The sequence below is a fragment of the Thermobia domestica genome, chromosome 2, assembly GCF_964235325.1.
Source record: "Thermobia domestica chromosome 2, izTheDome1.hap1.1, whole genome shotgun sequence".
In the NCBI taxonomy this organism is placed as follows: domain Eukaryota; kingdom Metazoa; phylum Arthropoda; class Insecta; order Zygentoma; family Lepismatidae; genus Thermobia; species Thermobia domestica.
The window spans coordinates 63,919,185-63,991,273 of record NC_137455.1 but is presented as its reverse complement, the minus strand read 5'-3'; the positions used below and the strand labels follow the sequence as shown (position 1 = coordinate 63,991,273).

Genomic DNA, 72,089 nt, shown 5'->3' with positions numbered 1-72,089 from the left:
GCGAGAAGTTGGGCAGAGCAGGTGCCATACATGGCAACATCGCTACCTTCTCATTTGCTAACAGCGTTTAAAATTAACTCGGAGCTCAGCCATCAAACACCGTACACACTGTCCCTTAGCATAGTTAAATTTTCCGTAAAATACCTTCTAAAGTATGAAATTTACTACGAGCAACGAGCAAAGAATGTTCTGCCCAAGCATGCACCATAGTCAGGGCCGGATTTCCCAATAGGCCCGGTAGGCCCTGGCCTATAGGCGCAAGCTCCTAGGGGGCGCAGAACCGAGAGAAAAAATAAAAAAAAATATCTAGAAATAAAAATAAATAGCCATAACTTAACATATTTTTTGAATTGATTTTTAAAAATCAGGCTAATAAAGCATTCTGATTTTGAAGTTCATTGGAACAAATAATTGTTGGTAAAGTTAAACTATTTTTCAACATTATGCATCAACTTCGTTACAACATTGATCTCAAACACGGGAGAACTGGCTGTAATTTTTAAATAAAGGTTTCTTAGAAAAGTAACTTTAACCAGGCTAGGGGGCGGAAAAACTGATTGGGCCTAGAAGCGCCAAAATGCTAAATCCGGCCCTGACCATACCAGCTGAAATTGTAATTGTTAATACGTCATTCGCTATTGTAAAAATTCTTAAGTTTATATGTCGTCCCTTGATGGTGTCGGATCTTTTACACACAGCAGTGTATTTTAGTCCGGTGAACTAGAGGAAATATTCTTTACTTTATTCATTTTCTTCTGGCCGATAAAATTGGACTAATTAAGAAACTAGAAAATTAATAGTCATCTCTTCTCGCATGAGGTAAGAACTGTGTCAGGTGATAAATATTTTAACCAATTATTTATACCTGCGTGATATGTGTACAAACTGTAGGCGTTAGGAATTGATTTTTGTCAAGGTATATAGTGTAACTTTTGAATCAGCTGTTTGTGAAACTAGTCGATATTACATTTTAAAACAACGCATATACAGGGTGTTTCAAAACAACACCGACAACGTTTGGGAGGTGATTCCTGACACTAAGATAAGACGAAAATTATAGACCAATCTGGGTGCACAAACGCTTTTTTTCGGAGTTATAGGCTGCCGAAAACATGAAAAAATGAATTTTAATGCAGTTTTACAGAGGTAATTTGTGAGTACTTTAAATTATATGCACGTAGCCAAACTCCCACTATAAAAATTGTTGCGTGAGTACCACAGGATTCTGAAATATGGATATTTGGATAGGACATACCAGTTCCTAAGTCAAGTCTTGACCCAATTACAGTAGGACCCATAGTTTTAGAGCTATGGAACTTTAAAGTAAATTTTCCCATGTTTTCGGCAGCGTATAACTCCGAAAGGAAGCATTTGTGCACCCAGGTTGGTCTATATTTTTTTGTCTTATCTTGGTCTTAGGAATCACCTCCCAAACGTTGTCGGTGTTGTTTTGAAATACTATATATATATAAGATACATTTGTAAACTAAACATACATGTGTAGGTGTTCCTTCCTCAGCTTTCCACGTAAACCCCATTGAGATTCAGGCATTTGTCTCACCGTTGCAACAATTTGTCCGAACCCTTTGCAAATAATCAGGGTTCTGGCTATTTAGGACTCTCTTCACATTCCGTTTCACTTCTTCACCACCAGTTGACTGGAAACAAGGTCGCTTATGTCGAACTTGAACTCTTTTTGAGGGAGACGCAATTCAACATAAGCCAATTGGTCTCTTCTTGACGATAACACCCACCTCAAGTCAGACACAAAAGAAAAAGACACAAAATTGAAGAATTAGGATGGAAACAGTTGCCCCATTGTCCATACCGCCTAAATTTAGCCGCAGAGTTACTACCATCTTTTTCCAATGTTAAAGTCTGCATTGTACCGAGGTAAGATGAACGTTTCGAAACAGATGAAGTGAAATGTAATGTAAGGGGAGTGCTAAATTGCCAAAGCCGTTTTTTTTTTTCCAAAGGGTTTGGACGAATTACTGCAACGGTGTGACAAGTGTCTGAAACTCAATGGGGATTATATGCAGAGCTGTGAAGGACCTGCTATAATGTATGTACAGTTTACACGTGTATCTTAAGAGTCTTCATCCCGGCGAAATGAAAATACCTCTAATTTTACAGTAATTATGTAATATCTTCAAATAGATAAAAGATAATTGAAATATGGAACAAGAGCGCCCTAGACGATATTATTTTGTGTGAGGTACCGTTATCATAAGTCACCTAGTAGCTTTCTGTTTCAGCTGTTTAGAAACGCGAAAATAAATTCCGATTTTCAAAATGGCTCGAAATCGAAAGCAGATAAGTGAGTCGTGATAACGGTTTCTCATGTAAAATAATATTGTCTAGGGCGCTCTTGTTCCACATTTCGATTATCATTTATCTATTTGAAGATATCACATAATTACTGTAAAATTAGCCGTATTTTAATTTCGCTGGAATGAAGACTCTTAAGAAATAAATATTTTACAGCTTAAGGAAACTTATATATTGAACGACCCACGTACATGAAAACATATAGAATCATGTATCATGACAACCAGTTGACATAAAAAGATACAGTTTGCATACACATATCTATTCATAAATACATTTCTAATTGCCAAAGTAAGTAATTAACGTGCTAATACTCTCCATCTAAGTAGAGCATCGGTTACTGAAAACATTTGCACTACTAAGGGAAAACAGAATGCAGTACTGTCTGTCGCAAATTGACAACAACGCGCAAATCCAATTGGACGTCGCGTCGCTCAAAGCCATATAACTTATCATTTCATAACAATTTTTAATTGATCTATCGGTGTACCGCAGAGAGAAAATGTTATATCAATTTCAATTTGAGGTGTTAAAAAAAGAATATCGTAGATTCATATAAGGGCACTTTACAGAAAAACATGTGGAGTTACTAATTGTAAATTTTCCGAGTAACGGAAGATAATGAATTTCTGTTTGATATTGCATCTTATGGTATATAAATTTATAGTTTTGTTGATGACTTTCTTCCATACTGTTGCTAGATTAGCTTTTGTATGTTATTTTGATTAGTATTTGACGAACGTATTATCTTCTTTCTTTACAGAGCAATATGGTGTGTACAAGCCAAATCATTATAATAACTATTTTCTGTGTCTTACCCACACAAGAATTTGTTTCTGAACATGAAAATAAGAGAGAAGATGCTTTACGGCTTTTCTTGAATGTGTTAATACATGACTATATAATTGAAGAAGTTTGTGTAATCGTAATTCAACAAAAGAGTCAAAGAGTTCAGTATTTTACATCCATAAATGATGTACCAGTTATTCTAATTAATATTGATCCTTCGAAGGGAAATAACACGGATAGTTTAATAAGTGCCATGAATCATGCATGTGGTACTTTTATTCTAGAAATTTATGACTTTTTTGAAGTGTTTTCAGTGCTATATAAAGCTATTTTGTTGTCAATGCAAAGAGGAAACTGCAAATATATTGTATTAAACAATACCACTTTAGTAAACTCAAGTGATTTCCAAAGGAACGAATGGATTAAAATATTTCCAGAAATTTATTTTGTAGCGTTAAAAGACCAATTTAAGAATAACGATTTGGACATTAAATACATTACTTACACTTACACCTTAGGAGAGAATTTAATGCCTAAAGAAATCCAGTCGATCGCAAGATGGCAAGATGGTTATATTAATATGAATCCTTTGAACATTTGGAACAAGATGAAGAATTTAAACGGTCTGTCTCTCAGGTTACTAGTAGCTAACTATCCTCCTTATGTAATTGTTGATAATTACAATTATGACGGTACAGATTACAGAATAATGGACACTTTCTCTAAATACTATAATATATCTTGGATTCCTTATTACGCAACGTCTTATTGGGGCTCTACAAAAGAGATAGTATCAGGAAGTACGTTTTATTCATTGCTAAGTGACGTTAGATTTCAAGCTGGAATTCCTTCAACGTACATTCAACTTGGAAAATTTAAATATTTCTATATGTCTGTACCATTTCTTCAAACAAGTTTAACGTTTCTAACACCAAGCCCGAAAAGGATAAGCAGTATCGTAAATACCTTTCAACCATTTTCTGCGATTCTATGGGCGATCACGATTTGTTCACTTTTTGGAATGGCTTTTTCTTTGTATTTGTTTGCTATACTTGAACGGAAATTGTTTCCAACGAAAGCTACAAACCCTTATGCCTCGTACACTTATTCCGTTATCAATTCAGTCAGAATTATTCTTGGAAATTCAATTCCTTCAGTAAACTCTTCAATTGTTAGACATCAAATAACATGGTTTTTTATTACTTCAGGTCTTGTAATAACTGCTTACGAATGCAACCTTGTATCGTTTCTAACTATTCCAAGCTTTGAGAAATCAATTAACACTATAAAAGATTTCTATTTATCCGGCTTAGAATGGGGAACGGATGACACTACGTGGTTAGAACTACTTGATGGAGCTCAAGATCCAATGTTAATGACAATAAGTGAAAGAAATCGCTTGCTTGCAGACTATAAGTTATTCAACCAGTTATTACAAGAGGGAAAGCTTGCAGTTGTTGTTGAAAAGCTGTTATCTGGACGGATATGCAACGTTGAATTTATAGACAATGAATCACTGGAAGTTTTGCATTTAATGGAAGAAGATTTCATCCGTTATCGTTTAGTGATAGCTTTTTACAAAGGCTCACCACTCGTAGAAAATTTCAATACAGTTTTACGTCGTCTTAGAGAATCTGGGATCATTGTTCAGTGGCAAAAGGAAGTAGTTGCAAAATATTTACAAGACAAAAGGAAATTACTTTTCAGCTATGATGTGTATGATGAAGTTTTGCGTCCATTGTGTGTTTATGACGTCGCCGGAAGTGTTGTTGTCCTTGCGATTGGATATTGTACTTGTTTACTAGCTTTTCTCGTGGAGCAGGTTTCTTGGTTCGTTTACTCCAGAAAGTTGTCGGTTTCGAAATAGTGATTAAGCACTAGAATTTAGTGTATAAAAAAGACAAACAAATACTCTGCAAAATACTTATGTATATTCACATATATTTCTTCAGTGTTCAGAAAGGACTATTATAATTTCATTTTTGGTTTTTCACATCTATAGTATCATTTACATATTTTAATTTCTAAAATTTTATTTAACTGTAGCAAAGAATGTTTTAGAATAGAATAAATGTTTTAGGCCCTTCAATAAAGAATTTCAAAAAAAATCCACAATGTATGTTGTGTGGAGTACGTTATTCTACACGAGAGCTTTCAAATGGTGTTTCAATAGACTGACGTTTTATGTAGTCACATTAAGTGCGTCGTGAAATTTTGGAATTTCAAACTCGCCTTGCATTTAGTAATTAATTAAAATCAACTTTGACGTCATCTATACCAGTAAAGGCGTTTAGGGTAGCAAGAATAATCAGTACTATTTACAAGTCGTTACTATATAGAAACTTATAGTGTTACATACTATAATTTATATTACGACTAGAGCTCCTCCGTGGCTAAGCGGTTAGCGTACGCGCCTTTGGCGTGGGAGACCCGGGTTCAATTCCCGGCGGGATTCCACGTTAATCAGTAGGTCCACGTCTCATATAGCCTCGCTGCTGAAAGGGACGCTAAACTACAATCAACTCAATTATATTACGACTACTAAAAATAAAGTATCTGAATGTGTCACAGTGTAGTGTGTATTTAGTAAACAGCATGTCTGTCAACAAAAGGTTGGGAACCACTACTCTACAGGGGCGGAAACATGGCTGTAACGCTAAAGTAATAAAAATTATCTGCAGCCTTTCAAAATGTGGGTGTGGAGAAGAATGGTAGGTATTAACTGGATAAAAAAAATAGGATGTATTGAAAATATCGAGAGCAGAGAAGAACGATATTAATTGTACAAGATAAAAATTACGTAATTAATTTTAAAAAATGATGAGAAACTGGTTGGAATATAGGCTAAGAACGAACTGTATCACGATAAATGTGGTAGAAAGTAGGGCGCGGAAACAAGAAATTTTGGCGAATGATACTACAGTTAATAGACGATATTAAAACAGAAAATTCCTGCGAAAAGAGGAAGAAGGTATTTGCAGTTCTGCGAGGAAGTTTTTCAATTTTTGTCAAGCTGGCAATAATGACAGAGTATCTATGATAATGATGATAATAATGAGACAAAATAATTATAAATAGCAATAAAACATCCTTCTAGCACTTTCTTTTAATATTAAACACTTTTATACTAGGTTAGCAGCTAATATTAAAAGCAACAAGGATTTATATAAATTTAAATTTTTGGGGGGAGAAATAAGAAGATTGCAATTGGGAGAATTGAAGTAGCAAATAAGATTGGAAGTTCTATTTGTTGCATTTCTGAAAACACTAGTTTTTGATACACGACTATAAGCTTTTAAATTTCTCTATTTTATAATTACACTGATCTCACAATTAATATAATATTACTATTTATCGTTATTATTATTTGTTTCGGTCTTCATTATCCCAAGAATATGCTTGAAGGCTAAGGAAATGAAATGAAATCTTTCAGTTTTGCGTCCCACAATTATGACGTCTAGGCTAAATGAGGCGATTATGATGAGAAATGAATGCCAAGATGGAATGAATAAAGTGGAAGAAAACGGGAGAAACTCAAGAAAACCCACGCACACGGTGTTTATCCACCGAAAAGCCTACTTAGCGCGAGCTGTAATTGAATCAGGGACCCCACGCACTAGACGTGATCGTTCTCCCATTGAGCCACCGCGGCCGAACGCTTCAACACTGAGAAAAAAAATGTAAGTGGCGTACTTAAAAAGATAGGTTACATGCGTAATTCCTGTAGTTTTTGGACTTAACGTACAGCAGACGTATAACTGAAAACGCATGTTTTATAATACTTTCTATATAAGTGTTCCATCTAAACGTACTTTCCGTATGAAATAATGTTGGCGGTCAGGATCTCACATAGAAATGGACGTATATAACATACAGCTGAGGAATGTAACATAAGTATATGCATGTGATATACGGAAAACTGTTAGATGTCAAACAACCTGGAATGGCATGATGTAACATCTAAGGGCAGTGCGTATGCAGCATACGGATAACGTATGCTCCGCACTGATTTCTACAGTAAGCAAGAGGATACCGTATAATTGTACAATATACCGTTGTCCGGAGAACGGATTTTTCTCTGTGAAGGCTAAGGGAAACAGTGATTATGATAATGAACGAAATTGTGGAATGGAGGGAGAAAGTGGTAGGAAACGGTGGAATACCAATGAAATGAAATGAAATCATTAAGTTTTACGTCCCATTGTTATGCCGGTTAGGCTAAAGGAGACGGTGATGATGAGAGATGAGTGAAATGGTGGAATGAAGAAAGTGGGAAGAAACGGGAGAACCCCGAGAAAACCCACGAGCACGGTGTTTGTCCACCACAAAGGTGGAATACCAAGAAGAAACAAGTAAAGGGTATTTCTGCATCATAAAATCCAATTTGTGGGAACCGAGATTAACCAGAAACCCCCATGGAATATTATTTATTTTCTGATATTGTACTACATGATAACATCTTAAAAATTATATAAAATAATTTTGAAACACTCCTTAATTTTAAAACCAAAGATGTGAATAGAATTATTTATTTTCTAATCTTTTATGTAAAATTTTATAATTTTTCAAGCAAATTTCTCAGTTTCTCAAACTATTTTCACGTAATGTTGATTTTTAGTTAGTTAGATTTTTTTTGCTGTTTTGAGCACATTTTAAATTTAACGTATTTATACTTTTAAAATAGTATTAATTAGAGGTATATGCGGGTGCTTTTGAAATGTGAGTGTGGAGTAAAATGGAGAGAATTAACTGGGTCGAGCAGAAAACGAATGAGAATGTGTTTGAAATTTTGGTGAGAAAAGAACAATTTTAGATTAATTGAAAACAGGAAAGGAACTGTTTTGGACATTCACTGAGAGGGACGTGCTAGAGGATATGTATTCAGGAAAGAGACAGAGGGGAGTGAATGAGGGTAGTCTGTAGAAACACTCGTAAATGAAGACGAAGAGGTTAGCTGAAGGTCGTAAAGCATGGGAGCATCTCAGTTGTAGCAAGTGACGAGGCACTATGCTATTATTATTATTATTATTATTATTATTATTATTATTATTATTATTATTATTATTATTATTATTATTATTATTATTATTATTATTATTATTATTATTAATTAATTAATTAAAATTAACTTAATTTTATATTAGTGTTAACAGAAAAATAGTCTTTTTTTTTTTAAAAAAAATAAAAGTATTTGAATACTGGGACGAAAAGAAAAAGACGGTTACATATTTAGGATGGCCTATAAGCAGGTATACACCCCTGCACTGATCAAGTATAATGTTCTATCTTATGAGTTTATTTACTTTGGCTGTTCCGGGCTTAAGGTATAAGTAAAATGACATTAAGATCAAATAATAAAGAAATTTTAATAACAATAAGAAATGATACGAAATACAGTGAGCAGATCAGTACGTGACTGTATACCTACTTTTGGTCCACCCTGTATATAATTTCCAAACTTTGAGATTTCTGTATGATAGTGTACTATAATCAATCACTTGAATTTTCATTTTCCTGTCTTTTCTGGATTAATGTTTAATTTAAGAAAACCAAACATAGAGGTCCCGAGGAGCATTTCTTGTTTGGGATACAGAGTTTGAGAAACATTAACTTAACTAAAACTAAGACAGGAAAATTATTTGGCATTCCCATCATATTATCCCGGTTAACTCAGTCACTAGACCTTTCTAATTAAACGAATACTACTGCTTTTATTTAATTGATTACTATAAGTAAATTAAAAGCATTTCTAATGTTCCATTCCATTTTCTAACCTGTATCGTTCATCTTCAATGGATTTCTACATTTTTTTATTACGTTATAGAACACTTAATACGCTAGCTAACTACAGGCAGCACCCGATTTCGCTTACGCATTGGTCCTATAAGTAGTTGAAATTTTCAACTGAATTTTGACCTGTTATTTGTACACTTAAAACAAAGGCTGCCAAATTTGTGTTATGTTGGTCCAATGAGACCCACGCTGATACATGAAAAATTGTACCTGTTCTACAGCAGCGTCGCGAATCTATCTTCAACATTCGGGGGGACGAGTAAGACCGTTCCCGTATTTTTATTTTTTTATTTTATTTATTTATTTATTTTTTTTTTAGCAATGTTCAAAATATTTATGAACTTGAAAAACAATGCTGTGAAATTTCAGGGAAGCAGAGTTGTCTTCAACATTGGGAGGCGGGCAGATTTGAGGCTTGGGGGTGACAGTCCCTCAGTTCATAAATTGGAGAGGACATGTCCCCCTAATCCCCCGGGATTTGCGCCAGTGTTCTACAGTAAGAAAACACCTTACAAACATTTATGATTCACGTTTCTTAAGAACGTACGATGTTGCTAATAAAACGATGAATGTAAAAAAGTAACGGGGCATAAAGTTTATTAAAAAAAAAGTAAACATACAATGTATTACTGAACTTTTGCTCATCAATGGTAATCCATTCATATCTAACTAGTGTTACTTTCGTTATCAATACACCAGAATCAGTGCCTCGGATATACCTACGCATCTAAGGTTTGAAGCCCTTTCAATGTACGAAATAATCTGTAACCGTTTGTCCTCTGGGAGACAATTGAAACTACAATTCCACTGTTGTTTACCCGTGGTTCGAAGTATTAAAAATGTATGCATGCAATTCAATATGACTACGAGACACCAGTGATGGAATAAGGTGGGGTAAAGGGGGCTTATTCGCAAAATTGGGCAAATATTTGAGGGAAAGTTTTGGTTTGGTTGGTCAGGGAGCACTAAGGCAAGTTCTTGGCCCGGGAGACAACTAGCTTAGTTACTTCGCTGTAAGACACCTTCAATCATCTATATATTAAAATGCTAGGTTTATAGGTTTTTCTCCAAAGAAAAGTTTATGTCGTCGCATGAAAACCAGAGGAAGGTAACTCCTAAAATGCGGTTTCCGTTTTCTTCATGTTTGGACATAATTTTGAAAGTCCCACTTGGTATTAATGGATCATAACGCCATCTGTTCTCTTTGTCGATCATCTGTTGTAATGTAGATCAATTACCGTCTTATTAAAAACACATCTTTCTAAGAAGATATTTTTTGTCCTCTTGCCTGTAAAGCTACGAAAAATGAGTTACATTCCTTTGATTCTCATGCGACGATATGTTTGTCTCCAATCCTTTCGACAATGAGATCTCGAAAACCACAAGTGCTAGAAACGTGCCGTTTTCACTGGTCGATTGCAAATTTTGTGTAGATTGTCCAGTTTGCATTTAAATTTTCAAAAACCATGTCGTTATTATTCTATCCAACGTTTTAAGGGTCGTTTTGAGACCATAAGATTAACATTGTTGCAGGCCGATGTTAGGCAACAAGTAAAGAAGTTACATATGGCAGGTTGACGGACATTGCAGGCGCTTTGTTTAGATGTGAATGGCCAAAGCTATTGCATGCTGGCAACTTCAAATGCCTCAAGAGACGTAATGAGGCAGATATTATGTACACGAATCGACCAAATGAATGATTATTTTCATGATGAGCTAAATGTGACCATAGTGAAATCCTTAGGCTCAAATCATGATCTGGTGCTAAGTACTGTCCTCGAGGAAAAGATGTTACTGCTACGTAAAAAGAGTACATTGCATGAACCACGCAACATGGTGTGTCTAACGCAAACGGAATGAACCAAATCCATCAATGTATTTCAGTGTGTAAGACATGCAGTGGAAATGTGCAACAAAACAAGTATATTCCTGAAAAGGTACTATTTTAAAAAATGTGTCATGCATATTACACAACATATATATAAATGGTGTGATGGTTGTCAACACCGTTACTGGGTGCATACCTGTATTGATAAACAGTTTATTTGTGATCATATGGACATTGTATTTCCACCTATTGATATTGCAATAGACCTAAAAAGACTTCAATTGCAATTAAAATTACACGCTAAAGACAAACTAGTGCAAGAAGTACAAAATACATTGTATCGACAATATCCAGATCCTTTATCTTATATGGATGTATGTGATTAACAAGTGCAGTGTAATAAAATGATCAATTTTAATGATTTGTGTTTTTCATTTCAAGTACAACCCATGTTCTGACGTATACTATTGCATCATGATAAACAGTGTTGTCAGATGGTTTTGCTCTAAGCAGTTCCGGTTCTTTACCAATGAGTGCACAAACAAAAAATTGAAACAAAAAATTTCCAAACTAAAAATTGAAACAAAAATTTCTAACAAAATTTTCAAACTAAAAATTTCAAACAAAAAATTACAAACTAAAAATTTTCAAGCATAAAAATTCAAAAAATTCTAATTTTGAAACGAAAAAATTTTCAAACAGAAATTTCAAACAAAATTTCAAGCGATTTTGAAACGAAAAATATTTCAAACTAAAAATTTCAAACAAAACTTTAACAAACAAATTTTTGAAACGAAAAATTGTTCAAACTAAAAATTTTAAAGAAATAATTTCAAACAGAAATTTTGAAAAAAATTCAAACAAAATTTTCAAACTAAATTTTGAAAAAAATTCAAACAAAATTTTGAAAAAAAAATAAAAAAATTGAAACGAAAATTTTTCAAACCAAATATTTCAACTAAAATAATTTCACGTTTCACGGTTAACAGTCAAACTTTAGCCGTTTTAACTATTCGATTAACAAATAAACGGTTTTGATCATATTTATCAGTGAGTGCAAAATGTTGAAGGAAAATGTTCAAACCAAGATTTTGAAAGAGTAATCGATCAATGTTAAACAAAACTTAAAACTGAATGCAGCAAAGATTTGAAAATCATCAACAAATCAGATTGCACGAAAAATAGTGATTAACCAATCACAAAGATTTGAAAGTCATCAACCAAGCAGATTGCATGAAAGATAGTGATCAACCAATCAAATTTCATCAACAATAACTCTCAGTGATCAGATTACATCACTTTGTGACTAAATTTCAGTGTTGTTGCATATCAGGTATCATATATTGCCTTTAGACTATGAGTCATAAGATTCAATAAGATTACCTATCAGATTTCTAAAGCTCAAGGTAAAATCAACCAATCAGATTCCATGAAAGATAGTGATCAACCAACCAAATTGCATCAACAATAACTTTGCCAGTGATCAGGTTACATCACCTTGTGAATAAATTTCAGTGTTGTATCATGTATTGCCTTTAGACTATGAGTCATAAGATTCAACAAGGTAACCTATCAGATTTCTAAAGGTCAATGTAAAAAATCAATCACCACCGATGATCTTAGACTATGAACTGTGACTAAAGTTCAAAGTATTGTTTCATATTAATCAGGTATTGAACTTTCAAACTTCGCGCCTCATACTAAAATTTTGTTTATCACAATTCCCAAATTTAAAAATGGTCCTATGTACCTCTCTTTATATACCTAAGTCTTAGAATCAACCATATAATTATATGTTATAGTTAGCTCTCAATGAGGTCAATAACCTCAGTCAATTGTTTACCTTAGCAGAACTAACAGTTGTCTAGAAGTTTGTTATTTGATAACTTCCACGAATTTTGAAAATGAAATGAAATACACTACCTCATCAAGGTCAATCACGTGGTACAAAGTATTGCTTACGTTTATATTTTGGCCCATAGGCGGGAATATTCAAGACCAATGACGTAATTTCATTTTGACAATTCTCAAATTATCCTACAAAGTTTAAGAGGAACGTATCAATGTACCAATGTCCTGGACCTATAATACCATCATAGGTCAATAAGTGACCACGAGATCATACTAATATTTGACAATGATTTACCCAAAAAATCGGGCACCACCCAATTTTAAGATCAATTACCAATTATTGATTTGACAAGAAATGTCCCTCCCAAAATTTAAGATTGGTGCACAAATACACCTGTGTCTTATGAAACAAGTAATAAATCCTGTACACACATAAGGTAATAAAGCCACATCAAAGAAGATAATATAGGTCAATTACCTTCGAAATTTGAATATTTGGCCATATGAGATACACCAACATTTACAATGGGACCTAGAGAACGTTTACCGAATTTTGTTATTTGGTAATTCCTATGTATCCAATAGATTTAAAAAGTGAGCATCAAAGTATAAAGGAAATAAATCCCTGTACACATCCATATAACGTGTTAAATCCTTATCAAAGGGGGTCAATAACCTCCGGAATTTGATTTTTTGGTATTTTTTAACTTATGAAAGAGAACGAGGTCCTACGTATCCCTGCCAAAAATTAGGGGGTGGGTCAAGACCCCTACCAGAGGGTGGTCCTAGGTACTCCTAGGCATTGAATTGGACGCCCGGGCGCCAGGCGCCACTAGGGGACCCCCAAAATTTGACTCAACTAATGCCATTACTACTAGCAGCATGAGGCGATTATTAGGCACACATACATGTAGATGTGCTTTAATATATTGCGAAAACAAAGATACAAATCATGTTTTGAAAAAAAGACGACGAGGTGGAGTGAAGTGACTAACATATCTTGGGGTGATGGGAGTAGTCCTGTTAATCATTCCATATATCATTAATCATTCTATGAATACAATATGGACCAAAGAACATATTTACATCTATTTCTTGTTTGTCTTCCAAATTACAGTCTCGTATAGGAGAAACCTGGGTTCAAGACATATTGGGAACTCAAATATTGTGCTCTTTCTTGTAAGGTCAGACGACTCAATGGCCCCGAGACGGTACTTGGGACACAGTCTCGGGTTGGTAGGGTAGAAGCCCCTATGATGGTCACTGTAACGTTGTTTCCTCGATAACATACAGGATATTGCAACGATACTCACAAAAAGTTGTGTGCGCGAAGTGACACACTTTAACTATACACAGCCACAAGAAACAAAAAAGACACTTAGTATATCCTAAGTTATTACAAAAAAAAAAAAAAAAAAAAAAAAAAAAACTGAAAGGATGCAAAGTGTCCATCATTGAAACACAAGCTCCATTGATGGCCACATGTAGGCTATGCTCCTAATATGGCCACATTAAGATCTGCCTATTTTCCCTCTACTGAGATCGAAAGAACAAATAAGAAATGTGAACAAATAAGAAAAATGTTATTTCCATCGTATATTAGTATTATGACGTTATAACATACACATGGACATACACAACAATTGGACATTCTGGCGTACATAGTTGGATAAATGATATACAAGGTAGGCTACAAGTATTATATGTAAGGGCTAACTACTAAATAGGGTCTAACACAAGCTACTACTTAACTAAAATATTGGACATGGGCTAACTACAGAAGTAATACGTCACTTATAAAGGTTACCTGCTCATCATTTATAATTACATCCTTTATATTGGTTACCTACTCAATGCAGTCACCACAAAAATATTTAGTTTTTGTCATTCGACCGTACGATTGATCACAGGTTTCATGTACCCAAACACTACAAAAAGTACATTGAATCCAGATTTTAGCATCTCCAGAGTCATCATAATAATAACCGTTACACTGTCCACAAAAATCTTCTTTCCTTGCCTTAGATGATTCCCTAGTCATCACGCGAGTAGAAGGCCCAGCCTTAAATATGTCCGATGTATCTTGGAAGTCTTAGTATTGGTGGGTCTATATTCCTGACGATGAAGAGATCTAGAAAACTTTGGTTTTGTAGCCACGGCACGTGAGTTTCTTTCTTTTAGGTGTTGGATTTTGGATTGTAAATAGCATTACAATGTGGCCTCTTTCGGTTGGTAGGCTGCACTTGGTATCTGCACTTGAGAGATTGGCAAAATATCTTCAAATGTCACTTGTCGTTGTTCATCAGGTTGTGTATGAATAGTCATACAATCAATATCATTAGGCAAATTCACAGATCTGGGTGCCGGTGGTGAGTCAGATACAATGAATGTACTGGGTTGAGGAGAGCTGGTTTGATTGCATCGTTGACTGTCTTCACTGCATTCCTCTTGTTGTTGGTTTTCGAATGTTTCCATGTGTCTCTGTGTCCACAGAACCAGAATCTTCACTGAAAGCATATCCTTCGGGAGGAATCTTATCAGGATTGATTGAAAAAATCCCACATGCTTCGAAGTCCCTGACACCGTTAGATAGAGTTGCTGCTTGCGACCAGGCTTCAAAGAACACAGCTGGGAAAGCTCTCTTAGTTGAAAGCCTCTGAAGGATAGCGTCTTTTCCAAATGTTAGTTGCCTGGTTATAATAGTGTTTTAAAAGTTTCAATCATTTCTCTTCATCACTGTCTCATTTAGCCTAACCGGCAAAATCGTGGAACGTAAAACTTAAAGATTTCATTTCATTTTTTTCATTCTGTTTTGTGGAAGGATCTCTACATCCTTTCTCTGGATCCGCCCTCGCTTAGAGATTAATGCTATCGATAATACAAGCAGGTCTGAGTTCACAACCCAGTCATAACGTTTCTTACTTGTCTGGTTAATAACGATGTAGATTAAAACTATTTCTCTAAATTTTGACGTTTCAAGTGGAATTTTGTTTTAAATCTGATTTTGCTCATTTATATTCAGATTCTTATTCTATATGCATCTCTACTTAAAGGAAACGCCAAATCTCTTGACTTTTAGGGCGTGGTCTCCTTCATTAGGCTAGCCAATTACAGAGACAGAAGTATTGACTCACTTCACGCATAAACTTGAAACGGCACTTCGAAAAAGATGTTTCAGTCACATACTAACATACAAAAGAAATCTGACAACGTCGCAAGTAAATTCTATTGGCAATCGCCGAAAGTCAAGAGATTTGCCGTGGATCAGCATAGAATGGCCTTCATGTATTACTGTTATCCTTATTATCTGATATAGCAATAATTGCAATAATTTAGTAACAGAAAAAAATGCTCACTATACTTTTCACTTCTGCAAAGTTTGACACCAGCGTTTCCTTCTGCGCTAGTGAATCTCCAGATCGCGTAAGCCATTAAATGAATGATTTTGTACTTTCCAGTGTCAGTAGACGGAGCGATGGCTCTGTGCCAATGATGGCCACGCCTAACTTCTCTGGCCATCATAGGAATTGAACTTTGTGGCCGTCATTGGAAAACACACTTGTTTAATTCACCAAAGACGAGAGAGCAGATCAGTCTAACACGACAGCTAGGCTTTCGTGTTTTACCAACTAGAAGAAAGGTTAAAGCGACACCAACAATATTGTTTACAAAAACACACTTAGCTAGACACGCATCCCTGTTGAACCTACTCAAATATTGTAAGAAATATTAAAACATGCATATTTCTCAAAACGTTGTGTGTACGAGAGTTAATACTTACATTTCAACGATGACAATTTCACCTCGAAATCAGCGTGGCTCTCTTCATTTACAAAACACAATTAGCGACGTTCTGTGATTACTACTGAAATTACGTGATTGTGGCCATCATGTGAACAATGGCTATCATAGGGGCAATGACCCTATGTCTATTTGTTTCTTAAACATTTCTACAACAATAGCTTATGCACTTTTACATCATGTAGTTGTTCTTCGTTAGCTATATACTCATTATATAGCAGTTTATATCTTGTTACTTACATTATGTCAAGGACACTTCTTCTGACCACTTCTCCCCTATGTATATTTACTTCATCCCCACGTGTGGGGTAAAGTGAACAATTTACCTTGTATCATTCGTTTCTTTTTGTGCACGTTACTTGAAACACGATATGAACCATACTTGTATTTTCAGAATGCAGAAGGTCTGTCCTATTCATATATATTAGTCCATTAGTTGTGATATCATTTCTCTGTAAGATCTTTTCGCTTTCATGCTTGATATGTTCACTTCCTCCTGAATTACTCTATACATGCAAATACATTTAAGGAATTAATTATAAAATTCAGAAAAAACTCTATGTATTTTAATGCACTTTATTACATGTACCTGCAGTAGTGAGACAAGAAAAACATATTTTAGTGTAATAGTAAATTTATGATAAATGAACAATATTGTTATTTTCCTGGTGGTCAGGATTGAGGAATGATGTTGGAACTGCAAGCGATGACTAGCTTGAGCATTGAAAGGGTATTTACTGTATTCATATAGTAATTTTTATGCTATCTGATTAACCTTTTAGGATTTTTTCACTTTTGTTACTATGGCGTAGTATCTTCCTTGACCATTTATTTAGGCTCTATAATAGTATTTAAGCCGGATGTTTTTATTAGTCAAGTCAAGAATGGATTACAGAACATTCCAGATGCATTTTGGAAGCGGATGGTTAACTTGGCGGCGCCAAGTGAGGGCGAAGTGGAATGACTTTTTTATTTTTTCTTAACACAAATTTGAAACACTTTTCACGCCGTTAGTTTTCACGATATCAGATTCGAACTTTGCACACGGATTGTATGTATCTTCGGGTATTTCTCAAATCTTTCTGAGATACCTACATGAAACCGAGTCCAGGCACGAGGGGTGCAAGTGTTCCGAGGGTGTAATGTTTTTTCGGAAAAACTTCCGGTTTTTTCCCGATTTTTCCGGTTCAGGTATATGATACGTACGTATGAGTAGTGCCATTGGAAAAAGTCTTGTTATACTAAAGAAAATAACGTTTGAACCATTACTCTAGGTCAAATAGTAATGACGCAATAAATTTTTATAATATGTAGATATATATGTGTAAAGAGAGCCTAAATTCAGACTTTCAACTAGGGATGGCCAAAAATTTTCGGATACGGATATCCCGGACCCAATGAGATCCGGATCCAGATCTTGCCGGATCCGAATCTCAGATCTGGATCTCGGATCCGAACCTCAGATCCGGATGTCGGATCTGGGTCCGGATCTCGGATCTGGATCCGAAATTCGGATCTCCGATTTGGGTCCGGGTCCGGGTCCGGATCTCGGATCTGGATCCGAAATTCGAATCTCAGATCTTGATTCGTATCCAAACCTACATCTGAAATTGTGACGATAAAATTGAATATCTAAAATTCGTCAAAACTTTTTTCAGATTCGCTAATATGGTAGGTTGCTGTGCTTTTAAATGTTTCCATAACACGTTTGTGCTACCTTTGTTCTTTACTTTATCTTAACCTTGCAATATTTACATGTTGCACTTTCTGTCGAAGTCTCTTTAGTAAAATGTTTCCAAGTTTGACTTCTTACCATTTCAGAGTATACTGAATTGTCTGAAAACTGATCTAAATGGTAACAAATTCTTCTGCTTAGCTCCTCTTCGAAACTTAATGTTACATTCACATTGAAAATATTTATTTCATTCTTAGAAAATAAACTTTTTGATTTTCTTATATACAAATGAAATATCTTTCAGATAAGACCCTTCTAATCGCAGGAATAATGAACAAAACCAAATCTTTATTAATAGTAGTTTCTGACTCACTAGAGTCCAACCACCAACAAATGTAATAATGAATATCTTTCACTCCGAAGGCACAACAAAAATTATAGACTGGTGGGCGTGGAACAACAGTAGATTTTTAAACATACACACGAGAATTTCAGGAGAGCGATATGGTTGTGTAGTATTATTAGTATTAATAAAAGTGGTCGTTGTATGACTTTATTACCTAACTTATGGCTTGCCCTTCTGAGGTCAGGAGTTTGTCGAAGGAGTAAATATAAAGAGATTTCTGTTATTTCTTCTTCACCCTCCAGGTTTTCTTTAATCATACATTGCAGGACATAACCAAAACATATCCATGCATCGTATCATTGAAGCGTTTTGTGTTTTGTATATTAAAGTGTTCAAAAATATTTAACATATTCGCATTTGTTCATGTTATCTCAGGTTTAATTCTCGGTGGGAACATACATGAGAAAATTGAAAGCCGAAACAATATGAAAATAGTATTTAAAAGTCAGAAAGTTAATATTAAAACATAGGTAAAAAACTAATTGATATTGGGACTGTAAGGCTGTAGTTAAATTAACCCACACGTTTCATGAAGATATATTACGTCGTTATTGTTTATTTACTATCAGCTACCAGATACATCCTCAGTGGCCGCTTTACACTGTAGTAATCAACAGATGAAAACATTGGAAAAGGAATGGACGGAAGGTCTCGAGAGCCTTAGATCAAGGCACTAACCTAGCATTTGCCCAGTATAACTGAGGAACAACCTTGGAAAATCCTCAGTCAGGATGGCTGGTCTCCGAATTCGAACTCGGTATTATTCAATTGCGATGCAAGAAGCCTGAGCTCGCTCCGTATTATTATTATTATTTAATTAACGTAATGTTCTAAAAATTAGTGCAAATTAAACCCTACTTTCTTTATTGCTGATTTTATAGTTAATAAGCCTACATGAGACATCAGTCCCCCATTAAATAGGTCTTGCTCAAGAAAGAATACCAGTACTGGAATTCAGGAAGCGGGAGTGAAGAGATTAACGAGGATGAGGAAACTCTGTACGATACAAAAACTGAGTAATTATGACTTCATCACTTCATCACTTGCATACGTCAATTAATATTTCTCTGATACAGTGCACTCTTACTTTCTATAGTGGCAGGAAAATGCCCCGCTTTGGTAAACGAATACATTAAGTACTGTACAATGTCCGTGCAAAGAAACATAGGTAAAACTAGAAAAAAAAAAAACAAGGAATGCGAGGAGAAAATGATAAAACGCCCTTCAATTGAAAAAAAGAAGCTAAAAATAACTAAACTTAGAGCTACGAAAGACGCGAGGCGAATTTTATTGAAAAGATTGTATTTCCTTTGTGATTAGTTGTACTAACTATGAACATGAATTAAAAAGAAAACAAGTAGCTAGCTCTGAGTTTCGCAAACTAGTTGGAAAGAAAATATTGGATAAAATTTAATAATAAAGAAGGCATTTATGATACTTAAAACAAACTAAATTCTTGGTACGACAGTCCTTTGGTTCCTACCAGCGGGATTACGTTCAAGGTGGGGATTGTAGTCAAGTCAACGCATCGACACCCGAAGTCCCCAATGCCGGCTTTCTAGACTGGAATCCGCTACCTCTTACTTAAGGTAACTCCCCAATTGTCCTCACGATGCTGGGTCAACATCGAAATTGTTGAGTGCCTCTCCGGAAATTGAACCAATGACCACGGGCACCGAAGACAAGCGCTAACCCCTGTTTTTTATGTATAAAAAGGTAACAGCTTTTTATCAGATTATTTAACCTGTTGAACGCTTTGCACGGATTACACTGTATCCCATTATGACACCACACAGACATAGAAGTAAACGAGGATAGTTAAAAACACCTATGCCCGAAGCGGGATTTGAATGCAAGACATTCACAACAAACGATCCACAACCTAATGTCGCAGACCACTCGACTATGGCTGTCTAGTTTTCTCGGCTAATCTGTAGCACATTTAAAGTAACAGCGAATTTTAGATATTCAAGTTTATCACAATTTGGGTGGGATGTGGGTTTGGATAAGAATCAAGATCTGAGATCCAGATTTCGGATCCAGATCCAAGATCTGAGATCCAGATCCAAGATCTGAGATCCAGATCCGAGATTCGAGATCCGGATGCAGATCCGAAATCCGAGATCCCGACCCAGATCCGAGATTCGAGGTCCGGATTCAGATCCGGATCCGGCCAGCCCTACTTTCAACATTTTCCGCCCTTTGTTTTCAAGATACAAGATTGAAATTTTGCACAAATATTATGTACATAACGTGTTTTTAGAAAAAAAAAAATCAGATCTGTATATCAACCCAGGCCTAGGCCAGAGGGTAAAATCTCTGGTTGGATTTTCAAAAATTCTTCCCTAATTTTTGGTTGGATTTTTCCCTAATTTTCCGGTTCAGATGTATGATACAGGCATGTGATGCTACGTTGGAAATGGCTTATTATACTGAAGAAAATGATGTTTGAACGATGACTCTACGTCAAATAGAAATGACGCAGTACATGTTTGAAGTATTTTGATATATATATATATATATATATATATATATATATATATATGTGTGTGTGTGTGTGTGTATGTGTGTGTATACACATATGAAAAATGGATCACCTTCAGACTTTCAAAAAGTTCTCCCGACCTCAGTTTCGAACATACAAGAACGAAATTTTAATCACGTATTATGTACATAACAGTGAATTTTTTTTTTTAAAAAAAATCAAATCCCTACGTAAACCCAGGCCCGGGCGAGAGAGGCACAAAATTTTCGAATTTTTTTCGAAAAAATCTGTTTTTTTTAAATGTTCTTGTTTGTGGTGTATAATACGAACAAGATAGTGGTACGGTTGGAAAGTATGGTCTATCGTGTAAAGAAAAATAATTCATGATCTTATGATAATGCAAGGCGCACCTTGCTGGTTTAAATTTTTTATATATATATACTATGTAGATTTTAACTTGTTAAATTAATATGGAATAGATTTATTAAATATACCAGGCCTGGTCTTAAATTATAGGTGTACATAATTAATCAATATATATGTTTAGTAATATTATATCTAGTAAACTGTGTATTTAACTTGTAAATTCTTGTATTTTTTAATAACTCTTCTTTAGGTTGGAAACACTTCTCGCTGGGGCTGTAGAAGCGATATTTTTTTCTTCTTTCAAGAGGAACCTTTGATTCCCGCACCCCGCGAGTTGCCCCTTAGTTTGTCTTTTCGAACGGCTATAAATATGGACGGGAATTGTGTAACAAGGCTTCACTTTTTGAAGACAGCCCCAGAATGAGGTGGCTCGGTAGGTTCTGAATGAGGACCAGTTTATCCGGAATTCTCTTTAACTTTTTTGATTTTTGCCAGAGTTATGTGGCAGTAGAGGATGGTTCATATTGAGAACCAGGGTAGTCAGTGGATAGGAAACCACTCAGTAATGTGGTCTTAGGGTTGGTTCTAAGTCGTAACCAAGATTAAGGATTTAGTTTTAGTTAGTTTCTAGTAAATCAGTTATATTGAAATTTATAAACTTTGTTGTTCGATTTAGGTTGGGATGGATTGAGAAGTGTTTTAGATGGGTTGTAGCTAGGGAATTAATTTTGTTAATTTTTCTTTTTTCTCTCGATTCCCAATTAGAGAGGGATAAGAGAAGGATAGAGGGAATTGGACAAAAGTGATGTTCAGTGGAGTACACAGTGGGTACTCGGTTTGTAATAGTTGAGAGTCCAATAGTCTGGACTCCATAAAATTTTGACGCCTAGTCTTGAAATATAGACGAAGCCGATAGAGTATTTCCCTGATCAAAGAATTTTCCCGGATTCAATATACGGATCCAACAATACCCTTAACCTAACCCATACCTAACCTTAAATTATTAGCTAGTCTCCTCTGTGGAACGGATTCGGGTAAGATGAGTTCCAAGACAGGGAATTAGGTGACGCACTCTATAAATGATTAGCAGTGCTGATAGAAACTAACTAAGGAGTGTACTAACAGCTTGTAAGTGAACGCGAGTTAATAACTCCACAGGCCCATCCTAATTAGTCACTGAATGGACAAACTAGAGATTCAATTAACAACTAAGAATTCTAGTCAGGAAATTTAGATTTTATCTTAGAATTTCATAAATTAACACCTTTTAAATTAGTTAATAAATAGTTAAATTTTAAAAGTGTCTATGATTTCTATATTAAAAAATCGTATCCGAGAGTTTGATTTAGTTAAGTTAAAATCCCCTAGACAATTTACTTATAAGCGAGTCAATTTGCACTTCCAGCTTCTCAATAAGTTAAAGGAAAGAGAAGGAAGTCCTTGAGAGAACGGTATAGTGGAAGGTAAAGGAAGGAGAAGAAGAAGAATCGAGATAAATTTTGAGGATAGTACATTTCTGGATACTACTATATTCGGTAATACCCTTCTTTATTCATGAATTGGATTATATTGTGTTCTTAATCAATGGATTCATTCTTTGAGGAAAGGGAAGCGTAAGGAATAGATATTGAGAGTAGCGTGGCGCGTTAAGGGAGTGCCTGTTGCATATTGGTGGCACATTAGGTTAATCAACGGCCAATCGCATATTGTGGGCTCTATACCGGGATATAGAAATCTTATGAATAGTTTATGATTCTAAGATCGGGCAGGAAAATTAGGAAAATGTCGAGTCAAGTAGAAATTTCGGCTTTAAACGAAGCATTGGGGTTAGGAGGAGAAAACCAATTTTCTCAGGAACAAATTTTGGAGAAAATTAGGGAACTGAGACTGAAAGAGCAAGAAGAAAATCTAAGACAGTCAAATTGTTCTTGTAGGAACTTAGAAGGGGATTTTAAAATCCCATTACCTAAGTTTGAAGGAAGCGATGAAGAAGATCCATTCGAGTTCATTTCAGCGCTCATTGAATTTTCCAAGAGGAAGGAAATTTCGTTAGAAGAAGTGCTTAATAAGGTAGTTCCCCATTTGCTGTTGAAAAGTAGCAAGGTTTGGTTCAATTTCAAATCGCCTTTCGCGGATTTTGGAGAATTCAAACATCAGTTTTTGCAGGAATACTTTTCATTTGATTATAATAGGCAGATTCAAGAGGAAATTAATGGTAAATTTCAACAACCAAGCGAATCGCTAGCTCGATTCATTAGAGAAATGTCAATTTTATTCTCGAGGTTGAAGGAAATACCGAGTGAAAAGGAACAGATAAGATCAATTATGACAAAGATACATCCGAAGTATAAGGTGTATTTACATGATAAGGAATTCCGTTCTTTGAAGGAATTTGAATCTAAATCGTTGGAAATCCAGTCGGTATTACTGGAAGAATATAATTATGTGAAGAACCAAAATAGCGCTAAGCAGAAAACAGAGTTAGCAGCAGTGGGTGTTCAAAACCCTAGGTTGGATAGCGCTCCTTCAATAGAGGCCGAAAGTCTAGACCCAGCATTCTTTTCTAGGAAGAAAAAAGAGGCAGGATCTAAAGTAAGCCAACGTAAGGAAATAGTCTGTTATGCTTGTGGCATCAAAGGCCATACACGGGCACTTTGTGTACGGTTCAAAAAGAACAAAGAGGAAGAAAAGAAAAAAATAAGTGCATTCTCGAAGGGGAGTAAAGAGAAATCGGGAAAAGGACAATTAGAGCCTTATGCTTATGGGTTTGTGAATCGGAAGTTTACAACATTGTACTTTGACACTGGCTCTTCAATAAATATAGCCTCAAAATCCCTTGCGCAGGAGTGGATAAAGAAGGGATGTAAAACAGAAAAAATAAACGAAAAAATTTCGTTGGCATCTGGGTGTACTTTCTCACACCAAACGGTTGTGGTAAATCTGTACATAAAACGCAGAAGGTTTAGAACAATGTTCTATGTGCTAGAGGATTTCCCAGTAAAAGCTTTATTAGGGGCTCCATTTTTACAGAAGGCCAAAGTTGAAATCCTACTCTCAGAAGGGGGATGGAAGTTCAAATCGGAGAAAAGAATTAACCGATTTGTACATGCAGAATTTGTTCTGGCTAATAAAAGTAAGGAGGAAGGACCAAGCTCCAAGAAAAGGGAGGAAAAGCTCCAGTCTTCCCATAGTAAGGGAGATGGAGGGGAAAAAAGGATGGCGCATTCAGCGTCAAAGTGGGTCAATAGGAATAGAAATGGCAAAACCAAGGAAGGAGGGGAGGTGACGTCTTCACAAATGAGTGAGAGACCATCTTTACCTCGAAGGAAAAAGAAAAAAGTAGAAAAACAAAGTTATAAACCGCGTGCCGGGGAGACAAAGGACAAGTGTCCGGAACCAAGTAGAGAGAGTGGCCCGGATGAGGTACACAAAAGAAGAAGGTTTTCAAATAGGTCAAAGACCCACCCTCGGAACACAACAAAATACCACGAGGAGGACAATTCGGTGGCAAATCCTGTAAACAGCACGGGTGACAAACAGATGGAGAGTGCGGCACAAGCTCATAATTTTTTATTGGTGCTGCAAAACAATCTAAAAGAAAGATGGAGGAACCGCTCATACTTGTAAACATATTAAACAAGCCGGCTCTTTTGTATATTGATACGGGGGCTTCTTGTTGTTATGTTTCGGATAGGCAGGCTTTGGAATGGGAAAAAGAAGGGTGTATTTTGCACAAAGCAAACTTGCATATAGCCTTGGCTTCTGGGTCAACATCTTCGGATGCATATGTGGTTGTTGATGTTAATTTTCTAGGAAAGAAAATAAGGCAAAAATTCTTTATTGTGAAAAACTTGTTTAAAAGAATTATAGCTGGAAGGGACCTTATTAGGAAAAGTCGGCTGGTTTTGTCTTTGTGTCGGGAAGGTTATAGAATAGAAGACGATAACTCACCGGTGTATTTATTTGATAAACCTTATGATGCGGAACAAAATGAAGAACTTTTAATAGTAGAGGATAAGGATGTCATAATAGAAAAACTGTTGGCTGATGTTAATATTGACATTGAAAATAAAAGTAAATTAGAGCAGGTCTTAAGGAGAAACAAGGTAGTGTTTTCCTACAAGCCAGGGACTACGCATTTAATTGAACATCGGATTTTAATAAAGGAAGATAAACCTTTTTATTCTAAATTAAGACCTTTATCGAATGACAAGAAGAAAATTATGGAAAAATTGTTGACAGAAATGGAAGAAGCTGGTCAAATAGAGAAAACTTCTTCGTCAAACTATATCAGCGCTCCGATTTTACACCAGAAATCAAATGGATCTTGGAAGTTGATCTTAGATGCGAGAAAAATTAACGAGATTTCGGATAGGGAAAGCTTCATGTTGCCTAGCATTACGGAGTCATTGGCTCATTTGGGTAGGAAGAAACTCTATGGGAAATTAGATATTTTATATTCGTATAGCCAAGTTCCGGTTCATAGAGATAGCCAGAAATATACTACGTTTATTACCCATAAGGGGCTGTTTTTCTTCAGAAAATCTTGCTATGGTTTGTCCGGTATGCCAGCGACGCTAGCTAAATTAATGCAAAAGATCCTTAAGGAATTATACTTCACTAAGGGGATTTGCTTCTTTGATGACCTGATCTTCTCGGGGGATAGCCCAGAAGAATTATTGGAGGTTTTAGATTTAACATTAGAACGTATTCGGGAAGCAGGCTTAACATTAAGTCCTGAAAAGTGTGAATTTTTCAAGACGGAAATAGAATTTTTGGGGTTCCCTATTACAAATGGGTACGTGAGATGCACCGAAGAGAAACTAAGAATGGCAAATCAATTTCAACCTCCTAAAAATGTGAAGGGACTTCAAAAACTTTTAGGTTTTTTTAATTTTTTCCGTTTTAGAATTAGGGACATGTCTTCTATCATTGCACCTCTCACAAATCTTCTAAAAAAGGGAGTAAAATTTAAGTGGGGGGAGGAAGAAAATAAGGCTCTGGAGAGACTGAAGGCTGTTTTGGCAGAGGATCCCGACTTGTTAGTCCCAAATTTACACGATGATTTCCACATATATATAGATGGATCCTCGATAAGTTCGGGTTATACACTCTGTCAGAAAAACGAGGTAGGGGAGATGAAGGTCATTGCATATGGCAGTAGGAAATTGAATAACGTCCAGAGGAAATATTCTTCCAGCTATCTTGAATTGCTTGCAATACTTACAAGCCTAGAAAAGTTTGAAGTGTATCTAGCATACACAAAATGAGATCATGTATACTCAGATCATAGGGCTATTATGTACCTGTTGAAGGCTAAGGACTTGCCAGCTATGATTCATCGTTGGGTTACCAGAATATCACGTTTTCCGGTGATTATTCATTTTATTCAAGGGAAGAAGCAAGCGGTCGATCTATTAAGTAGGATAGATTCGAATCATACAGAGGGTGAGGACTTTATCGGTTCAAGAGAGGCCGAAGAAGCTCTCCCAATAAATGCTCCGGACACTGGATTTATTAAGATTGATATGGGGAAAGATGGGTTGGTGGAGCTAAGTGAGCTTCCCACTCATGACCTCATGTTAATTGATACTGTTAGTTCCAAGGGAATTAAGGAAGAAAAGAGAAAAATGAAGAAATTGAAAAGAGAAACTTCTCTTACCTCGGAAACAAAGGAATTTAACATAAGTCAGGAAGAAAAAAAGAACTTGTTGTCAAACCTACCTTTCTGGGAAGGAACAAAAGAAAAGGAAGATGAAGAGACAAGGCTAGATGTAGAGATATCTAATCTGAGGAACCCAGAGTTTTGGTTACGAAGGCAGTTAGAAGATAGATTTCTTAGGAAATTGATAGAATTCAAGAAGGGCAAAAGGAAAGGAATTCCAAAAAAGGAAAGGGCAAAATTAAGAAATTTTGACAGATTAACGTTCTTTTCTTCAGTGGGAATTCTGATGCGTCGGACTCGAATTCAAGACAAGGAAGAAAATATGATATGGTCCCGGAGTCCATGAAGGCCACTTTATGCTACGCCGCTCACATCATCCCGGAATCAGGACATCCTTCTTTCGAAGAGACGTATGGGAAGCTTCGTAAGGAGTACTTTTGGCATAACATGAGAAAGGATATATATATGTTCACGAGGGCATGTACTCCATGTAGTGTGTTTAAGGTCAACCTTAACACAAAAATAGGAGAAATGCAGAGTACAGTATGCAGCCGGCCTAATAATAAACTTTACATTGACAACCTAGGCCCTATAGCGACCAGTAAAACAGGAGGATACAGATTTTGCTTGGTTATGATAGACTCGTTCACTAGATATGTGAAACTCTATCCTGTCAGGAAATTAACCACAAATATCATGATTAAGTGTTTACTCAGTTTTTTCTTTGAATACGGTTTTTACTCTTATATTCTGAGTGATAATCATGGGATATTTACAAGCAAAATGTGGAAGGAAACAATGGAATTCCTTAAGGCAAGTATGGCTATATTAGCGCTTACAGAGCAAAGGCTAATAAGAGCGAAAACGTCATAAAACATGTCAAACAATTACTTGGAATGTATTCTAAGAGACATGAAGACTGGGCGGATAAGGTGAAAATGATTGAATATGCCTTAAACACCAGACGATGCAATATGACGGGATATTCGGCGTATCATCTTCAATTCGGAAGACCGGAGGAGCATCCGTTTTTGAAAAAATTCCAAGAAGGAGATGAAGAAACAGAAGAAGAAGAAGAAGGGTTGTATTCCAATTATGTCGCCAAGCTCCAAACGGAAATCGAGACGATTTATAAAAGGGCGAGGTCTCTTCAGGAGAAGAAACACATGGAATATAAGAAACAATACGACAAGGGAAGGAAGAGGAACCCGTTCTCAGTGGGGGAGATGGTTTGGGTAAGGGCGGTTAGAATATCCAACCCATCCCAGAGAATTTCAGCCTCTTTGTTACCGAGATACCATGGTCCGTTCCTTTTGGAAAAGAAATTGGCGGAAAACTCGTATCTAGCGAAAAATATCTGGACTGGGAAGATATTGAGGACAAATGCGGACATGTGTAAGAAGGTTCATGACCCTCCGAAATTTGCGAAGCACGTCCCTGAGCTCAAATATGAGTTCATTCAGCAAATAACCAGCAGAGAACAGGGGGAGAGAAAAATAAGAGACCCTTTAGAAGGAAAGTTTTAAATTAAGGTGGGTGGAAGGTCTAGTCTGTTCCGCAGAGAAGAGCAATTGATACCGAGTTGTATTTAGTTTAGCGTAGAGGTCGGATCAGTTAAGAGGAAAACAAGCAATATGTTCAAGGTTCCAAGAACTACTCGCAGCGTTTATTGTGGGGTTCGTCCAAACCCTCAAGACGAATCAAAATTACAACTATTATTTCACGTTGATTCTTATAGAAATAATAGAAGGAGAGAGAAAAGACGAATTCAAGGAAATAATGCACAAGTAACAAAGAGAGTCTGTCAGGCGATGAAGGACTTATCTATTCAGGGTTCAAGTAATGAGGAACCCAAACCGGAAGTAGCACGGGAAATGAACCAAGGAACCACTGGTAGATACTCTTGGGAAATTGAGGATGACATCCTGATCATAGATACTGATGGTGAACAACTAGAAGAAAATTCTGGACTTCCCAGGACGCCGGGGAAAGGGTTGGACATACCGGAGGTACCAAGGAGGAAGTTGGAGGCCAAAAGAAGACTCAAAATGGACTGAACAGGTATGTAAAATTAAATCGCGAGTGAAGTGAGTGAAGATACATAGTGATTGTGAAAAAACTTCGGACAATGGATTCGCGTTTATTTTACATTTGCTTTTTCAAACTTAGGAAAGATAATTTCTTTTGTTTTTTTTCTTTGTGTGTGTTTGTCTCTAGATTTATTTTCCCAGTGCTCAAGGGGAAATAAGACTGCTCCAGACTTTGAACAATTTAAAACAAAGAATTTTTTTTTATTTGTGAAGTGTGTATTAAAATTTTGCTTCAAATTATTTGTGATTGAGTGATTGTGAAAAAATTAAAACGAATTATTCTCTCAGTGCTCAAGGGAGAGTAAGACAGTCAGAGACGATAAACTTTGAATCGATATAAATATATAAATAAAAAAAATTGAAATTGTGTGAATTCAAGTGAGAAGGAGTATATAACAATTACTTTCTTTCTTTCTTTCTTTTTTTTTTTTTGGTGCGGTTATATGCAAGGCGCACCTTGCTGGTTTAAATTTTTATATATATATACTATGTAGATTTTAACTTGTTAAATTAATATGGAATAGATTTATTAAATATACCAGGCCTGGTCTTAAATTATAGGTGTACATAATTAATCAATATATATGTTTAGTAATATTATATCTAGTAAACTGTGTATTTAACTTGTAAATTCTTGTATTTTTTAATAACTCTTCTTTAGGTTGGAAACACTTCTCGCTGGGGCTGTAGAAGCGATATTTTTTTCTTCTTTCAAGAGGAACCTTTGATTCCCGCACCCCGCGAGTTGCCCCTTAGTTTGTCTTTTCGAACGGCTATAAATACGGACGGGAATTGTGTAACAAGGCTTCACTTTTTGAAGACAGCCCCAGAATGAGGTGGCTCGGTAGGTTCTGAATGAGGACCAGTTTATCCGGAATTCTCTTTAACTTTTTTGATTTTTGCCAGAGTTATGTGGCAGTAGAGGATGGTTCATATTGAGAACCAGGGTAGTCAGTGGATAGGAAACCACTCAGTAATGTGGTCTTAGGGTTGGTTCTAAGTCGTAACCAAGATTAAGGATTTAGTTTTAGTTAGTTTCTAGTAAATCAGTTATATTGAAATTTATAAACTTTGTTGTTCGATTTAGGTTGGGATGGATTGAGAAGTGTTTTAGATGGGTTGTAGCTAGGGAATTAATTTTGTTAATTTTTCTTTTTTCTCTCGATTCCCAATTAGAGAGGGATAAGAGAAGGATAGAGGGAATTGGACAAAAGTGATGTTCAGTGGAGTACACAGTGGGTACTCGGTTTGTAATAGTTGAGAGTCCAATAGTCTGGACTCCATAAAATTTTGACGCCTAGTCTTGAAATATAGACGAAGCCGATAGAGTATTTCCCTGATCAAAGAATTTTCCCGGATTCAATATACGGATCCAACAATACCCTTAACCTAACCCATACCTAACCTTAAATTATTAGCTAGTCTCCTCTGTGGAACGGATTCGGGTAAGATGAGTTCCAAGACAGGGAATTAGGTGACGCACTCTATAAATGATTAGCAGTGCTGATAGAAACTAACTAAGGAGTGTACTAACAGCTTGTAAGTGAACGCGAGTTAGTAACTCCACAGGCCCATCCTAATTAGTCACTGAATGGACAAACTAGAGATTCAATTAACAACTAAGAATTCTAGTCAGGAAATTTAGATTTTATCTTAGAATTTCATAAATTAACACCTTTTAAATTAGTTAATAAATAGTTAAATTTTAAAAGTGTCTATGATTTCTATATTAAAAAATCGTATCCGAGAGTTTGATTTAGTTAAGTTAAAATCCCCTAGACAATTTACTTATAAGCGAGTCAATTTGCACTTCCAGCTTCTCAATAAGTTAAAGGAAAGAGAAGGAAGTCCTTGAGAGAACGGTATAGTGGAAGGTAAAGGAAGGAGAAGAAGAAGAATCGAGATAAATTTTGAGGATAGTACATTTCTGGATACTACTATATTCGGTAATACCCTTCTTTATTCATGAATTGGATTATATTGTGTTCTTAATCAATGGATTCATTCTTTGAGGAAAGGGAAGCGTAAGGAATAGATATTGAGAGTAGCGTGGCGCGTTAAGGGAGTGCCTGTTGCATATTGGTGGCACATTAGGTTAATCAACGGCCAATCGCAATAAATAGTAAGGAAGCAGTAGCTGCTTGGGTGAAAATCTAAAATTTACCTCAAAAAGTGGAAATCCTAAAAGGGTTAATATCCAATTGAAGAGTAAATACAATCTGTATCGAAAAAGTATCATCGTATCGTATCAAAAGTACAATCGTATCAAAGCGTGAATACGATAATCGTGGAACACGACATAATTAGAAAATCAAGTCGTGCCTCATTGGATTCTCTTATAAATATGGACGATGCTTTTTGAGGGGCAGTGTTCCCCATATCTTCTTCAATAATACAATGATAGATATATTTTCCGTTATATTTTCAGGTAAACCGGTTCCTAAACGAGCTAGTGTAAGAGCGTTAATCGGGAAATTTAAGAAGATTGTATCAGCAAAAGACTGTGAGGGAAACGATAGACCACCTGTATTGAAATAAGAAAAACTGCAAGTCACATCAACCACTATGAAACGTAGTGCCAATTAAGTTGTAATTAAGTACATGTTAGTAGTTGTTATACTAATGGATAACATGCAATGTATAGTTACTTTCTGAATGAACTCTATAATGGAGACATAGAGACTTTACTTTTTTCTATTTGACACAAGGAACAAGTATATCGTGAACTTTATCATATCTGGATTCTTAGTCGATTGGATAGTCAATTTTGTAAGCAAACTATCGTAAGGTAAATAGTGGATGTTTTCCGATAATATCATTGAGAAACGGAACGTTCTATTTGTTCCAATAATATATTGAAAGATCTTATCAATTAATACAGTTCGGCACGGTATTCTGATGTAAATACGAGCCAGTTATTTTGTAGAGCTGCTAGTTCAACACCAACGTTATAACTAACATTGTTTATTATGCGTAAGATAACGTGTGTTTGCCATACATATGTGTTTGTGTATATTTTACTGCATGTTTTTGATCGTGTAGGCTGCTTAAACGAATGAAAAACAAAAGTAAAATAAAAATACGTTTGTCGTATAGCATACATGTTTTTAAGGTCGAACATAGGAAGGGACAGAAGCAAACCCAAGTGAGACAAGCCATATCAACTTATAGTACCACTGTGGACTCTCAAAAGCTCTCTGTGGTGTCTTTTAAACATTTTGAAATTTTAGGAAGTACGTGAAAAAATTCCCGTTTGTTTACTATCTGGGATTAATCTATTCTTATTCTTTTTTTATTATTATTTTTAAATGTGTATCAGCGTCGGTTCTGCAGACTCATATCAGTGGTTCTCTACAGAAATGGCCACTTTCCTTGTAGAAATTACGGATCAACATAAAATTATATTTTTTTTACTAATCCAAATTTAATGATTTAAAACTACACGTAATCATATTTAAATAGAGGTAAGTAGAGAAAGTGTAAATATACATACTATCTAAGAAAAAAACAGAGCCTAAGAAATTACTTAAGGATATTTTCATAATATCTTTTACAGTTTTTAGAAGAAACAAGATATCTATACATATGTAAACGAAGCACGATGTCTTGGAGTTGATTTAAAATGGAGTGCAAATGATGCACTAAATTCTTTGGTTGAAGGGTCGAGCCTGAATCTCCCTTAACTATTGGGATAAGTTTCTGTGTTGAATTTTTAAGTTTTTCAGTAGGGATTTTAAGACTCAAGGGTACAAGAAAAAAAGTTGAACTTCCTGCCGATTCAATGTTACATATTATTATTATTATTATTATTATTATTATTATTATTATTATTATTATTATTATTATTATTATTAAACTAAAATGAAAATGAAATGAAATCTTTGAGTTTTACGTCCCACGATTATGCTGGCGAGGCTAAAGCAGACGTTGATTATGAGAAATGAATGAAATGGTGGAATGAAGAAAGTGAGAGGAAACGGGAGAACCCCGAGAAAACCCACCATAAAGTTCACACAGCACGAGCTGGGATCGAACCAGGGACCCCAAGCACCGGAGGTGAACGTTCTACCACTTTTTTTAAATAAAGATAACTGATCATACTTCAGTTTCCTGAGCAACTCGAGTTTTCTCGTATACAAGACCCCTTTGACCTTTACCATATTCGACAGGGATACGAACACATACACATCCAGGACAGTTAAAATTCTGACCTTGCTCTTCGGAGGGATTCGAACCCTCAGTGGATTGCGCCTCATGATCCGAAGCCGAACGCCCGAGGCCACTCGGCTATTGCCACCGACAACCGAGCCACCGCGTCCCCATTATTAAACTAACTCTATGGCCTATGGAACTCGGAGATTGTTGCCGCGTGCCAAACTTTCCATTGACTTCTATTCTTAGTTACCTGGATCCAGTTTCTACTTTGTATTGCTACTTCTGCGAGATCCATCTTAATACTGTCCTCCAATCTGCACATTGGTCCTCCTAGTGGTCGTTTTCCGATTGGATTTCCATCCAGTTAAACGTTTGAAGGAGTTCCTATTTTTATCTATTCTGGTTACATGACCTACCCACCTAAGCCTGCCAAACTTGATGACCCTAACAATGTTTGTCAAACGGTATAAATTATCCAGTTCCTCGTTATAAAGTTTGCGCCATTTCCCATTCCCATTTGGTCTGAATACTACTACTACTACTACTACTACTACTACTACTACTACTACTACTACTACTACTACTACTACTACTACTACTAATAATAATAATAATAATAATAATAATAATAATAATTATTATTATTATTATTATTATTATTATTATAAATTAGATCTTATAGTTCTAAAAACGGGCCCTAATCCTAAATACGCACTATAGCAGTATAAGTTGTATATGCAACATTGAGTTATCTATTATAATCTTGTATAGATGCTTTCAGAAGTGATCGCTTATTTTCCTTTTCATATATAAAGTTATCTTTTCACATTTTTGAAATTTGACCATTTTCTTAAAATAAAACCTGTTACAGTTAATGACTGTTTAGCTATGTCTCACATGCATCCCAAAACTTAGTTAATTATCAAATGAAATGAAATGGATTCTTTCACTTGATCTTCGCACGATTACGTCCTTTAGACTAAGCGAGATGGATAGGCTGCCGAAAACATGAAAAATTGAACTTCAAGGGTCTATACCTCCAAAACTATGAAACCTACCGTACTCGGGTAAAGACTTTACTTAGAAACTATGTGCGCTTTCCAAAAATACATGTTTCAGAGCCCTAAGGTACTCACACAACAATTTTTATAAAGGTCGTTTCATTACGGGCATATAATTTGAAGTACTCACCAACCCGCTATAAAAAATATTGCGGAAGTACCACAGGATTCTGAAGCATGTATTTTTGGATAGCAGACATATTAGTTCCTAAGTAAACTCTTGACCCGACTACAGTACTTCCCATAGTATCCCATAGTGTTGGAGCTATTGACCTTTAAATTTCATTCTTTTCATGCTTGGTATGAAAACATTAAGGTATTCATGAGTGTAAAGCAATTGATGGTACCGACACTGTTGAACACATTTCTTCAATTTGATTTTCTTAATTGATTCTGTAAAACCAATTTAATACTTCGGGTACATACATATTAACACAATAATTTTTAATAGTGAAATTTGAAACGGAAAATGTAAGTAATGGTAAAATGTTAACCAGCTTCATTTTAGTGAATTGATAATATTATTTTGTGAAATAAGGACAAAAAGTATATTTTCATAATGCATTAAAATTGAAATATGTATTTGATTTTGATCGTTTCTAAACTAAGTAAATAATTCATTTCACTATTCATATGCAGTATTGGGACCTAAATCAAGTGTTTAAATTAGAATCTCAATCACATGTGATTCTAGCGGGAATCGAACCTTGTTATCCAATGTCGAAGACGTGTTCGCTAACCATATGTCGGCAAGGAAACTTCAAAACAAACGTGAAAACTGGATCATTAGTCTGTTCTCGCATGCGGTAAGAACTATATCTGCTGATAAGTATTTTAATTAATTATTTATACCTGCGTGATATCTTTACGAACTGTAGGCGTCGGGAAATTGTTCTTTTCAAGGCATATCGTGTAATATTTGAACGAAGTGTTTGTAACACTAGTCGATATTAATGAAACAATACGACTTTTATATCAATATTTTCCTGGAACTAACTAACGCTAGTTTTGTAAAATACAGACTGTATTTTGATTCATTTCAATAGAAAGTAGGGCACCAAAAGGTTAGTATTATGTTCACTTAAACCTTTTAATAGGTGGAATATTATATATCGGTCGCTCATTATAGTAAGTTTATAATATTTAACAGTGTTTATATTAAATATCACATTAAGCTTTTGTTGGTTAATTAAAATCTTCCTTTCCCAGCGTATGTGATGTGAGGGCTCATATTTTTACTTTGGTGAATTTCTAACACTAGCACCTTCCAGAATCACTTTCTGATTACTTTCTGATTTTATCTTAAATGTTGTATTAGTGTAGCCAAGTGTTAACAGCAAAGGATTGTCTCACAGTTGGTAGTGTATTAGATTATATATTTCGTCATGTATCTATTTTTATGTTTGAAGTAAGACTATCATAACATTATACTGCACTTATATACATATTATTCAGGATGTTTAAAAACAACATCGACAACGTTTGGAAGGTGACTCCTGACACCAAAAAGTATAGACGAATATGGGTGCACAAATGTTTCCTCTCGGAGTTATAGGCTGCCGAAAACATGAAGAAATTAACTTTAAAGGTCCATAGCTCAATAACTATGGAAACTACTGTAGTCGGGTCAATACTTTACTTATAGGAATTAATATGTGCGCTCTCCAAAAATACACGTTTCAGAATCCTAAGGTACACACGCAACAATTGTTATAGAGGGCATTTCATTACTGGCATATAATTTGAAGTACTTAACCACTACCTTTCAAAATTGTTGCAGAAGTACCACTGCAATAAGTTACACATAAGTTATTACAAAATAAATAAGTTATTATAAATTAAATACAAATATTATTTAAAAAGTAGTTAACGAGAAACATAGACATCATGATAAGTCATCAGTTACTGTTGAGTTCATTTTTCTAGTCGCTGCCTTAACCTAGATTTTTGGGTAATTCAAATTCTGGTCAGAATGTAGTTTCTATGGATGGCAACATTGAAAATTCTTCCGATTCCTATTTTTGGGTGTAGAATAACATTATATATTATTATGGTAAGTCATATTTCATTATTAATTTTCACTTACGAAAAACGAGTTAAAGAAAATCGTTAGCTTTTGAAAAATATTTAGTAGTCTGCCGCCTTAATGCTCAGCAAATGATACAAACGTGACTCTTGACGCGGCTAGACAGTTGAAATTAATATATTGTTTCTTCCATAGATTGCACTGTATGCCATAAACGACTTATTGCGAGTAGGCAGTGTGACCACCGCAAGTCCTTTCAGATCAAGTACTTTTATAATATTTTAGTGCTCTAGTAGTTCACTAACAAATCTAGTTCTTTTCTCCTCCTCTTCTTTTCTTATAGATACATTTGGGAGAGAAAAAGAAATCTCATGGAAATTTGGCAACGCACGAAAATTTCCTGGTAACTTTTTTCTGCTTTTTTTTTTCAACAGTGGTGTTTACAAGAGCGGAAGTGGGACATAGGTGCCGTCCGGTCGCCTCGTCTAACTAATAAATAACCACAGTAAAGAATATTACATATTTGGTGATCCGTTTAAACAGCAGGCTATTAAGGAATTAAAACTCGATTTTCTCAATAACATCAATTTAGTGTTTTCTCCCAACATCCTCTATATTTGTCACGCTTGTGTTACTATAGTGGTTTAACAGTGAGTTCTAATACGACAATTAAGCAGGGATTCCGCCAGAATTTTTTAGTTCGGTGTTGTAAAATCAAAATTAGGAGGGTGTAAATAGTTTGCATCGTTTGTATGGAATGAGTGTAAAAAAAATAATAATAAGTTGAGAGTTCTTTCAAGAATGTGAGGTCACTCCTCCACCCACAAGAGAGGGGGAGCTGCCAGAAACATTCTTATAAGATATTAATATTGTAAAATGTCATAAATAGTGTGACACGGAAGGAGCAGATAAAACTACGATATTTTCCCCCCAGATTTTTCTTTTTCTGCATAAGTTAGTACGAAATATTTTTGCTGGGTGGTCATACTGCAAGTGGCGAGATATTTCAGTGCAGTGTTCGTAGTTTGAGGGAAATTTCCATAATCTGGGGAAATTTCGTAGGTAACTTTAGCAAAACGAGGAAAAAGGGAGTTTTTCGATAAAACGTGAAAATCTAGGGAAACTCTCGCACTAACTGATTGATCAATATAAATCCTTAAATTTTTCTTTGTTCTACAGAGTAAAGAAAAAAAACTATACAATACCAATAATTTGTTCGTGTATGCTCAAAGTAGCATAATTTACATCCATTATTGCCTGGATGTATATATATATATATATATATATATATATATATATATATATATATATATATATATATATATATATATATATATATATATGTGTGTGTGTGTGTGTGTGTGTGTGTGTGTGTGTGTAAAAAGTGAAGAACAAGTAAAAACAATAGATGTAGAAAGCAAATAAATGAAAGAAATGTGATTCACATTTCCTTTAATATAGCTAATCTTATCGCATAATTTGTGTCGTAAAAATTGAAAACTAGAAAAAACAGGGAAAATTTGCTAAGAAAAGGGAAAAATTTGTGTCAGTCGAGGGAAATTTTATTAAGGAAACCTACAAACATTGTTTCGGTGTCAGGTCGAGAACTTTCGGAAGAACATCCCATCAGCGTTGGAGGAGTCTTGACATTCTGAATTTGTAATAATTTTAGTATTGTTCTTTAGCGAATTTTTGATGAAAATTTCACAATACTCATGCGTGTAGTTTTCTTCACAAACAGCTGATTATAATTTTTTTTAAAAAATACTATTCTCTTTTCCCTACTGTTGTATAATAACCAGAGTTGCCAGCTTCAGAAAACAAAATTATCGATTTCAGTCTTCAAAATTATCGTACATTACAAAACATACCTTATATTCGTTACGAACATGATAATTATACAGACAAATGTAATACTACTAATAATAGGAATAATATATCATAAACTTATCTAGTAATCTACAGTTTCGGACTCCAAATAGGCGATACTGTCTTCTCCTCACCATTTTTAAAATCCTTATTAGCAGGGACGTACGCAGGAATTTATTTCGGGAGGGGTCTAAAGCGTTTCGGGGGAGTTCAAATACAATTTGAAGCTAAATTATATGAAAATTTCTAAAATTATCCCTAAAAGTAGACTACATTTTCAAAGAAAGTCGGGATTTCGGAAGGGGGGGTGGCTCCGAACCCCAGAACCCACCCCTGCGTACACCCCTGCTTATTAGCCCTACTCTGAGCAACAACAATATTTCCACCCCATCGTAAACATAATTGAATTTAAAGAATGAATTGTGGTTGCTATTTGCCAATTCTTAAATAGTCATTGATTTATTTTACAGGAAATGATTGTTAAAAACCTCAGTATGTGAGTTTGATAATTATTTAATGCATATCTACAATTTATTTGCACATTTCTAAAACTAAGAATAAGTGCGTTCTAAAATTATCGTATATTCACCTATTAATGCAAGGACATTATCGTATATACACAGGTGTCCAAAACGTAAGCATAATGAATGTTCGAGTACATAGGGGACGAAGAACGTCAAGAGGCACGCCAAATGGAACCACCATACCAACATATCACACGTAAAGGCCACACGAACACGGAACAGGCCAAATTGGAAAGAAAACGTGCCAGAAGGGGTCACAAAACACAAACTCACAACGTGATACCATAGACATATCACAAAGACACTGTGAAACGCATCGGAAACGCGGCATCGAAAACAGGTTAATATGGGATATGGTTATCCCGAAAAACCATACATGTCTGGCAGAGACGTTCCATGCTCAAGAGCAGCTTGTTGAAGAGTTATTGGGGTAGCTAATTCCACTCCTCACGAAGAGCAGTACAGAGCTCTTGGCGTGTCCTGGGGGACGGCTGGCGGGTTGCAACACGTCTTCCTAATGCGTCCCACACATGTTCAATTGGGTTGAAGCCCGGAGAATGCGTTGGTCACTCGATACGTTGGATGTCTTCCGTCTCGAGGTATTCTTCCACCAGTTTGGGACTATGGGGACGGGCATTGTCATCAATGAGCAGAAACTGTGGGCCCACTGCGCCCCTGAAAAGTCGCACATGGCATGCAGAACGTCGTCTCTGTACCTCCAACCATTGATAGACCCAATATCGAAGATGTGCAGGTCAGTAAGACCATTCATCATAATGCTTGCCCAGACCAGTACTGCACTACCACCATATCGATGCTGTTCCACAATGTTCGTGGGATGTAAGCCAGTTCCTTGTTTGCGCCAGATCAGAGTGCGATGGGAATCGCTTTGGGAGCTGTATCGGGATACATCAGTGAACAGTACGTAGTTCCTTTCGTTGGGGGTCCACTGGTGATGTTCCCGACACCACTTTAAACGGGCTCTTTTGTGTGCCTACGTCAGTGATACACATATTGCTGGTTGTCGGGCATACAGGCCACTGACACGCAATCTCCAGTACACAGTCTGTCGTGACACTCGCAACCCTGAGGCGGCTGCAAGCTCCGCTGACAGTTGTCTTGTAGGCAGGGTCCGTTTCTGACGCGCAGTTATTGTTAAGTAGCGGTCCTATTGTGGAGTTGTAACCAGTGGACGTCCCACACCGGGCCTACGGTGGCAGTCTCCGGTGTCGCAAAACTCTTTCCAGAACCTAGACACCACACTTTGTGGCACAGTGATGGCTCATGCTACTGCTGTCTATGTGTCACCTCTTTCTAAGCGCCCAATGATTCGACCTTTGGTAAACGCATCCAACTGACGTCTTCCTGCCATATTTCATTAATAACTTGCTACATGCAATCAGCAGTACCTTCCGCTCGCTACAACACTGCCTTCACTTCACACACTGAAGGCATCTTTTTCGCATCCAAGCACTAGTTTTCGATTTTTTCCCATAGGGGGCCTGACGAACGTTTGTCATAGTCGGTTCAATGTTCATCACAAGCAATACACAGCACCCACCAAAACTCCAGTGCTCGCAATGACCTTCCCGCCTTTTATATGCAACTTCCTGATATATATAGGGATAAATTATTATATGCTAGGCTAGCCTTCGTCTATCATTTTCACCGCCCGTTTCGCCGCAGTCTGATGTTAATACATGTAATTTCCCAACATTTCCAACAGTACATAATTCGATTAAGGCGCCCCATTTCACTACGAGTCACACTGACATTTTTATTTGTTTTCCTGTGTAAAACTCCCAAACGTTGTAACATGTATTCTGTTATAGCCTGTATATTAGGTCAACGACTACCATATTAGTAAGTTCATTCCAGACCAATTGAATTCGATTAATTTCTTTATTGTTTGCGAAAGTATGTCCCCAAATTTTGATTGCTCATAACTTTCACCATAAAAGCATTTACACCATAATATTTCTTATGCTTGTATAGAACGTCAAAAGTTACCGCCAAGCTAAGTTTGATGCAGACAAGATGAGATCTGTTGAACTCGTAAAATATATAGTATCCTTGATTTTGCAGGATAAAAATCAATAAAGGACGACAATGATTTAAATGGATATCTGTCAGTTTACAGTACTAAGACAACTTTGAATTTCGATTTCAGATGAAAATATTTCAAGTAATACTATAGCTTTATGTAATGACACTTTAAGAAAAAAGTTTGGGGATAGTAATTACAAACTACTCGAGTAATAGGAGTTAATACATTTCTATTTCATACTAACTGGAATACTCATTCTTCGCATGGGTCAGATAAAATATCTATGTAAACAAACTAAACCACAAAAGGAAAAAAATATCAGTCATTTTCTACTACTGTAATATTTCCCGGTAAACGACCCCTGAGACCTCTTGGTTCGAATTTGAAAAAAAAGACACCTCTGGCTCCCAGCCAATGGAAGTCAAGGACTGTGAAAGTATCATCATTCATTTCATCGACCGCGAAAACTATGTATTTGACACTAATATCGGTCATTTTGGATTATTTTTACATGTTTCGGTATCCTCTCGTGAGCCCCAGTTGGCAGCCGAATGGGGTGAATTTGGACGTTAATGCGATGGAAGTTTTATCGTTTATCTCAGCGACCGCGAGATCTATGAAATTGACACTAGTATCGATCGTTTTCTACTACTTTTACATGTCCCGGTAAACGCCCCCTCTGAGACCCCCTCGTTCGAATTTAAAGAAAAATAAAACGCTTCGTCTTAGTCTGGGGCCTGGACCAAGGTACATGTGACCAAAATTTGGTAACTACCGGACCACTCGTCTGGTCCCCAGGCCGCACACAGTCACACAGATAGACAGACACACAAACACTTGATTTTATTTATATTAGATTGTTGTCCATGCTTTTTTTCATATAGATGTTAGAAAAACTGTTATAGGTTGTTTGTATTCTTCAGTATTTGATCAAAGTATTATCTTCTTTCTTTACAGAACAGTATGGTCTACACAAGCCAAATCATTATAGTAACTATTTTCTGTATCTCATCCACAAAACAATTCATTTCTGAACACGAGATCAAAAGGCAAACTGCTTTCCAGTTATTCTTGAATGTGTTAATACATGACTATATAATTGAAGAATCCTGTATAATTGTAATTCAACAAGGAAATGAAACTGCCCAGGATTTTACATTCATAATTGACGTGCCAGTTATTCTAATAACTGTTGATCCTCTGAAGGGAAATAACACGGATAGTTTAATATATGCCATGAATCTTGCGTGTGGTACTTTTATTCTAGAAATTTATGACTTTTTTGAGGTGTTTTCAGTGCTATATGGAGCTACTTTATTGTCAGCGCAAAGGGGAAACTGTAAATATATCGTGTTGCAGAATGCCACTTTATTAAATTCAAATGACTTACGAAAACACGAGTGGATTAAAATATTTCCAGAAATTTATTTTGTAGTGTTAAAGGACCAATATACGAATAATAGTTTTGACATCAAATACGTTGCTTACACTTACACCTTGGGAGATAATTTAATGCCTAAAGAAATTCAGACAGTCGCAACATGGCAAGATGACGAAATTAACGTGAATCCTTTGAACACTTGGAACAAGATGAAGGAGTTAAATGGTCTGTCTCTTAGGTTACTAGTAGCTAACTATCCTCCTTACGTGATAGTTGATAATTTTAGTTATGAAGGTACAGACTACAGAATAATGAATGCTTTCTCTAAATATTACAACATATCGTGGATTCCATATTATACAACGTCTTATTGGGGCTCTACAAAAGAGATAGTATCAGGAAATACGTACTATTCACTACTAAGTGATGTTAGATTTCAAGCTGGAATTCCTTCAACGTACATTCAATTAGACTTATTTAAGTATTTTTATGTGTCTGTGCCATTTCTTCAAACAAGTTTAACGTTTCTAACACCAAGTCCCAAAAGGATAAGCAGTATCGTATATACATTTCAGCCTTTTTCTACAACTGTATGGACGTTTATAGTTTGTTTAGTATTTACAATGGCTCTGTCGTTGTACTTGCTTGCTATACTTGAACGTAATTTGTTTCCTACGAGAGCTGCAAATCCTTATGCCTCGTACGTTTACTCCGCAATCAATTCAGTGAGAATTATGCTAGGAAGTTCAATTCCTTCAGCAAACGCTTCAACTACTAGACACCAATCAACCTGGTTTTTTATTACTTCAGTTCTTCTAATAACTGCTTACAATTGTAACCTTGTATCGTTTCTAACTATCCCAAGTTTTGAGAAACCAATTAACACTATCCAAGATTTCTATTTATCCGGCTTGGAATGGGGAACAGATGACACTACGTGGTTAGAATTACTTGATGGAGCTCAACAACCAATGTTAATGGCGATAAGTAAACGAAATCACCTGAATACTGACTATAAGTTATTCAACCAGTTATTACAAGAGGGAAAGCTTGCAGTTGTTGTTGAAAAGCTGTTATCTGGACGCATATGCAACGTTGAATTCGTAGATGATGAATCACTGCAAGTTTTGCATTTAATGGAAGAAGATTTCATCCGTTATCGTCTAGTGATAGCTTTCTACAGAGGCTCACCACTCGTAGAAAATTTCAATACACTTTTACGTCGTCTTAGAGAAACTGGGATAATTGTTCAGTGGCAAAAAGAAGTAGTTGCAAAATATTTACAAGACAAAAGGAAATTACTTTTCAGTCATGATGTGTATGATGAAGTTTTGCGTCCATTGTGTGTTTATGACGTCGCCGGAAGTTTTGTTGTCCTTGCAATTGGATATTGTACTTGTTTACTAGCTTTTCTCGTGGAGCAGGTTTCTTGCTTTGCTTTTTTCAAAAAGTTGAAGGATTCGAAATAAGGATCAAGCACTAGCATTTAGAGTATAGGAAGGACATAAACACACATTTTGTGGAAAATATTTGTGTACATTCACGTAAGTTTCTCACAATACTGAGAAATCGCTATTAAAACTTATTTTTCTTTTATAAATAGCTTCAAAAGTTTTATTTAATTGCAGCAGATAGTATCTCATAGGCCCTCTAATAAAATGTTGATGGAAAAAGACGTGAAAATGTGTTGTGTGGAGATTGAACTCTGCCGAACTGAAACATTGATATTACGCAAAAGTGATGAAAATAGACTTTTGACTTTCAAAATGTGAGTGTGAAAAAGAATGGAGAGAATTAACTGGAAAATGAATAAGGACGTGTTGGAAGTAGTAGATGAGAAAATAATTTTATATGTGAAAATTTAAAAAGTATATATACAATTAAACCAAGTGTTTCTTTTTACATATTGAAACTGCGGTATGAATTTGTTCAAAATTGTCCATATTGTAGTCTCATATGTGTACTAAAACATTACAAAGTTTCATTTTGGGCACTCAATGGGATCCGATTTAAAATTGAACATAAACCAAAAATTGCAAGATGTTGGCCATGTGAATATGTGTTCAGATCGATAACCATTTGCCTGTAGCTATTTACCTGGACCATCAATGGAATTTATATTGAACTCCATTTGTTTCTTGATGTACTCATTTGAATTTACAAATTATGCACCTTTCGAGTTATTTAGAGAGGTATTACGTTTCCGAACAGTACTCAATACAGGTCATTATTCTTGTTAGTCAGTATGGATGTTTTTAAAATTGTATTGGCTACATTGATACAAGTTATTTTTATTTCCTTGTTTCAGGATTGCTGTTACAGACATGTGGAAGTGCATAATTGAAATAGAAAAAATAATTTATTGACTAATTGTTTGTACTGAAAGTGTGTGAAGAGATTGTGAACAGTGTCACTATGTTTCAAAACACTTTTGATACAAATATTGTGAAAGCGAAGGGAATATATCCCTCCTTTTCATAACAAGTTCTGTAACAGCAATTCTGAAACAAAGGAATGAAAATAACATGTATCAATATAGCCTATATAAGTTTAGAAACATCCATACTGACTAACAAGAATAATGACCTGTATTGAGTACTATTCGGAAACGTAATACCTCTCTAAATAACTCGAAAGTTGGATAATTGAGTAAATTCAAATAAATATATCAAGAAACAAATGAAGTTGAATATAAATTCCTTTGATGCTGCAGGTAAATAGCCACAGGCAAATCGTTATCGACCTGAACCCAGATATTCACATAGTCAATATCTTGCAATTTTTGGTTTATGGTCAATTTTGATTCGGATTCCATTGAGTGCCCAACATGAAACTTTGTAATGTTTTAGTACACATATGAGACTACAATATGGAGAATTTTTAACAAATTCACAGGGACATTTCTGAGCGAAATTTAAAATTCAAATATTAATTTGAATTTTTGAAGTGTTATTGTTTATTGTACAGGTTTTTTCAATATACTAGAACTTGTAGAGTAATCTTTAAGCGTTTTAATGGTGTTTGTTTTATATCTCTAGTGCACATATTAACCACTTTATGACAGTTTTTAATAGTCACTGTAACTGAAAAAAATGTCCTTTTTCGCAATTTTTGAACACCCTATGGGGACACTTTCAGAAGGAGAGAGGTAATATTTTTTTTTTCATCTCTCACTGTAATAAAACTATGCACCAACTTTTACAAAAGTCGAAGATCGTTAGGTCAGATTTTCTCATTTCATTGGTTGATTTCACATGGAATGCCCATAATATTGCCACATAGTTAGAAAAACATCGTAGAATGGTTATTGAGACCATCACAAAATGTATTGTCGCATTCCCAACAATACAAGGTATGTTGTAACCATACTCAAAATGCTAGGGTGACATTGTTATTATGCCTATGCTTTATGACCATTACAACCATCTTTTTTGTGCTGCACTTACTTTAAACATTGTTATCAGAATATTAGCTGTTTACTGGTATTGTTCAGTCAAACACATTCCACGATTAGAATACATAGCAAAGAATGAAGTGTAAGCGTAGGTAACAACCCTGTAACCTTACCATTTGATTGTATTATTGTTTTGTAACAACAGTTTCATTGTCGTCCGAGGATAGGTGGCCGTAAAAGGCAATACTTTCTATGTGCCAGAGATGTTTTCAAGTCTGCGCAGCTTTATATTTGTACTATGGTTGCAGGATATATGAGACTATGAGGTGAAGTTAAACAACGTATAAGGAAGGCAAAGAAGTACTGGAGAACAATATGATGATAATATGTTTCTGGTGATAAAATGCTGTCTTAGTGTATGAGGTCTGCAGAAAAGAACTGAGATTACTTGCAGAATATATATGGATTGTGATGGTAGATACGGTGGTCTGGATTATATCGGTCTATGTCACCAATGCAATCGCATATACTTTGAAGATGATATAGTGGTAGGTATGCAAAGTTTGTTAAAGTTGGAACTTGGTCTAGTAGCTCATGTATAATTCAATGTACCACATCGATATAGCGTTGACGTAGATGGTAGAGATGTTAAAAAATGGTTGGTAATTGTGCACAACGATAAATTTAAGGACAAGTGAACAATGGTGTAGTGTATGTAATGAAGACTACTTTGAGGTACTTGGCAAAAGCAGTTACCTTTTCTCCATGTCTTTGGTACTTACCCAGCACTTACGCTGGAATATTGTGGTTCCTGTTTCTGAAAAGTAAGGTGCTTAAAAATATTTAAAAAATTAGCTGAGTTTGTTTCTTAGGTCTTCTAGGAGATGCAGTAGTCAGGACGTCAGAGTCTACGATGTATTTCTAAATTGTACGAAAATGGGGCAAGATGGTATTTTCCCTCTAGTGACCATATTTGTAAGCAATAAGCAATCATAGAAGTTGAGGAAGAAGAAGACAAGGCGGAAATACTGCACAAATGCTGATGAATTTGCTTTAAAAACAGGGTGTTTATCTAATGTGAAAGAAAAATAGTAGTGTAACTGTATATTCCAGTTGATGAGTAATTAAGTATTTTATAAATGTAGTCTGTGAATCCGAAAATTCAAAGCATTTGGACGAGAACCGATAAGTGTTGGGAACAAAGACATATAGGTCTCATGGCGCCATAATTACAAGCATGTTGGAAAATAACTAAAAGTATTTGCAAGTGTACTTCGGGGCAAGTCGGTACAGAAAGACATGTGGCAAAATGGTACATGTACCATCTTGCTCCATTACTATTTATATGAAGGGTACAGGGAAAAAGTAGGTTAAGTCACACTTTGAAAATTATTCAGAAGAGCGTATCTATAGTTCGGATAAATATGCTTTGCTCCTTGAGGGCATGTCATCCTGTGCGCGATTCATTTAATGGCTAGTAAAAATAATAGAGAAAGAACTTGCATCAAAGAATAGGAAAGGGAAACTCATTTTGGGGAAATGTATCAAGAAGTCATCAGTACCCAAACGTGATTATTACTGCCCAATATGTTCAGAAAAATATGTCGATCCGCTGTCCATTGATTATATTGAGTGTTGTGTCTGCAAACAGTGGTTTCGTGAGAACTCTATAAATTATAAAGGTGTTAATCCTTTTATCTGTAGTGATGAGCGATGTCTGTAAGTGGTGAACGATTACTGATAGGAATTCGCCACATGTCAAATTTCACTTCCCATTTAATTTTTATTTTTGTTTTATTGTTATTATTTATATTCTATATAGTCCAGGCATTTTAGGAAAAAGGTGAGAAAAAAATCCCATAAAACTGAATTTTTCCGAATAATTTCCATCAAAAGTCCCCTAATCTCCGAAGCGTGCTTTCTCTCAAAATGGCAGACAAAGATGGTGGCCATGAAATTTCAACTTGACGACTTTGGGCGACAATAACTTTGTTCTTTATGATATTTTGAATACGTATCAAGTTTATATACATACAGCAAAGACTGAAATTAAACTTTTATTATACATATCATGTCAAACTTCAATTTTGATAGGTTTAAATTTGTTATATGTATAAAAAAGTCAAACCAAATATCACTTTTTTAAGTTTGGAGGCAATTATATTAGAAGACAAATTAGAAAAGAGGAATATCGTTTGAGTAATAGTTGAATATAATTTTATGAGCTTTTAAATGAGGCATTTACTTTGACTTTACGTAGCATGATGTAGATTCTATATGATTTATTATATACTTTATGTACCTTATGTACAGTTATCATCAGTTGAATTGGAGACACCAGGACAGTTGCAGAAATCACCTTGCAGAGGCTTCACCAATTCATGTGAATGAAACACATATCGCTTGTACTGCTGCCGTGTGCTTCCTCTCTCGGTGTCCGTATCAGTGCAGTGTGTGATGGGCAAGATGAAAGACCTGAGTGCATTTGACCATGGTCAAATCGCAGTGGGCAGACGACTGGGTAGCTAGATTTCGGAAGTGGCTACGACACTTGGATTTTGAAAGGCAACTGTGTCAAGAATGTATCGTAAGTACCTGGTTTCCGGTATAACTGCACCCGTACAGGCAAACTATCGCAGTCAGAGGCGTGTAGACGACAAGAGGAGGTGCCAACTGGCCCGTAACAGCCGATAGACGGGCCACAGTGCGTCAAATTACGGAGAGGTTCAATGCATAGGCTTAAACCTTATAGGATCTTGGCTTTTTGGACTATTTTTTAGACTTTCAGTCAAGCAGCTACTGCATCGTCACTATTTATGCTAGGATCATGGTTCATACCTCATTCTTTTCAGAATAAAGCTGGCTTTCAAATGGCACCACTTGCATGCCCATACCATATACCAGGAGAGGGAAAATTGATGTCGAAGGGAAAATTTCGAGGGGGAATTTTTTTGTCCAACTTTGGGCCCCCTTGCCCCCCTGTGTAAACGTAGAGACCTCCAAAAAATCTGATAAATAGTACTTGGTAAACTAAATGCGTGTACCAAATTTCAAGTTTCTATCTTGAATAGTAAGGGCGGGAGAAATTTTATCAAACATTCCCACAATGCCCCAAATTACCACAAAACACTATGATCTCAGGGAAAATATTTCCTGAGACATCCCTAATTACCCTAGGGACATGTGTCGCCCATATTCTCTTCTGAATAGAACTGCCTTTCAGGTGGTACCATTCACATGTCTCCATCATGTATCTAAGGCGAGAAATTCCAGAAAAAAGGGATTTTTTGGTCTAAATTTCCCTTTTTTCAACTTTTAGCCCCTCTGGACCCCCCTGTTTTAACGCAGAAAACTGAAAAAAATCTGTTAAATGCTACTCGGTGGACTGAATGTTTGTGCACAATTTCAATCTTCTAGGTGCAAAAGTAAGCCCGCCAAAAAAATATACCCACCATATCCCTTTTTTGCCTATATAGAAGTATATTTTTCAAAAATCTCTGAGACGTCCCTAATTACCCTAGGATAATGATTCGACCGTCATTCTCTTCAGAATGAAACTGCCTTTCAGACGGTATGACTCACGTGTCCCCATCTAGTATGTGAGGCGGAAAAATCCTGAAAAACGGGATTTTTTGGGTAAAAATATCCCTTTTTCAACCCTTCGCCCCTCTGGTTCCCCCCTGTTTTACCACTGACATCGGAACAAAAAATCTGGTAAATACCACTCGGTGGACTGAATGTTTGTGCAAAATTTCAATCTTCTACGTGAAAAAATAAGCCCGCCAAAAAAATAATGAACATAGGCTTCATAAGGGAAAATTTCTATTTCAAAATTATGACGTCATCACCTCCTATTTCTGGACGCAGGACGGTCTGAAACCATACGTAATGTCTTCTACAATGTATCTGGACTTGAAAAACAAAAAAAAAAAAAAAAAAAAAACCGGACGAAAAAGCTCAAATAGAAGAGAAATAACGCAATGTACGATGAAAAATGCGTATCGTACAAAATGTACAATAAGATCCCCAAAGGGTTAATGCAGAACAAGAACATCATGTTAGTAGCAACACAATCTACAACTACCTACTCGCCATGGGCACAGAAACCATCGACAGACGCGAGTACTCCTTCTAACCGCACAACACAGGGAACAACGTCTAAGATGGGCAAAGGAACACTGCCACTGAACCGTGAAAATTTGGAAAAGGGTTGCCTGAACAGATGGATCACGTTTTACAGTGGGACATTCCGATGGACGAGTATAGGTGCGTCGCAAACTGCACGAGGCAATGGATTCATCGTGCCGGAAGGCAACTGTACAGGACGGCGGTGGTGGTATTCTCATCTAGGGCATATTTACGTAGATTGAAATGGGTCCTGTAACACGTATGACACAGTTTTGCGCAGGCGAAGGCTACAGCGATCTTCTGGATGATCATGTCTTGTCACTTGATCGGCAGCAACATCCGGATGATGACGTCATCTTTCAGCATAACAATGCGTCGTCACACCGCTCTAGGAGGGCAGCAGACTGGTTTGATGAGCATTCCTCTGATCTGGCAACATTTCCCTAGCCATCACGGTCACCGGACCTCAATCCTATCGAACACATCTGGAACGCCATGGAACGAACCTTCGGAATGTGGAACGTCTTCCGACCAACCTGCGGGCTCTGTGGGAGACTTTGCACCATATATGGATTGGGCTGCCACAACAACACTTTTCAGGTGCCTCGTGGAGTCCATGTCACTGCGTGTAGACGTTATTATCAGAGCGAAACGTGGTGTTACATTATATTAGGTAAGTGTATCTAATTCAACTGGTGATCAGTGTATACATTACTAAGAAACGAAAAGTTTTCTACACTTTCAATTTCGTTCTCAGGTTCATAAACAATTTCTGTATCTTCACAGTCAATCCCGAGGCAGTTCTTACACATTTAAGAACACTGCAGGGCAGCAGAACAACATTCACATTATTAGTTGAACAGTTTTTGTTTGCAGTAATCTTTCAAATACATCTGATCAAAGTAAGAAGTTCAAGTGTTGCAGCTTCTAAATTAGTTGAAATGTGACGTAATTGTTCTCGTTGTAGAGTCCATCCTCAGTCGAGTAGATCACGACGATTCCCTAGCCTTTTGTACTTGGTAGTAAACCATCAGCGAGTGTTGACAAGCAGCTGCCTCTGCTGGAGGTAGCGTTGCTAGCTGGAAATTCGCTGAAATAGATTGCCGAGACACTGGTTGTGAAAAGAGAACACGACGAAGTTTGTTTAGGCCGTCACAAGAGTTTTCTTCATATAAGATTATGAAAAACTGTTGCCCGACTTTGAGTATGGTTTCAGACTATTAGTTGGGCTCATTGAACGCTTTTACCGATATCAAAAGTTCAGAGTTCTTCTGAAGTAGTTTAAATGAACTTTTCTTTCCTTTCTTGTACAGAGCTGACGCACCACAGCCTGTCAAGGTGTGGAGGAAAAGAATGCCGTCCTTCAGTGTCCCAAGTTTATTCTGAATCGCTGACATCAAAACATTTATTTGGTCTGGAGCTGGAGCTTGGCATAAAGAAGAAAACTGGAGTTTCAGGTACTGTCCTGGTCAGCAGGATAACAAGTAAATATACGTCTGTGCATACAACACTGACAACTTTCTGGTATTTACGGGAAATATCATATGCAGCTGACACTATTAAGAGATCGGCATCACCTGCTTGCTTTACTTCAGTTCCTGTTTTGATCATATAGTTTGTCAATATAGCAATAAATACGATCTTGTTTTTGGAGTTTTTAGAAATTCATACTGTTTCACGGTTAATTTCAATTCTGGTAGACAAGCAATGGAAGCCGATGTCTTTTTTATTGATCGACGTTCTCTTTCTAGTGCTTTTGCGCTTGTGGAATCATATCCATCAAAAACAATAATTCTTGCTGATGAAGAGAAGTAATTTTGCACATATTCGACATATCTCTCACAAAGGTTGTGGTATGTAATAGCAGCTGCTGATGTTGTTGAAGGCCAAACCACGCGATGCAGTAAAAGTCCACTATCAATGACAACTTCAAGTTAGTAGGATAGTCTACACAGGGCACGATATCTTCAATTACATCGAACAACATTGACTTTTGTGTTTTTCTCATTGAGAATTCATCGAAGAGAACTGGTGCCAATTCATACGACAAATACTTTGACAGATCAGCTTGAGATTTCAAAACGTAAACTATGTGACTGAAGAACTGAAGAGGGTTGATCTCCAACACATCTTCAGCAACTTTAATGGCATTTCCCCCAGCACATCTTCAGCTAGGGAATCGTCTTGATCCACTCGACTGGGGATGGACTCTAAACCGAGGACAATTACGTCCCATTTCAACTAATCTAGAAACAGCACCACCTGAATTTCTTACTTTGATTAAATGTACTTTCAAGACTAGTGCAAAGAAAAAGTTCAACTAAATGTGAGTGTCGTTCTGCTGGTCTTCCTTGTTCTCAAATGTGTAAAAACTGTCTCGGAATTGAGTGCGAAAATACAGAAATTGTTTATGAATCTGATAACGAAATTGAAGATGTGGAAAACTTTTTCGTTTCTTAATAATGTATACATCAGGTACATAAGAAAGTATATAATAAATCCTATATAGCATCTTCATCAAGTTACGTAAAGGCAAAGTAAATGCCTCATTTAAAAGCTCATAAAATTATATTCAACTTTTATTCAAACGATTTTCCTCTTTTCTAATTCGTCTTCTAATATAATTGCCTCCAAACTTAAAAAAGTGATATTTGGCATGACCTTTTTTTATATACATACAGCAAATCAAAATTGAAGTTTGACATGATATGTATCATAAAAATGTAATTTCAGTCTTTGCTGTATGTATATAAACTTGATACGTATTCAAAATGTCAATATAAAGAACAAAGTTATTGTCGCCCAAAGTCGTCAAATTGAAATTTCATGGCCGCCATCTTTGTCCGTCATTTTGTGAGAAAGCACGTTTCGAAGAGTAGGGGACTGTTTGATATGTTTAAGTACATTAACAAAGGAAATTAGTCTGAAAAATTTAGCTTTATGGGAATTTTTTCCAACTTCAAGGTATTTTAGGTACAAAATGCCTGGACTAATATTATTTCAGAATTAGTTAATTCGCTTTTCATGAAAATTATTATTTGCGAACGAAAAATATGTAATAGAGTAACAGTTTTGCTTTAAAGTTATAAGATTAGAAGAATAATCTGAATATAGACTATGACTAGACTAACCCTTTTCAGGTTTCTATTTTCAGTATTGAGTTTTTCTCTGTGAATGGTTGAATCTCTAAGTGTAACATTTGTGTTTATCAGTAATATAGATTTAAAATGTTTGATATAGGTTTATTTGTACTTTTAGATTACAAAAAATATATAAGGAAAGCATTAATATTGTATCAACTTGCCCCAGTATTAATATCATCTTGCCCCAGTATGTGGGGCAAAATAATATTTTTAGCTTAGTCATTAAAAACAAATATTCCTCTGCAACCACTGGGGTAACATCAATATCACTTTGTACGTATTTACTAGAAATACCAATCTTTCTGTCGGTATAAAAAGCTGAGACTTGCAATGAATAGTACTTTCACAAGGTGATATCCCCTATACGCTGGAGTACGTTACAGAAGAAGAAATCAGCAGTGTGACGAAATTCGGGTAAGTACTCGTGTGAGCGTCAAAGAAGAGCAAGGGTGTGGGTCGATAGATAAGATATAAACAATTGGTTGACACTTCTAAGGACTGCGTAATCCGTAGCTTGCTACACTATATCAGTCACAGTATGTGAGAGGTTTTCAAGTGATTTAACTATTGTGAGGGTAGGGGCAGTAGCCGGCAGATGTTCGGTGATATATGTGCTACAATGGTCCTAACGAGCTTTGCTAAAATTATGTCTTGGTGTATGTGTTGATGGCAATGCGTAGAATTTCAGACGTGAAATTATAGAGAGGAGTATTGGAAAATGGTCACTACTATGGAGCCATGGACATCATTAGTAGTAAGCCGTAACAGAGTGTAGGAGATACTGCCGATTTTCGGACAGGTAGGATGTGGTAACTGCAGTAAAGAACAATGAATGGTTTAGAGAACATTTTGAAAGTGTTATTTCTAATCTACAGTACTAGAATTGTAGTTGATATCTGCTAAGAAGATACTGTATATGCTCGAAAGTTGAGATATGAGTAGGTCAGAAAACAATATGGAAACGGTTGTGTAAATCGAACATATATGGTGGCAATGGTAATAGTACTAGCTGGAAAGTAGAGTATGACATGTGCGGGATATTGCTCGGTGGTGGTGTGATGTGGCACTGTAGAAGAGAGTGTTTAATTGCTATTACTGCATCACCCCGCGCAATGTTTTGAGCTGAGTCAGAGCATGTTAGATGCTAATGAGGAAGATAGAATCGAACCCACCGTTTTAGAAGTTTCATTAAGGAGGATAATATCTGTATTGTGCAATGTTGCGAAGGTTTCTAAGAGATCTCGGTTGATGGGTAAAGAACGAAAATTACAAAACAGCAATGAATTAGTCATCCTACTTTGTTCTTTACTATTCATGGTGAGAGCCAAAATGAAAATGGAAGTAGGTAGGTATGCCGGAAATTGTAGCCGGCGTGGTAAATCAGAAAATATCGAAGGCAACTTTTGTTACATGGTTGAGAATAGCCTCACGTTGGAAAGAAAGGGCATTTTGAAGAAGGATAGTGATGAACTTCAGAATATTTTCGACAGTTGGTGATGATAGGAAGGAGTTTGTATAGGCTTGTGTAGTCGCCAAAATAGTTGTAGGACATGATGAGACATGGACGTGTAGATTGACAACAGCCTCGGGATTATTCGAAAACGATTTAGGCTCATCCTTACACTTGTAGGAATAAGTTCGAAGCTCCCCATGACAAGAGTTGCACTTAGAAGATACGTTAAACTTGACACTCCTTTAATTTATGATCTCCTTTGCAATGTGAGGAAATGGAAGAATTGGGACATTTGTTCATAAGATGTATGTTACATGTTAAGCAGTTTTCACACCATAGTGAGAGAGGTGAAGGTATGCGTGACTGCTTCACCCGATAGTAGCAACAGTATATGTAGACACCATTATGCAGAAGATCATCGAGCAGTACCTCATTCAACTTAAAATTCAACAAGAAAGTTTCCAGTTTCTTTGGGAGTCACTTTTGCGCTTCGCTTGCACCACATTCAATTATACATTAATGGAATCTACAACTAAACATGATGGGCATTTACCTTTATCTGACTTCGATCTGACATTTTGTTAATGAGTTATGGCTGTTTGTGTTTGTTTGACAAATTTTCAGCTAGTCGAACTTCAAAAAGAAGTATTTCTTCATTAGGTTGGTCTATTATTTTACCCTTGTATTATCTTGATGTGAGGAATCACCTCACCATCCTTTGATGGTGATCAACAAGTGTTACCTGTATTTTTATAGTATAGTGCGCCACAGATGACAAGATCGACGGAAAATATGCGAACTAAAAACAGTGTTGCAAATTTATGAACTCTAGTAATTACTGTTGTTATAAGAACTAAATTATATTGTGCTATTAATGCAGAAAGAAAAATGTTTAAATTCTTGTGTTCATATTATTCACTTCCCCTTCATTGTCGAGTCGTACTCGAGAATTATATTCTTTTCTTTGTCGGCTGAACAATGAGGAGGTCTATATAGCTAAAATGAATATAAATACAATTGGTTATGATATGATCCTTTTTATTTGAGTTTTGCGTTCGTTTCAGCAGCAAGAGTATGTGGGACGCGGACCTACAGCTTAATTTGGGATCCGAACCACATGAGCTCCAACCTTGATTCGAACCGGGGTCCAAGGGTGGATAACTTAACGAAATGTGCAATATTTACAATTTGTTATCTGTTACGGTTACTATTTTGTAACCCATTTCTGCACCTACTTAATAACGTTATTAGTCAGTGTAACTTTTAAAATGGTACGCTCTGAATTATGTTACGCTGAGTAACGTTACTCAATGGAACATTCTACATTTTGGTATTGTAGTTACGGTCACCAAGGGATTAGCGTTACTTGAAATACCCACGTATGTCGTACCTGCTTGAGATTGTTAAGATAAAACTGGTTCCACTGAATACCAGTTCTCTCTCGAACCCAAAGGGTTTTGTTCCTTGATTTTAGCGATATGAAACGTATTCAAATTCTGCAGAACATTTTTGTGTAAGTAGACATATTTTTGTTATGATGCGTATCATTTCTATGTTTCTCTTCTCTTTATCGGTTACCTTTTGTACCTGTATTTCATCTTCTTCAATTCTGATGGTCTTGGAGTTACGCTTGAGTAACGTTTAAACATCCTTGGCGACAGGGAGTCTAAGGTTGGCTTTAAAAGAATCTCCATTATACTAGTAAATAAATTCCACATTTTTCAGTCTGTTTTCTTTTTCCTCATACTTAAGATTCAGTAAACACCTTAGGCCCTCAGGCACATATCCTTTGAGAATAGCATTACTTTGATTGCTTTGTATTTAAAAAGAGGAAAAAGAGAAATGATCAAAGAGTGAAGTTTTTAATGTAAGCTTATTGATAAGATTTTTACTTCTTGTGATGACACTGCCGATAGTTGAGTTGATTTGGAGTTTAGCGTCCTTTTCGGCAGCGAGGCTTTATGAGACGGGAGCTACTGATTAACATGGAATCGAAACTACATGTGCTCACGCCGGGAATCGAACCCGGGTCTTCCAGGCGAAAGGCGCGTACGAGGCATGAAGGAGCTCACTGCCGGTAGTCACCATATATGTTTATTTTACAACAGTCTTGCACTGACCAATGTGGTTGAAGCTCGAGCTCACTTCCCAACAAGGATCGAACCCGGAGCTACATACACCAAAGTTACACATATACTGGCCCCCAGGGAAGCAGGAAGGACATTTCATTTGCTTGCAAGCAATTTAGTTTATAAATCAAATACATATCAGACATCAGTGGCGTAGCGAGAAACTCATCAAGGGGGACCAACACACAAGATTTGGTAGAAAGGATCTTCTGAGGGGTGCACCAACAACTACCAGTAGGCCTACATTTGAATTGAATTGGATTTTTTTAAATGCCTTTAGGCACCTGTGGTGTGAATGAGGAAATGCCCTGGAAATCCTAAGTATCTGTTCTCGGTGAATCCTTTTGTTGAACTTTTAGAAAATTGACTTAAACTATCGATTTTGCAAAACTTCCCTTTGATTTAAGCCCAAATCGAAACATGACAGAGGAAAATTTCGGAAAGTGTTGCTATTTTCACTCCTAGCTTCTCACTTTAGGTAGTGTATATTTACAAGGAACGGGGTGCACGTGCACCTTTGCACCTTTAAAAATATTTCTATTTTATCTTATTTTTGTAAAAAAAAAAAAAAAAAAAAAAAAAAAAAAAAAAAAAAAATCTGCCAGAGGAAGAAAATTGTCAAAAAGTGCTACCCATTCAGAAGACTATTTTCTTCTCATGTGAATGTTTTGACTTCTCGTGGCAATGTGGTAATCTGTAGTTTATTTTGTCTCATTTTCTCCCTTTGATTTGTAATGTTCGTTGTTTTGTTTAAATGCTTATAAGTTAACTTGCGAGAAAGTGTCATAGTCGAAGGTTGTACTACTTGTAGAACTGATATTAAAAAGTAAATAAAAGAATTATCATGGAAACAAATTTTTCATGTTGTATTCAGAAAACAAACATAGGGTTTTTGCGGTTCTAAATTGCGGTTCTGAAATTAATATATCGCAGGCATTCGTTGATATAGTAGCCTACATGTTGGTTTTCACCAGGTACATTCGTGAAGTGTCCCCTCGAGATTCGTGTAAAATTGATTTAAATACAAAGTTCTCTGCTGTCTAATGTGTATTGTACTAAATTTAGCTACCCATGCCGGTAATTGGCATATTTATGGGCCTTCATATATCCGGAATTCTATCATACACTACCATAACGCTCGGACACAAAATTCATTTTAGTTTATTTAGATGTTACTCACTGGACATGAATATGGGCATATGAAAAACAAATTAGATCAAGTACTGCTTCTGACACATGTTACCCATCCCGGCCGCCATCTTAGATCCGCCATATTAGATTTTACTTTTGGTTTTTCAAATGGAAATAGGTGCAAGTGTTACATCGGACATTTACGTTTACATTCACTGGTGTAATGTATTTTACCGTAGCTTGTACCATTTGGAAGGTATTACATGTTCATTCCCTCCAGCCACTTTGCGAATGGACATTGCAGGTTAATATCAGTTACGCTTACGTTTTTGATGTTGACAAATCAAAACAATTTCTAACTGGTAAACTCCTTACAATATAGGTGTCATAATCTTATTACATTTCCATGAGTGATTGTTATTACTTCCATGTTATACTATAATAAGGAAGTATTGTATTCTGTCAAAATGCCTAATGTAGATCCAGATACGTCCAGATTTGGGTGAAGACCTACCATTTCCGTATTGACATCTGTGTGTCTGCATGTATATAAGTTCAGAGAATATTTCATCAACGATAACACATAAAAGATTGCATATACACACGGGGCCCTGCACAACTTTCTATTTGGTTCAATATGAAGTGCTTGACATTTAATGGTATATACAAGCTACGATAAAACTCAGTACACGAATGAAATTCCGAGAAAAGTTTACATTAATTTGATGTATCATTTGAACCTATTGCCATTTGAAAAACCGAAAGTTAAATCCAAGATGGCGGCCAAGGTGGGTAACATATATCAGAGAAGGAGTACTTGATTCAATTTGTTCTGCATATGCCATTCATGTCCAGTGAAATCTAAAGAAACTGAAAGCAACTTTGTGTCCGAGTGTTATAGTAGTATATGATTGAATTCCGGATATATGAAGGCCCATAAATATGGAAATTACCGGTATGGGCCGCTTAAATTAGTACAATACACATTGAATCAATGTTACACGAATCCCGAGGGGACACTTCGCGAATGTACCTTGTCAGTCTCCGTACAACTTGGAATCGCTTAACATTAGTTTTACGGGAAGAAAAAACGACATAATTTGGAACAACTTTCCAGTTTCGATCATCTGTATTTCCTCCTTATTTATTCGGTGTAAGGACTTCAAACTTATTTTGTTGGATCTTGCTTATCGAAAGGTTTTTAAAACTCCCTTACTGCCCCCAAAGTCTGAAATTCAGGGTGGGGTGGGGGCGGATGCCCTCCTGTCCCATTGACGCCCCTATCTAGCGGCTGTCATATGAAACTATCCCATGGCCTTTAACGTGGTTTTAGTTATACTTATTGCGGACTCTTGACTGCGAAAATATTACGTTTGGAAATAGAATTCATTTCCTGAGCAAACCTGAACCTTATTGAAAATGGACTTGGATCCCTAGTGCTCTGAACGCCTCAAATATTACTTTTCTTCAATGAATTATTGACTTAAAAAACAACCAATTACATAGGCTTGCAGAAAATATTCTAAAGTTAGCACAACATGAAGTGTGCTTCAAACTATAATTACTTTTCGAAAATTTATTATTTTAAGATAATTTTATTAGTATGAGTGTTCTGAAATAGTAATCAAATTTTTGCAATTAAAAATCACACCCGCCTCCATGAAACGCGAATTTAGCCCCTAAGAGCATAATTAGGAAATTTTCAGAACCAGTAACTCCGAAATGACTTGTTTTAAGGCTAAAGTAACCGCACAAGCGTATTTCTGGTAAAGTTCTAGCCTTAAAACACGTAACATGACTCCATTTGTATTTGAAATTTTGAATTCTAATCAAAGATGGCAGCCATGATGCTTGATAGCACTATCTGATGTGTCAGACCACTTAAAAGTTTCATCATTCTCCCTCAACCTGTTCTCAACGCACAAGGGTGGTGAGGACTTTTGTTTCACCATGCACATAGGCGCCGACTTTGGGGGGGCAGAGCACTTTTGGCCCCCCCAATATTTAAAGGTGGGGTCCTCGCCCCCCCAATATAATCCAGTTGAGGAAGAGCCTTCAATATTAGGAACAGCCTTCTTATTCGATAAAAAGCACCGTTTTCAAATCGGCGTTTAACCCTTCTAGGATTTCCACTTTTTGAGGTAAATTTTAGACTTTCACTCAAACAGCTATTGCTTCCATACTATTTATCGTAGGATCGTGGTTCATACCTCGTTATTCTCAGGATAGCTCATACTTTCCAACGGTACAACTCTCTTGTCCGTATTATACACCAAAAATAAGAAAATTTAAAAAAAAACGAGATTTAAAAAAAATCGAAATTTTTGTGCCCATCTGGCCCGGGCCTGGGTTCACATAGGGATCTGAATCTTTTAAAAAAATCTTGTTATGCGCAAAATTTCGTTCTTGTATCTTGAAAACTGAGGTCGCGAGAAATTTTTGAAAGTCTGAAGGTGACCCATCTTTTCATATATGTATATAAATAGAGGAAGTTCGGGTATTATGGAATAGTCGGATAATATAGAATACCTCATTATCTCGCCTGTGATATGTTGCTTCCAAGCGGAGAGGAAAGAAATTACTACCTCACGTCCCCATGATGCTCTACAATCAGTCTCCATGTGATTGTGACATTCGTTGTGTTGGTAGACGTGAAAATCTGATTTCTTATTCAGGAATACTTTTACAGATGAGTGGTTTACAACCTGTATTTTCCTATTGAAATGTAATAGAAAACAATTCTTTATTTACTATGACGTTGGATATACAGAGGTAGTTTGATAAGCGTCATTATCCTATACGCCTTCGAATGCGTTTAACAGCTCTTTCGTTTCCAAGATGGTGTGGAGGGCAATATGGAATACCCGCAAGAAAAGCATGGTATTCCGTATTCCGTATGGTATTCTGATTACAAAAATAACTATCGGTATTGGGCAATTAATCATACATTTATGATGACAACAATGCTAAGTGTATTTTTTATTACAGCAGATTTTCTGATGATACAAGGGGTGAGCTTGGTTCCAGCGTTCATCATGTTTAATATGACCACACAATGACTGTGCCGATCCTGAAGCAGAGTATTATATTTGTGACTTTTGCAAGTAATCACATTCAGTTATGGCTTGGCATTCAGAAGTTTCATATATTGTCACTGTATTCATTGTATGTTCAACAGAAAACTCATTTCTTTTCTGTATAGCATTTGTATTCCATGCTCGACTATTTCATATTACCCTCCAAAGTGGTTTCTTTACAAATTATAAATTTTATCCACCCCTGTAACGAAACTTCTTTATCAAGATATGCATAAATAAAGCCAAATATGTAAGGCGTATACTTGTTTTCCTTTTTTGTTTCAATGTGCAATTATTAACTGAGTTACAAGCAAAACAAAAATGGTACTCCATAATACCCGAACTTCCTCTATATATACCTAGGTATAAAATATTTTTAAAATGTACTGCGTCATTCCTATTTAGCTTAGAGTCATGGTTCAAACGCCATTTTCTTCAGTATAATAAGCCCTTTCCAACGGTATCACTCACATGTCCGTATCATACACCTAAACCAGATAATTAGGGAAAAACTCGGAAGTATTTTTGCAAATCCAACCAAAACATTTTGCCCTTCTGGCCTACGCCTGGGTTGACGTAGGGTTCTGATTTCTTTCTGAAAATACACTGTTATGTACATAATACGTGTGCAAAATTCCAATCTTGTATCTTAAAAACAAAGGGCAGAACAATTGTTGAAAGTCTGAATTTAGGCTCTCTCTTTATACACACACATACGTATATATTTATTATAAAAAAAATTACTGCGTCATTGCTATTTAGCCTAGAGTCATGGCTTAGACGTTAATTTCTTTAGTATAACAAGCCCTTTCCAACGGTACCAAACACATGTAGGTATTGTATTCCTGAACCGGAAAAATTGGGAAAACTGATTTTTTTCTGAAAAAATAAGCCCCTCGGAACATTCGCGCCCCTCGTGCCCGGACTGGGCTTCACGTAGAGATCTCAGAAAAATTTGAGAAATATCCAAAGGTACATACAATTCCAACCTGATATCGTGAAAACTACAGGTAAGGCGTGAAATTTTTTTGAAATTTGAATTAAGAAAGAGTAAAAAGTCACGCCCTTCCGCCCCCACTTGGCGCAGCCAAGTTGAGCATCCGGTTCCAAAACGCATCTGGGGTGTTCTTTGGTCTATCCTTGACTTGACTAATAAAAAACGACTCAAGTAAATAAGAGGTCAAAGACCATAGTACGCCATGGTAACAAAAGTTACCAAAAATCCTAAAAGAGTTAATAGAGCACTGAAGCTTCAACCAACACTATGGTAACACTGATATGAGAAGTGAAGATCAATGTGGTGCAGTGAAGTTTTCAGAATTTGAACTTGAATTTGTTTTAATGCGTTCACACAAATTTGACTTAGGTCATGAATTTAGGAGTGGAGCGGATGCAGCAGACCGAGATCTGGAGGGAAGGGGCCTTTATCCAGCAGTTGGTAGAAAACGGCTGAATATGATTATATATTTATTCATTGTTTTTGGCCCCCTCAATATTTTCTTCAAGTCGGCGCCTATGACCATGCATATTGATAGATTGTGTGAAATCTCCACAGTAGGTAAATTTTAAAATCTACCTAAAAAGCTAATTACAACCAAGTAGTGTTGCCACGAGACGTCTCGTCTCGTCTCGTGTCTCGAAAATGAAAACGTGGCGGGAATGGCCAAGATTGAAATTGCCAGTGGTCATATAGATTGCAAAAGGAAAATCCTATTTGTGAGAAAACATGTTGAAAAGCCTTCATAGAAAAGTGTCCTCTGTCTATTGAATGAAACAATCGTGATACATGAGCTTCCAGGAATATCATCCTTAATGTCTTGTCCCCAATTCCCCTTGCTGTAAACTGAGGAATTCTCATTTTTTTTTTTTTTCATTTCTGGCTGGAATGATGACAAACAAAATCAAAGACAGGGAAGATTTTTACAAGGTCAATAAACCGAACTACCACCACCATCTATTCAATTTGAAAACTGGGTAAGGTCTACACTCATTACAGGCTGTAGTTGAAAGTTCTGGTTGAGATGGCGAAAGAGAACAGAACAGAATTGTCTTTATTCTCTGGTGGCGGTATTCTTTTTGCTATATGAACCGAAAACGGCAATTGAAGTATGTCATTTTGCAACTAAAATTTTGTCTTCTCTCTCTCTCTCTCTCACACACACACACACATACACATAAAAACACACTTTTACCATTTTACCAATCGCTCGCTTATTATACAGCAGTCATGTTGTAAAATTCACCTCTTCGTTTGGAAGGCGGGCGAAAGACAAAGAAAGCAAAGATATTATCGACGAACCCTTCAAATTGTTTGCTTTCAGCAAATTTATGATACTAATAATAACACTTTAGGTGAAGAGGTTTTACAGGGGGACCTTCGTTTTGTTACGCGGAAATGTTTGATCTGACCAGAGTGCGAAATTGCCCTCTGCTTCCACGTTGAGAGGAAGGGAATACTTCCCTTTTCAGTGAATAATATTCATTAGGACCTGAATTATATTTAGAAATGGTTTCTTGCAGAGTGTAAAGAACATTTATTATAATATTCATGAAACTCCGTTGAAAGCAGAAAATATCATGAGAATGATCATAATTCGAACATTGAAGAACATAATTAACAGAAAAGAAACAGGATACCCAAACCATATTTTTAAACCTGCTATAAAATGTATATCCTATATTTTTACTAATTCCTTACTCCCATGAAAGTATCCTGGGGAGGATATTCTCTCCAATTTTTTCAGACTAAAATTCTTTTATCCCGTACGATTTCCCCTTGACACTACGAAAAAACAAATGCTGTTAAAATCCATACACATGACCCTTCCGGGACTCAACTCGGGGCCTTCAAGCCGATGGTCTATCGCCGCAGACCGCTCGGCTTGGTATGAAGATGTACGTTGTATGATTGCGAATAGATCACGACAATATAAGAAACTTTAATCCAAAATGGCCACCCAAAAATCAACTTTTTTTTTTTAGACCACTAGCTAATCTGGGTGTACTGTCATGAGTTTGTTACACAAACGGAGCAACCACCACATAATATCACACACCCCGCGGTTATGGGAACAGATTTGAACCATGGAGGTGAAGACTGGCCCCAAGCATTCTTTCGTCCGATGTGTCGTTCAGCTGCCATTACTATGACACTTTAAGTAGAGCTTACTGTGCATTAACACATAACATTTCAATGAAATGCTTTAAATTACTTAATAAAATTGTTTGATCCCGAGCTTTTTTTTTTTAAAAAAAAAAAACTAATTGCAACAAATCTAAACATGCTAAAATGGAAAGTAGTTTTTTGATTGGTATGGGTTAACACTGTGAAACCTAAATCAAAGTGTACACACATATCTATCTCTCTATTTATCTATATATCTTTCCATCTCTCTCTCTCTCTCTCTCTCTCTCTCTCTCTATATATATATATATATATATATATATATATATATATATATATATATACACAGACACTATAAAGCAAGTGGGCTGAAACTGGTGAAACAAATTTCAATGTTTCAGAATGTTTAAAAAAAAAACCTGGGTCGAGAAGCCTCAGACAACTAACAGCAGAGATAGATAATATCTTCTAAACTATTTGTCCTTGCCTTGTGAGCTTATTTGAATTTATTTTTAAGACCTTTAGGCAACTTTAGGCGAATGGATGATGATGGGAAAATTAGTGGAATGAAGAAAGTGGTAGGATACTAGACAACTTCGAGAAAACAAAAACATTCGAAAAATGAAATGAAATCAAATGAAATCTTTGAGTTTTACGTCACACGATTATGCCGGTTAGTCTAAAGGAGACAGTGATGATGAGTAATGAACGAAATGGTGGAATGAAGAAAGTGAGAGGAAACGGGAAAACCCCGAGAAAACCCACGCACACGGTGTTTGTCCACCACAAAGTTCACTTGGCGGGGCTGGGATCGAACCCGAAACCCCAAGCACCAGAGGTGAACGCTCTACCACTGAGTCACCGCAGTTCCCACACACATTCAATGTTTGTCCACCACAAAGCTCACATGGCACTAACCGAGATCGAACCGACTACCACATACACCAGAGGTGAAGACTTCACGGTGTAGCTACCGTGACATTTCTTGTCTTGTGTGTTCTGGATAATACTTGTAACTTAATTGTATCTTGATTAGCATGGTGCAGCCTGCTACATTTTACTTTCGTTCTCATGGTATGATGCTATATTTTTTACGAGACAAGACGAGACAAAACGAGACAAACGAGACGAGACGAGACGGGACATAACCTCTCGAGACGAGACACAAGACGGGACGAGCACATTTTTTCCAGACGAGACACGAGACGAGACATGCTTTGCACGAGACGAGACGGGACAGCTTGAAGTCTCGTCTCGTCTCGTGGCAACACTACAACCAAGAAAGTACTTATGAGAATCACTGGCAAGAGGGTGTAATAAAAAGAGGTTGGAATATGAAATAAGTTGATAATTACTAATCTATACTGAAATATTCTGTACCCAGCACAGTGTTATTAATCAGGATAAAATAAATGAAAAGGTCGGTTGCTAGTAAAGAGCAAAAAGTCCTAAGAAATAAGTTATTACATGATTTTGAAACATGTTAAAAATCGTGTTTTAAACTGTTCAAAATGTTTAAGACATGTTTTTTTTTTTCGTCTGTGTTTTAAAACATGTTTAAAACGTTTTGAACATCTTTTTTATGTTTTAAACACGTTTTGTTCTTTTTTTTTAAAAAAAAAAAATAAAACTATTTTTTCCAACCCTTGTCTGGTGCCTAAGTAATATAAAACAAAAACCATGTACCAAATTGGTCGCCAGGTTGGAATTTTCGATCGCCAGATCGCCAATGATGACTGAATATTTCAGTTTGGCGATAGACATTTGCATAAATTATATCTTGGAAAAAAAAGAGAGAAAAAAGAAAAAACTATATGATCTTGTTGCTGGATTCAGACTTGAGGTTTCGTGGCGTGCCTGTAATATATAGCAAATCAATATATAGAAGTCATTACATATGCCGGCATGAAAAGGTAAGAAATATGGCGTTTGAAGCGAATAACTGACAATGTACAGGGCCAAATGAATACATTCTCACACCCAAGATTATACTTCAGTCCCTTCTCCTTCCGTCAAACAAAATATATTCGTAGTTCTTTTGTTGTTGTAAAAGCGAACCTGTCCTTTGCTCTGTCGCTTTGTAAAGTATAGCGATCTTTATTCTTTGGACAATGGGCTATCTGCGCACCATATTTCGACTATATTCAGCCAGTAGTTACGGAGAAATAAAATAGAACATACACGCCAAGCAGAGTCGAGCCTATCGCCGGCCGAGCTCGGCCATCACATGTAGTGATCTTTATTCCTTAGATAATTGGGTATTTTCGCATCAAGTTTGGTTTAAATTTAGCTGACAGTTACCGAGGAATAAAGTACTACATACACACACACATAATTACAGTACATCTGGAGTAAAAGTACAACATCCGGTCACCTTACGCCGGGAACTGAAAAGAAAAGTCCTAACATCAGGATCACAAATAGAACATACTATATGTAAGCGGAATCCACTTTCAACATCGCAATATTAAGGGGGGGGGGGGGCTTGAGCCGGGTGAAAAGTGAAACCCGTGTCTACCCCTCCAGTTTCATAATCATTTATGCCTTGAGCAGTCTCCCTTTCCACTCCCACTTCCTACTGTTTTCCCACAACTTTACGACACAACTATCTGAATGTGCTTTTTCGGCGTAAGTTAGTATGATTCACGTGTCAACAAAATACTTCGTAGAACAAAGATAATGATCTTTGAAACCTCAGTATGGAATGTCTTTCCAATTGCTTTTCTACATCTTTTGTTGGTTGAAACGGATGGATTCTCCTTCGAAGCAGTAGCTTTAATCTCTTCCACTCACAAATTTACAACCAAAAAAAGTCTAAATGTTTCTTATATATTTGCCTATTTCTTTTGTTTTCTGGAAGGATAGATTTCTTTTCTCACAAAAACGCACACAGTACGATGTTTCTGTGGTTAGAACGGATTATTTGTGTGCAGGGATGGCAAAAATCAAGTTTTCGTTTTTTTTTTTTTTTTTTTTTTTTTTAATAACTAGAGTTTGGTTTATTAAAACTCCATTATATATTTACCATATTCGCTGTGTCAGTGTGTGACAAAAATAAATAAATAAATAAAGTATTTCATGGATCATCAACAAATTTGGTAAAAGAGTCAAGAATTAGGAAGTGAGTTTGTTATTAAAATAGTCTTCTCAAACCGAAAGTGCTTTAAATAAACCATTTCCGGTTTGATCATTGATCACCATAGATCGAAAAACGTAATACGTATTAAGATCCGGGTTACTGTTTCGTAAGAACATATTTAATCTCTATTATTAACCCTCTACTAAAATCGGAAGTGGTTCATTCAACTATAATTTCTCGTTTCAATAAATATTGGTCTACATAGAGCAAGAGCGGTAGATGAAAGCAGTTTTCCCCATTCGGATAGCTCTCAAGTGTCTCAAAAGTCCAGTGGCGTAGTCAGGGGGGCTCACCCGCCTCAAGCTCTCCCCATTAGTGTTGGAATGTTGAAAGTGGATTCTGCTTACATGAAGTATGTTCCATTTGTAATGTTAGAACTTTTCTTTTTAGTTTCCTTAGTAAGCATAAGGGAGCTTGTAGTTTTACTCCAGATGTAATTAAGTATGTGTGTATGTAGTACTTTATTCCTCGGTAACTACCAGCTAAATTTAAACCAAATTAGATGTACAAGTACCCAATCATCTAAGGAATAAAGATCACTACATGTGATGGCCAAGCTTGGTCGGCAATAGGCTCGGCTCGGCTTGCCTTGTATGTTCTATTTTATTTCTCCGTAACTACTGGCCAAATATAATCGAAATTTGGTGTGCAGATAGCCCATTATCCAAAGAATAAACATCTCTATACTTGGTGGCCGACTCGGCAAAGGACAGGCTCGGTTCGGCTCTGTTTGTATGTTGTACTTTATTTCTTGGTAACTATTGGTCAGATTTAAATCAAATGTGGTTTCCAAGTATCGCTTAAGGAATAAAGATCATTATATATTATGTCTGGGCTCGGTCGCCGACAGTCTCGACTCAACTTGTCTTGTACGTTGTATTTTCTTTTTCAGTAACTACTGGCCGAAATATTTTAAACAGGGACGCAAGTGGAATGCAGGACAAAAATGTCCTTCTCTCCTCTTGCCTTACAGTATGTTTTCTTACTTACTTGACAAAAGTTATATTATTTTGCTTGGTGAATTCTTTTCCTTCAACCTTCAGAAAATCATGCTTTTGCAAAGCTCTGCTTTCTTTTAAGCCCCAAACAGAAACATGATGGCAAAAAGTTTCGGAATGTGTTGCTATTTTCACTGCTCGCTTCTCATTTTAGATAGTGTATATTTACAACAAAGGGGGGAAGTGCACCTTTGCAGTCCCTAAATCCGGCCCTGTAAGATAAAGTGGCGGTTCCAGGATATGAACAAGGGAGGGGCTAAACCACAGCTTGCAACTTTATCCAGTGTAAAGCAGAATTGAAGCCCATTTTAACCAGTGTATACCTGATCGTCAAGGGGGGACTATAGCTCCTATAGCCTTCCCTCGGATCCGCGCCTGTATACAAGGGCGCCGATTTCTCTGTAAAATGGGGGGCCTCATTTAGATGGAGAAGGCATACATGAGGATTTTAAAACAAATTGCATTCAAATTATTCCAAATATTATATCTTCTTAAATACAATTAGGGGGCCTACATGTGCTTTGGGGGGTCCCGGGTCACCTTGGTCCCTTAGAATTGGCGCTCATGCCTGTATATATATATATATATATATATATATATATATGAAATGCTTGTGTGTGAACGCCACCTTGATGAGTTTCTCGCTACGCAACTGCAAGAATACCTTTCATGTCCTCTATTGATCTTCAATTGAAACCGGAAGTCGTAGGAATGAACCACTTCCGGTTTCAATAGTCATATCCATAGAACAGGAATTGTAACAGTAAGAAGCGGTTTTCTGCATTCTATTCAGCGTTCTAAAAATAGCTGTCATTTTCTGTGGTCGAAAATCAGAAACTTCCTGTTTTAACGTTGAGAGTTATAGAATAAATCTATAATAGATAACAAGAAGCTGTTTTCTGCAATCAGTTAAGCGTCCCAAAAATATACATTTCGTCTGTATTCTAATCCCTCTACTAAAATCGGAAGTGGAAGAAATCTATTACCTTTTGGGGTTTCAATATTAATTGTGAAAATATTGCACTACAGAAACCTATTTTTCCGTTGCTTATTTATTTTATTCAGGTTTATTTTCCTTTGCAATTAAATTAGTTAATCTATAAATGTAATTACTTATCATTATTATATTCTTTATTTCGTAAATTATCTTATAATACAAATATATTATTAGTGGTGAGCTTATGTCCGGGGAGCTTTTGTCCGCTTTTGCATTAACATAGGTGAGCTTAATGCCGGTGAGCTTATGTCCGCGACCCGAAAATATACACCAAGTTTTGACTTATAAATATTTTACATACTGTATATTGAAATATTGTTTTCCATGTGGCCTACATGTGTAAACTTTCAACATGAGATTGATTTTACTAACTCCCTTCCCCCTTTTATACTTGATGAATTGCAACCTCAAACAACAGCATTATTCCTTAAGTAAAAGGAAGGCACATAGCACGTAACCGGACTCCGCTAGTCTACCGTAAGCTTTTCCATTGTCTCAAGATACTGAATCAACGCCGGAAAAGTACTTTAGCTCCCACTGGGAATTGAAACCAAGGCCTATGTGGGGATCCACAGGATTCAGATTCCTCCCCACAAAACTTCGCAAGTCGACGAACATTTGTGAACTTTCTTACTATAAGTATACTTCTTTGTCATCGAAATGATTGACATAGGCTAAAAAATTTAATATCTTTAGCTCTATCATGTTTAATAAGAGGCACTAATTAACAATTGTCGTCTTTTCGGGTGTTGAATAACACAGGTCAAATACTACATATACGTATTAGACCTGCAAAAATCTTCGGATACCTCCAAACAAAACAAAACAAAAAAAAAAAAAAAAAAATTCTGGGCGCGTGCCTGGCGTGCTCTAAACATTCATTTATTTATGTAAAATATTTCAAATGCAACTTCTAAGGCCAATTTACAACAGAATATTTTAACATCAATAATGGAAAAAGGAAAGGAGAAAATCAGACAGGATTTATGCTTAAAGATAACATCCCGACATTCACTTTGTGGAACAACAAAAAAAGCTGGTAAAACCGATCAGGGTAGCAGGCCACAAGCTTTAAACCCAGGATCTCCCTTTTGCGAAAGAAGAACGCTAGCCACTAGGCTATGCTCGCTAGAAATAATAATAATAATAATAATAATAATAATAATAATAATAATAATAATAATAATAATAATAATAATAATAATAATATAGTTTGATTCAATATAGTGAACAAATTGGGGATGTGCCTGGATTAAGAATCAGCAAACAACGGTGAAATATTCCAAAAATAATGCAGATTGATAGCCAATGACGTGGCCATGCATCACACAATTTCCTAGCTATTTTGTGGGCTTTGTTTTAATAATAATAATAATATGATTTTCACAGGCTTGCGCCCACCATTCATGGAACAGTTCTTACATAAATTAATCCTACTCTTGTTGTGGACAGCGAAGAGCGCTATGAAAACAAAGCAAGATGAAGAATGAAAGAGATTGTCTATTTTCCCTCCCCTTTGCTACTTTTGTCTCATTCTGTGCTTCCCCCTGACCCTGCTATTTCCTTTCACCTGCCTTTTTCCTTGTATGTGACTGACTTCCTCCTATGATATTCATAGAAATCGATCTCTTTTTTCTCCCTGTCTCTACTTCATATTTGCAATAACAACATATGAAAGTGAAATATTCATTCTGCTTCACCACCTGAAGAACGAAATTCAATGTGACCCTCTGAAGAACAATACAATAGATACCATGTCCGAGGAACTCTCCAAAGATCTGATAAGATCTGTAACTGATGAACACAATACCTTTACCAAACCTGTCTGATCAACTGTGTTACTCATGTGGCAAATAGTATTTGTAACGAAATAGCTTCTGTTCCACACATTTTCGTTCCATTAGATACCCGCAGAGGAAAGAATCTCATTCAGCTGGTACCAGTTGTTGATTTTCTCCCACCAAGCGTGAATGGAATACCCGAAACAGATTTGTTCCTTCAATTAGTTACGGTACAATAACGTTACATGCTCGAATAACGTTACGGTGTCGTAACAAAAATTGGTGTTATACCTTGTACCTACCTACATTAAATAACCAATAATTTTGTTACAGAGAACTATTTTCGTTACGTTACAGTTACGTTAAGTTATCCACCCCTGCCGGGGTCTTCCGCGCCAAAGGCGCGTACGCTATTCACATAGACACAAGGGTGTTATACAGTGAGTTATGAAGAAAACTGATTTCTAAACATTTTAAATTCTCTTAATCTATAGGTAACTTTTTATTTTTATTTAGTATGCTTCAACAAGATTTGTTTTCTAGCCAGAGAAGGAACTGAGCAAATGTTATAGGATGGGAAGGTAAGCGAGTATTATGAGGCAGCCTAACTTAGGATTGAAAACATAGGGCTCCCACAGAGAGTCAACCCATTACCTATTTAAACAATGTGAGAAGACAATCATTTAACCACGATAGAGCATATTGCTTCTCTGGAATAGTTATTTAAGTAAGTGCAAGATATTAAGCAACAATGGAATGATTTTGCGAACAATAGGATTGTGTGTTTATAGTAATTTAATATTTAAGTTGATTTGAATTTCATTTTTCTGTGTCTTATTGTTTTTGTAAGATAAAATGAAACAATGTCCTACATGATAAAGGATTACCAACAATCTGCATTTACAACAAAAATATGATTTTTCATTATAATAATAAGAAATACAAACATATTTCAAAGTATATCAGAGCATACGAATCCTTATTTTAAAATAGAACTAATAATTATACGAAATTTTGTTCGTTCCTTCCAATTCCCTTTAGAAAACCTGCTTGAAAACATGTTACTCGCAGGAATACGAGGCAAACCCGAGATTTTAAAAAGGGAAATGTTTAACGAACAAATGTAGGGTAGTAGCTCCCCGTGCCTAAGCGGTTATCGGCAGGAGCACATGTGGCTCGGATTCCTCATTAACCTGTAGGTCTATGTCCCATATTGTCTCGCTGCTAAAAAAACGCTAAACATCAAATAAACAAATCAATTAAAAATATAGGCTAGTGTTTAGCGATCTTCTTTCTTAATTTGATGATCCCAGGTTCAAATCCGAAGACTATCTATTCTGTCTGAGATTCTCCAGATGCTTTTCTCAAGTTCCATGAAGCAAATAAATGACATTTTTCAGTGCAGTCACTGGCTAAACTTCCTTCAACTTCGTCTTATTGTTATAGGTTGTT

At 36.2% G+C, this 72,089-nt stretch overlaps 2 protein-coding genes across 2 annotated transcripts; both read left to right on the top strand.

Moving 5' to 3' along the window:
- The first annotated feature begins 3,100 nt into the window (after positions 1 to 3,100).
- On the top strand, positions 3,101 to 4,987 carry LOC145679047 (ionotropic receptor 21a-like). The gene has a single exon (XM_081749647.1). The coding sequence runs from the start codon at positions 3,101 to 3,103 to the stop codon at positions 4,985 to 4,987; it is 1,887 nt and encodes a 628-aa protein (XP_081605773.1).
- Positions 4,988 to 28,624: 23,637 nt separating this feature from the next.
- On the top strand, positions 28,625 to 43,612 carry LOC145679046 (glutamate receptor ionotropic, delta-1-like). The gene is given in 3 exon segments (XM_081749646.1): positions 28,625 to 28,983; positions 38,748 to 38,814; positions 41,720 to 43,612. Coding segments are annotated over 3 exon segments (2,319 nt in total).
- Positions 43,613 to 72,089: the final 28,477 nt, after the last annotated feature.

Excerpts from the sequence above, each read along its gene's own strand:
- LOC145679047 (XM_081749647.1), top strand. The coding sequence starts at position 3,101 with ATGGTGTGTACAAGCCAAATCATTATAATAACTATTTTCTGTGTCTTA.